This window comes from Oncorhynchus nerka, linkage group LG6 (genome assembly GCF_034236695.1).
Source record: "Oncorhynchus nerka isolate Pitt River linkage group LG6, Oner_Uvic_2.0, whole genome shotgun sequence".
Taxonomy (NCBI): domain Eukaryota; kingdom Metazoa; phylum Chordata; class Actinopteri; order Salmoniformes; family Salmonidae; genus Oncorhynchus; species Oncorhynchus nerka.
Genome location: NC_088401.1, coordinates 85999869 through 86071957, shown reverse-complemented (window position 1 = coordinate 86071957; position 72089 = coordinate 85999869). Strand labels below are relative to the sequence as shown.

The 72089-nt window shown below is 41.9% G+C and overlaps 3 protein-coding genes and 1 non-coding gene across 5 annotated transcripts; 3 read left to right on the top strand and 1 right to left on the bottom strand.

Moving 5' to 3' along the window:
- Positions 1-3883: 3883 nt before the first annotated feature.
- Positions 3884-19868, bottom strand: LOC115122571 (dynactin 4). Of its 2 annotated transcripts, XM_065019984.1 has the most exons (14): positions 19702-19868; positions 18656-18726; positions 17936-18114; positions 17437-17480; positions 16718-16825; positions 14459-14479; positions 14021-14094; positions 12197-12309; positions 8873-8982; positions 8672-8745; positions 8498-8552; positions 7161-7268; positions 5863-5960; positions 3884-4396 (listed from the first exon to the last, which is right to left on the bottom strand). In XM_065019984.1, the coding sequence occupies exons 1-14, from the start codon at positions 19834-19836 to the stop codon at positions 4180-4182; spliced, it is 1407 nt and encodes a 468-aa protein (XP_064876056.1). In that variant the 5' UTR covers positions 19837-19868; the 3' UTR covers positions 3884-4179. The 2 variants fall into 2 exon arrangements, with proteins under 2 accessions (XP_064876056.1, XP_064876057.1); XM_065019985.1 differs by lacking the exon at positions 14459-14479 and having other exon boundaries at positions 19702-19867.
- Positions 19869-29193: 9325 nt separating this feature from the next.
- Positions 29194-37125, top strand: LOC115122568 (DNA-directed RNA polymerase II subunit RPB7). The gene is made up of 8 exons (XM_029651778.2): positions 29194-29352; positions 32290-32399; positions 32641-32800; positions 33922-33972; positions 34069-34134; positions 34264-34335; positions 36539-36572; positions 36843-37125. The coding sequence occupies exons 1-8, from the start codon at positions 29341-29343 to the stop codon at positions 36854-36856; spliced, it is 519 nt and encodes a 172-aa protein (XP_029507638.1). The 5' UTR covers positions 29194-29340; the 3' UTR covers positions 36857-37125.
- Positions 37126-38241: 1116 nt separating this feature from the next.
- LOC115122566 (elongation factor 1-gamma) lies at positions 38242-56291 on the top strand. Its single transcript, XM_029651776.2, has 11 exons — positions 38242-38279; positions 40856-40933; positions 41202-41282; positions 41712-41775; positions 46021-46163; positions 48136-48279; positions 49102-49231; positions 49812-50040; positions 52334-52506; positions 54956-55080; positions 55492-56291. Exons 1-11 carry the CDS (start codon positions 38268-38270, stop codon positions 55648-55650), a joined length of 1338 nt encoding a protein of 445 aa, XP_029507636.1. The 5' UTR covers positions 38242-38267; the 3' UTR covers positions 55651-56291.
- On the top strand, positions 41499-41574 carry LOC115122572 (small nucleolar RNA SNORD36). Its single transcript, XR_003862482.1, has one exon. It is a non-coding gene; the product is annotated as a small nucleolar RNA SNORD36 (small nucleolar RNA).
- Positions 56292-72089: the final 15798 nt, after the last annotated feature.

Here is a 72089-nt window from a genome sequence, read left to right as displayed (position 1 = left end):
AATGACACCTACATAATGACACCTACATAATGACACCTACACAATGACACCTACATAATGACACCTACATAATGACACCTACACATAATGACACCTACATAATGACACCTACATCAAAACTGGCTATGATACCTACATAAGAGTGTCAAAACCCACAAAGCCTGCCACACAAGGCAACACATTCCATTACTCCATAGTCTACTTGTCAACAGTATATGTATGTTATATTGTTTTTAAATTGACCATATTAAATGATCATTGTAATTGTTCACCACATTGACATGCAGCTACACACCAACGCTGTTACTGATGACTGGGATGAATGTAGGAGCAGATTTCAGGAGCAGGACAACACAGCCTCTTTGTGACTGATAACTTGGCATAAGGTCATGTACGTGATTGGCCAATCTGGCTGATATGATTATGATGTCATAATGCTTCTTGACAGTGTCATAAAGTGTATTTTCTAACAAGTTATTTTTTTAAAAAAGATGATGAACAAAAACAAACAAAAAATGTAATTACAACAAAGGACTTAAGAAACAAACTTTCGAATGAAAGGAAACTTCTTGTCAGGAACCACATTTGAATAAATGTGGGTTGACTTATGTAGGGGTCATAACCAGCCATAAATAACACAACAGGTGTAGATATATGGGTCGTGACAGTGATACGACATATTATGACATGGTTATGACCGTGTTATGACTCTGGGTGTCAAGTGTTACCAAAGACGTTTATAATAATATTTTGACAGTTTATTTATAGAGAAGCAAGAGAGAATGGCTATGAAACATCATGTAAGATTCGTACATCGGTCGGCAGGTAGTCTAGCGTTTAGAGCGTTGAACCAATTACCAAATGATTGCTGGTCAGGATACCCGAGTCGACGAAGTGAAAAATCTGTTGACGTGCTCGAGCAAGACACTTAACCCATGTCGCTCTGTATAAGAGCATCTGCTAAATGACTCAAATGTTAATTGTCCATTCGCACTTAGACGTCTTCCAGCGATGTTTTTTTTTAAACTTCTACTATTGAAAAGCGATACTCCAAATATACAGTAAAGTACCAACAATAAAGAAAGAAAAAAGAAACATTTTGAGCAATTTTTTTTTTTTTTTTAGACAACTGCAAACTTCAAGGAGTTTCAAAGAATTCATAACGTCATCGTCCTCCCCCTTGCTCGAGGAACAATAGGACCGCTCTCTTCCGTGTTTTCTAGAAGGAATCCGAGCAGTACATTATTAAGAACATTCAACATTCTTCTAATCAGAAAGCTGTTAAAACAATCAATATGTGCGCATCCTCTAAGGTCTTTGTATAATGTGTAATTTGTTGTAACCCCTTCTAGCATATTTTATCATTGTCTGTTTGTATACTTCTTGTTAGTATACTGGTTTTTCTGCAATAAAAAAATTATAATATATATATATATATATAAACAACAACTATAAGATCACTATATTGGTCAATTGCACACAAGTTTCAACTGAAATTTGGCTTCTGTTTTTAACCCAACCCCTCTTTAAGACACCATAGAGGAGCAATGGAGAACCAACCCACTTATAAAGGACATCAGTCAATTGAAATAAATAAACATCAAGCTCTAATCTATGGATTTCACATGACTGGGCAGGGGCACCGCCATGGGTGGGCCTGGGAGAGCATAGGCCCACCCACTAGGGAGCCAAGCAGCCCACCCACTGGGAGGAGAGCCAAGCAGCCAGGGGCAGCCTCAATAGGGAGACAGGCCCAGAATTTGTTTTTCCACCCACAAAAGGGCTTTATTACAGACAGAAATACTCCTGAGATTCATCAGTTGTCCGGGTGGCTGGTCTCAGACGATCCGGCAGGTGAAGAAGTCAGATGTGGCTGTCCTGGGTTGGCGTGGTTACACATGGTCTGTCCTGGGTTGGCGTGGTTACACGTGGTCTGTGGCTGTGAGGCTGGTTGGACGTACTGGCAAGTTCTCTAAAACGATGTTGGAGGTGGCTTATGGTAGAGAAATTAACATTAAATTATCTTGTAACAAGCTCTGGTGGACATTAATGCAGTCAACATGCCAATTGCACACTCCCTCAAAACTTGAGAGATCTATGGCATTGTGTTGTGTAACAAAACTGCACATTTTAAAGTGGCCTTTTATTGTCGCCAGCACAAGCCGCACCTGTGTACTGATCATGATGTTTAATCAGCTTCTTGAAATGCCACACCTGTCAGGTGGATGGATTATTTTAGCAAATGAGAAATGCTCACTAACAAGAATGTAAACAAATTTGTGCACAAAATTGGGAGAGAAATAAGCTTTTTGTGCACATGTAAAGGTTCAGGGATCTTTTATTTCAGCTCATGAAACATGGGACCAACACTTTACATGTTATGTTCATATTTTTTGTTCAATATAGCTGGGGCAGCAGCTAGCCTAGTGGTTAGAGCATTTGGACTAGTAACTGGAAGGTTGCTAGATCGAATCCCCGAGCTGACAAGGTAAAAAAATGTTGTTCTGCCCCTGAACAAGGCAGTTTAACCCACTGTTCCTAGGCCTTCATTGAAAATAATCATTTGTTCTCAACTGACTGGCCTAGTAAAATATAAACACTGTTGACAGTGACTCAAAGCTGCCATCTACAGGAGGCAGCATGCCATTACACCCTATCATAAACAACCCTACAGCTCCACCTTGTGGTGGCACTGCCAACATGCACTAAATGACAAAGGGAAATTGATTAGACTACAGTTTAAAGACAACCAATAAACAATACATGAATCAAAAAGGTAAAAACACAAAATTATTCTAATAAAGGCCATTGACGGCCAAAAAGTCCTGATTTTAACTTTAATTTGAGAAATAAACTGTAAGTGAGTTGTGTTTATGATTTTTGTTTGGTTGGTCCTCGTCGATCGTTTGAGCCCATTGCCTTCGACTCTTCTCCAATAAACACAACACACACAAGGTGTTTTTAAAACATTAATTTTATTAGCCAGTACAGGTTAACCGTGATATAAGGCTCTGTCTAACAAACCAAGGGGGGGGGGTCAAAACAACGCCAGTGAAAGGTTGCTACCAGCCCCTCCCTGTTGGTCACATCTTCTGTAGAAACTCTCCAATCAATATAAACTTCAAATGTATGATTGACCAATAGTGTTACAGTAATATCTCATATCTTACCGCTGCAGAGTGCCTCAGACAAACTGACACATTTACAGGTCTCACTACTTCAATACTGCTAATAGAACAACTGACTGGACTTTAGTACTGAAGACAACAGCAAAAATAACTTCCAACTCCTTAGTCTAATCCTACCTTCAACCCAGAGAGGAGATCATCCTACCTTCAACCCAGAGAGGAGAAACAGTAATGACAGTCTCACCCTACCTTCAACCCAGAGAGGAGAAACAGTAATGACAGTCTCACCCTACCTTCAACCCAGAGAGGAGAAACAGTAATGACAGTCTCACCCTACCTTCAACCCAGAGAGGAGATCATCCCACCTTCAACCCAGAGAGGAGAAACAGTAATGACAGTCTCACCTTACCTTCAACCCAGAGAGGAGAAACAGTAATGACAGTCTCACTTTCTTCAACCCCTATCTTCAACCCAAAGAGGAGAAACAGTAATGACAGTCTCACCCTACCTTCAACCCAGAGAGGAGAAACAGTAATGACAGTCTCACCCTACCTTCAACCCAAAGAGGAGAAACAGTAATGACAGTCTCACCCTACCTTCAACCCAAAGAGGAGAAACAGTAATGACAGTCTCACCCTACCTTCAACCCAAAGAGGAGAAACAGTAATGGCAGTCTCACCCTATCTTCAACCCAAAGAGGAGAAACAGTAATGACAGTCTCATCCTACCTTCAACCCAGAGAGGAGATACAGTAATGACATCATCTAAGAGACATTTATTAGTAGGTAGATGTAGCCTGGCATAGCATGCAGGTAAATATTCTTCATCCTTAGAGGAGGATGATGAAGATGATGCTTAAATTGAAGCGTGAAGCAGGAAAGGGTCTCTGGAACTGCTTGGGGGTACAGAGAAGTGTGTGAGTGTGTGAGAGAGAGAGATATGTGATCCAATGCATGTACAATGTGTGTGTGTGTGTGTGTGTGTGTGTGTGTGTGTGTGTGTGTGTGTAAAATATATGTATTTGGTGTGTGTGTGTGTGTGTGTAAGCTCTTCACGCTATGATCGGCCCCAGGCTGAGCTCTACGTGGTGTGTGAGCCAGATGGCCTCGGTGGGGGCGTCGCCCTCCTCGCTCGGCCTTATGGGAGCCGCCAAGTTGCGGAAGTCGTGGCGGATCTTAAAGGACACCGTGACATCCCCGTCCTCCTCGCGCTGAGGGACCACCTTGATGAAGAAACCGATCTTATTGGATTTCCTGAAGGCCACCACACTGGAGGAGAGACAGGAGCAGAGAGGGAAGGTTAGGAGACCAGGGGCAGAGAGGGAAGGTTAGGAGACCAGGGCCAGAGGGGGAAGGTTAGGAGACCAGGGCCAGAGAGGGCAGGTTAGGAGACCAGGGCCAGAGAGGGAAGGTTAGGAGACCAGGGCCAGAGGTAAAATGTCATCCTACTCCCTATAAATTACACGTGTTCTAAACTAATGTCCTTGCTCCTCAGTTCATACAGCACGAGGATCTCCTTTCAGAGAGACATCAGGGACTGTAACATACTCTGTTTCACGGAATCATGGCTCTCTCTGGATATACTCTCCTGGTCCATACAGCCAGCTGGGTTCTCAGTTCATTGCACAGACAGGAATAAAGAACTCTCCGTGAAGAAGAAAGGCGGAGGTGTATGTTTCATGATTAACTACTCGTGGTGTGATTGTGATAACATACAGGAAGTCAAGTCCTTTTGTTCAACTGACCTAGAATACCTCACAATCAAATGCCGACCATATTACCTCCCAGGAGAATTCTATTCTGTTATAGTCACAGCCGTGTATATTCCCCCTTATACTGATACAGTGACGGCCCTCAAAGAACTACACTAGACTTTATGCAAACTGGAAACCACATATCCTGCGGCCGCATTTATTGTAGTTGGGCATTTTAACAACGCAAATTTGAGGAAAATTCTACTGAAGTTCTAACACAAGACTGTAGTACTCGCTTAGAATTTGTTTTTTTAACACTAGACCACTGCTACTCGCCTTTTGAAGATGCCTACAAGGACCCTCCCCCGACCTCCCTTTGGCAAATCAGATCACAACTCCATTTTTCTCCTCCCTTCCTATAGGCAGAAACTCAACAAGTACCCGAGCTAAGGTCTATTCAACGCTGGTCTGAACAATCTGAATCCACGCTTCAAGATTGTATTTGATCACCGGACTGGGATATGTGCCTCTGAGAATAACATTGACGTTTACACAGACACAGTTCATCAGGAAGTGTATAGAGGATGTTGTTCCCACTGTGACTATTAGAACCGACCCTAACCAGAAACCGTGGAGAGATGGCAGCATTTGCGCAAAACTGAAAGTGAGAACTACCACATTAAACCATGGCAAGGTGACGGGGAACATGGTTGAATACAAACGGTGTAGTTAATCCCTCCGTAAGGCAATCCAACAGACAAAACGTCAGAATAGAGACGAAGTGGAGTCGCAATTCAACGTCTCAGACTAGACATGTGGCAGGATCTACAGACAATCATGGATTACATGAAAACCAGCCATGTTGCGGACACCGATGTATTTGTATTTATTATGGATCCCCAGTAGCTGCTGTTAAGGCAGTAGCTACTCTACCTGGGGTCCTAGCAACATTAAGGCAGTTTAAAATATACCACACCTCCTCGGGCCTTATTGCTTAATTCTACTGTGATTTGATATGACCCTATTGTACTTCAGACTCACTCTGGGTCGTCCTGGAAGTCCTGTGGCTCGGCCAACTCGTCGTAATCTGCTGCAGCATCCTTCCCTGCCAGGACCAACTCCTTGGTAGGAACCATCACCTATAAAACATCATCATCATCATCAACAACAGAGGTGAGAGGTCAGCAGTAGCTTTGTAAAGGGAGGGTATATTACTGGAAACTTTCGAAAATTTACCAGTAAACTACCAGAATTGCGATATCTATCAAGGCTTTTGGGGCGGTAGGTAGCCTAGTGGTTAAAGCGTTAGGCCAGTAACCGAAAGGTTGCTCGATCGAATCCCTGGGTTGACAAGGTAAAAATCTATTGTTCTGCCCCTGAACAAGGCAGTTAACCCACTGTTCCCCTGAACAAGGCAGTTAACCCACTGTTCCCCTGAACAAGGCAGTTAACCCACTGTTCCCCTGAACAAGGCAGTTAACCCACTGTTCCCCTGAACAAGGCAGTTAACCCACTGTTTCCCTGAACAAGGCAGTTAACCCACTGTTTCCCGGTAGGCCGTCATTCTAAATAAGAATTTGTTCTAAATTGACTTGCCTAGTTAAATAAAAATGATGTAATCTATCACAAGACAGCTCGTGGCCCTTTTGGGTACTTTAGCTTATCATAGGAGTCTAATCATTTCTGGCCCTCTGTATGGCCTTATCACAAAATAATTAAATTATTTTTTTAAAACAAAATTAAGAATGAGAAAGCTGTAAAAAAATAAATATATCTATATCCTTCCTAAATGTAAACCATCAACTTGGTGATTACCATTGGCGTTTACTATGAGGGTTTCAGCCATTTTGTATTTGAGATTCTTCAAAGTAGCCACCCTTTGCCTTGATGACAGCTCTGCACACTCTGGGCATTGAATGAGTAGTTTGTGTCCACACTTCTGACTGGGACAGCATGCATATTTTATTTTTCTAAATATATATATACGTTTTTATTTTTTATTTTACTGTGACTATGTATTTGCTGTCAATGTTTTGGGGCCAAACTAGTAGTTGTGAAAACTGGTAAATAGATAGAAGAGTTACAGAGTAAAAAATAAAGACATTGTTGATTAGATGCTTTTTTCAATTCATTTGTCTATTTTCTCTTGAACCACATGATCTATCTATCAGAAACTCATGGATACAGAAAGAAAAACTATATATAAATATGTGTTTTCAAGTATAAATGACTGAAGATGCAATAGAAAATCTATGGCAATCGGTTACTTATCAAACTTACTAAAGATCCCGGTAATCTTGGTAAATTACCGGTAGCTTTCCAACATTAGTCTGTAGTACCTTAGCAGTGCTATTGATGTCCTCTGGGTCTCCCTCCTCACAGCCCACCAGGGTGACGTGGGTAATATTCTCCACGGGGTTGGTCAGGGTGAGCAGCACCTGGCACTCCTACAGACAACATGATACCACTCATACTGTAAGTCATTCTGCTACCCTACAGACAACATGATACCACTCATACTGTAAGTCATTCTGCTACCCTACAGACAACATGATACCACTCATACTGTAAGTCATTCTGCTCCCCTACAGACAACATGATACCACTCATACTGTAAGTCATTCTGCTACCCTACAGACAACATGATACCACTCATACTGTAAGTCATTCTGCTACCCTACAGACAACATGATACCACTCATACTGTAAGTCATTCTGCTACCCTACAGACATGATACCACTCATACTGTAAGTCATTCTGCTACCCTACAGACAACATGATACCACATACTGTAAGATACAGACAACTCATACTGTAAGTCATTCTGCTACCCTACAGACAACATGATACCACTCATACTGTAAGTCATTCTGCTACCCTACAGACAACATGATACCACTCATACTGTAAGTCATTCTGCTACCCTACAGACAACATGATACCACTCATACTGTAAGTCATTCTGCTACCCTACAGACAACATGATACCACTCATACTGTAAGTCATTCTGCTACCCTACAGACAACATGATACCACTCATACTGTAAGTCATTCTGCTACCCTACAGACAACATGATACCACTCATACTGTAAGTCATTCTGCTACCCTACAGACAACATGATACCACTCATACTGTAAGTCATTCTGCTACCCTACAGACAACATGATACCACTCATACTGTAAGTCATTCTGCTACCCTACAGACAACATGATACCACTCATACTGTAAGTCATTCTGCTACCCTACAGACAACATGATACCACTCATACTGTAAGTCATTCTGCTACCCTACAGACAACATGATACCACTCATACTGTAAGTCATTCTGCTACCCTACAGACAACATGATACCACTCAGTCACTGTAAGTCATTCTGCTCCCCTACATACAACATGATACCACTCATACTGTAAGTCATTCTGCTACCCTACAGACAACATGATACCACTCATACTGTAAGTCATTCTGCTACCCTACAGACAACATGATACCACTCATACTGTAAGTCATTCTGCTCCCCTACATACAACATGATACCACTCATACTGTAAGTCATTCTGCTACCCTACAGACAACATGATACCACTCATACTGTAAGTCATTCTGCTACCCTACAGACAACATGATACCACTCATACTGTAAGTTCCATTACTTGAATAATTGACTTGCCTTCTGGAAGCGCAGGTTTGGAATGGACATTATTCTGACCTCAGGGATGTAACTCCTTTAGGATTGAAAATCACATCACTTTACTGAGAAATTATACAACAAAACCAACATTCGAGAGTAGAAAACAAAAGGTGAATGTGTTTCGGTACAGAGGAGACGCTAAGCAATACTTACACAGCCACCAGCTGGATTTTGAACTTTATTGAGGTTGGGTTGAATTCTGGCTTGCTCAGATTGTGCTCACATTTCTAGGAAGAAAATAAACATTTCAACCAGCAAGAAAAACTGACAGAAGAACAACAGTAAAATAATAGAAAAATGCTAATTTCTTGAGAAGGTTAGTGTGGTGTAAAGTACTGTGTCTTGTAAACTGACCCTGCATCGCAGAGAGCGCTTGATCAACAGGTGTTTGTGTTTGGGGTGGAGCTGAGAGGCTCCGGCTGGCTGGAAGTCAGGCTGAAGCAGCCGCTGGCGCAAGGATGTTACTGGAATACATAACACACACTGGGAGTTAACACATGGTCAACCAGACAACACCAGGGAGTTAACACATGGTCAACCAGACAACACCAGGGAGTTAACACATGGTCAACCAGACAACACCAGGAAGTTAACACATGGTCAACCAGACCACAACACACGGTCAACCAGACAACACCAGGGAGTTAACACATGGTCAACTAGACCACAAAACATGGTCAACCAGACCACAACACACGGTCAACCAGACAACACCAGGGAGTTAACACATGGTCAACCAGACAACACCAGGGAGTTAACACATGGTCAACTAGACCACAAAACATGGTCAACCAGACAACACCAGGAAGTTAACACATGGTCAAGCAGACCACAACACACGGTCAACCAGACAACACCAGGGAGTTAACACATGGTCAACCAGACAACACCAGGGAGTTAACACACGGTCAACTAGACAACACAGGGAGTTAACACACGGTCAACTAGACATCACCAGGGAGTTAACACACGGTCAACTAGACAACACAGGGAGTTAACACACGGTCAACTAGACAACACAGGGAGTTAACACACGGTCAACTAGACATCACCAGGGAGTTAACACACGGTCAACTAGACAACACAGGGAGTTAACACACGGTCAACTAGACAACACCAGGGAGTTAACACACGGTCAACTAGACAACACCAGGGAGTTAACACACGGTCAACTAGACATCACCAGGGAGTTAACACATGGTCAACCAGACCACAAAACATGGTCAACCAGACCACACCAGGAAGTTAACACATGGTCAACCAGACCACAAAACATGGTCAACCAGACCACAAAACATGGTCAACCAGACCACAAAACATGGTCAACCAGACCACAAAACATGGTCAACCAGACCACAAAACATGGTCAACCAGACCACAAAACATGGTCAACCAGACCACAAAACATGGTCAACCAGACCACAAAACATGGTCAACCAGACCACAAAACATGGTCAACCAGACAACAAAACATGGTCAACCAGACAACACCAGGAAGTTAACACATGGTCAACCAGACCACAAAACATGGTCAACCAGACAACACCAGGGAGTTAAGACATGGTCAACTAGACAACACCACATGGTCAACTAGACCACACCAGGAAGTTAAGACATGGTCAACTAGACCACACCAGGAAGTTAACACATGGTCAACTAGACCACACCAGGAAGTTAACACATGGTCAACCAGACCACAAAACATGGTCAACCAGACAACAACACATGGTCAACCAGACAACAAAACCTGGTCAACCAGACAACAACACATGGTCAACCAGACAACACATGGTCAACTAGACAACAAAACGTGGCAGATTTGAAAACAACCACAGCATACCCTGGTTATTGATATAGCAGTAGACTTCATTATAACAAATAGCTCTAAGGAAAAGTAGTGGATGAAGCTAGAATCCTTAGTTGCGAGATTATTTTTATTAAAATTAAATGATCTGTACCCCTTGACTCTTGAAGAATAGAACTTATAATATGCCTCATGAGCTTTGTTCAACTGTCGTACCCCATCTGAACACAAAATATAAGCTTGTTTTACTCTAAATGTTTGGAAAACAACAAACGTAAAACACTGTATAGCCTCATAACATGGTTAAAACAATCATTTTTAATATCAGTCCTTGCATCCATAGCTCTGTCTATTAATCTGAGAGTGGTTACATTTCTCCAGCCCCATCGCTCAGATGTTTACCAAAACAGTGGCGGGGAGGCCACTTTGTTATTGTTTCAATTAACGATTGTAGATAATTTTTCTTTCTATTAAGTACTAATCATTGTTACCCTCAGGTAGGTGGATAGGTCTGGGTTAGTGGTTAGGTTTAGAGGTTTAGGGGTTAGGGTTAGGGGTTGTTGTCTCTTACCCTCAGGTAGGTTGATGGGTCTGGTGTAGGGTTAGTGGTTGTTGTCTCTTACCCTCAGGTAGGTGGATAGGTCTGGTGTAGGGTTAGTGTAGAGTTCAAGGTTTGGGGTTAGTGGTCAGGCTTAGGGGTTGTTGTCTCTTACCCTCAGGTAGGTTGATGGGTTAGTGGTTGTTGTCTCTTACCCTCAGGTAGGTTGATGGGTCTGGGTTAGTGGTTGTTGTCTCTTACCCTCAGGTAGGTTGATGGGTCTGGGTTAGTGGTTGTTGTCTCTTACCCTCAGGTAGGTTGATGGGTCTGGGTTAGTGGTTGTTGTCTCTTACCCTCAGGTAGGTTGATGGGTCTGGGTTAGTGGTTGTTGTCTCTTACCCTCAGGTAGGTTGATGGGTCTGGGTTAGTGGTTAGGGGTTGTTGTCTCTTACCCTCAGGTAGGTTGATGGGTCTGGGTTAGTGGTTAGGGGTTGTTGTCTCTTACCCTCAGGTAGGTTGATGGGTCTGGGTTAGTGGTTAGGGGTTGTTGTCTCTTACCCTCAGGTAGGTTGATGGGTCTGGGTTAGTGGTTAGGGGTTGTTGTCTCTTACCCTCAGGTAGGTTGATGGGTCTGGGTTAGTGGTTAGGGTTGTTGTCTCTTACCCTCAGGTAGGTTGATGGGTCTGGGTTAGTGGTTAGGGGTTGTTGTCTCTTACCCTCAGGTAGGTTGATGGGTCTGGGTTAGTGGTTAGGAGTTGTTGTCTCTTACCCTCAGGTAGGTTGATGGGTCTGGTGTAGGGTTAGTGTAGAGTTCAAGGTTCGGGGTTAGTGGTCAGGCTTAGGGGTTGTTGTCTCTTACCCTCAGGTAGGTTGATGGGTCTGGGTTAGTGGTTAGGGGTTGTTGTCTCTTACCCTCAGGTAGGTTGATGGGTCTGGGTTAGTGGTTAGGGGTTGTTGTCTCTTACCCTCAGGTAGGTTGATGGGTCTGGGTTAGTGGTTAGGGGTTGTTGTCTCTTACCCTCAGGTAGGTTGATGGGTCTGGGTTAGTGGTTAGGGGTTGTTGTCTCTTACCCTCAGGTAGGTTGATGGGTCTGGGTTAGTGGTTAGGGGTTGTTGTCTCTTACCCTCAGGTAGGTTGATGGGTCTGGGTTAGTGGTTAGGAGTTGTTGTCTCTTACCCTCAGGTAGGTTGATGGGTCTGGGTTAGTGGTTAGGGGTTGTTGTCTCTTACCCTCAGGTAGGTTGATGGGTCTGGGTTAGTGGTTAGGGGTTGTTGTCTCTTACCCTCAGGTAGGTTGATGGGTCTGGGTTAGTGGTTAGGAGTTGTTGTCTCTTACCCTCAGGTAGGTTGATGGGTCTGGTGTAGCAGTCTTCAGGGAGTGGCTCCACTTCATCTAAAGCCTGAGCTGGTTCTATGTTAATCTCTTTCTGGTCTTCACCTTCCTTCAGACTAGAATAGGGACAGACACAGTGAAGGCCATTATAGGAGACAGGGACAGACATTATAGCAGACAGGGAAAGATGTATTTATGAACTACCAGCATGGCTTTATCCCAAACTGCACCCTATTCAATGAACAACATGATTTGTCATGTACGTGTACAATAAAGGAATGGTGCATTATAGTATCAGGGTGTGGTACTCATACGTTAAGGACTATAAAGGGATGGTGCATTATAGTATCAGGGTGTGGTACTCATACGTTAAGGACTATAAAGGGATGGTGCATTATAGTATCAGGGTGTGATACTCATACGTTAAGGACTATAAAGGGATGGTGCATTATAGTATCAGGGTGTGATACTCATACGTTAAGGACTATAAAGGGATGGTGCATTATAGTATCAGGGTGTGATACTCATACGTTAAGGACTATAAAGGAATGGTGCATTATAGTATCAGGGTGTGGTACTCATACGTTAAGGACTATAAAGGAATGGTGCATTATAGTATCAGGGTGTGATACTCATACGTTATGAACAATATAAAGGAATGGTGCATTATAGTATCAGGGTGTGATACTCATACGTTAAGGACTATAAAGGAATGGTGCATTATAGTATCAGGGTGTGATACTCATACGTTAAGGACTATAAAGGGATGGTGCATTATAGTATCAGGGTGTGATACTCATACGTTAAGGACTATAAAGGGATGGTGCATTATAGTATCAGGGTGTGATACTCATACGTTAAGGACTATAAAGGGATGGTGCATTATAGTATCAGGGTGTGATACTCATACGTTAAGGACTATAAAGGAATGGTGCATTATAGTATCAGGGTGTGATACTCATACGTTAAGGACTATATAAAGGGATGGTGCATTATAGTATCAGGGTGTGGTACTCATACGTTAAGGACTATAAAGGGATGGTGCATTATAGTATCAGGGTGTGATACTCATACGTTAAGGACTATAAAGGGATGGTGCATTATAGTATCAGGGTGTGATACTCATACGTTAAGGACTATAAAGGAATGGTGCATTATAGTATCAGGGTGTGATACTCATACGTTAAGGACTATAAAGGGATGGTGCATTATAGTATCAGGGTGTGATACTCATACGTTAAGGACTATAAAGGAATGGTGCATTATAGTATCAGGGTGTGATACTCATACGTTATGGACAATATAAAGGAATGGTGCATTATAGTATCAGGGTGTGGTACTCATACGTTAAGGACTATAAAGGGATGGTGCATTATAGTATCAGGGTGTGATACTCATACGTTAAGGACTATAAAGGGATGGTGCATTATAGTATCAGGGTGTGATACTCATACGTTAAGGACTATAAAGGAATGGTGCATTATAGTATCAGGGTGTGATACTCATACGTTAAGGACTATAAAGGAATGGTGCATTATAGTATCAGGGTGTGATACTCATACGTTAAGGACTATAAAGGAATGGTGCATTATAGTATCAGGGTGTGATACTCATACGTTATGGACAATATAAAGGAATGGTGCATTATAGTATCAGGGTGTGATACTCATACGTTATGGACAATATAAAGGAATGGTGCATTATAGTATCAGGGTGTGATACTCATACGTTATGGACAATATAAAGGAATGGTGCATTATAGTATCAGGGTGTGATACTCATACGTTATGGACAATAACATTTTCGTGAATGGAAAGTAATACTCACGAAAGACCAGCCAGACTGGTGACAGGAGCTCCAGGTCTCTGTCTCTGTAGTCTGGTACCCAGACCATACTTCTCCTTTACAGAGCAACACAACCACAAATGTCAACTAACTCACAGACAAGACACCACCATGTGGTAGACTTACAGGGGTAGAAACACTGGCATTTCTATTGAGAACTGTTCAAATGTTTAGATTTTTCAAATATATAAATTGGGAAAACATTTACTAGCATAAATACCTAAAAAAAATACAATTCTGACCGAAGTCAAATAAATAAACCAAACCTAGAGAAATATTTTTTGGTTTTTGAACGAAGAGAACACAAATCTTTATGTTAACAGTGAGTTACAACCGTCTACTATACTACAGGCATTAACATTACATTTCCGAGAGAGAGAACAGTGTTTGTCTATCAAAGTTGTGAAAAGTACAACTCACCACCACATGAATAGTGTGTTGCTGGGGGACGGAGGGGTTAAAACCAACATATCAGCGTGCAGAAGCAAAGACAAAGAAGAAAGTATCAAGTGAAACCAAAGCAGCAAAACATGGCAGGTAACTGACGACATGCAACAGCAACAGAAAAGCATTAGTGGTATAGCTGAAGACTCTTCAGCTGCAGTAGCTAGTATCTAGCTAGCTAGCACACAGCTAGCTTATAGTGACTCTTCGGCTGCAGTAGCTAGTATCTAGCTAGCACACAGCTAGCTTATAGTGACTCTTCAGCAGCTAGTCTATAGCTAGCTAGCACACAGCTACAGTGCCTTGCGAAAGTATTCGGCTCCCTTGAACTTTGCGACCTTTTGCCACATTTCAGGCTTCAAACATAAAGATATAAAACTGTATTTTTTTGTGAAGAATCAACAACAAGTGGGACACAATCATGAAGTGGAACGACATTTATTGGTTATTTCAAAAAAATTTAACAAATCAAAAACTGAAAAATTGGGGCGTGCAAAATTATTCAGCCCCTTTACTTTCAGTGCAGCAAACTCTCTCCAGAAGTTCAGTGAGGATCTCTGAATGATCCAATGTTGACCTAAATGACTAATGATGATAAATACAATCCACCTGTGTGTAATCAAGCCGGATTTGGATACAAAACGATTTCCCAAGCTTTAAACATCCCAAGGAGCACTGTGCAAGCGATAATACTGAAATGGAAGGAGTATCAGACCACTGTAAATCTACCAAGACCTGGCCGTCCCTCTAAACTTTCAGCTCATACAAGGAGAAGACTGATCAGAGATGCAGCCAAGAGGCCCATGATCACTCTGGATGAACTGCAGAGATCTACAGCTGAGGTGGGAGACTCTGTCCATAGGACAACAATCAGTCGTATATTGCACAAATCTGGCCTTTATGGAAGAGTGGCAAGAAGAAAGCCATTTCTTAAAGATATCCATAAAAAGTGTTGTTTAAAGTTTGCCACAAGCCACCTGGGAGACACACCAAACATGTGGAAGAAGGTGCTCTGGTCAGATGAAACCAAAATTGAACTTTTTGGCAACAATGCAAAACGTTATGTTTGGCGTAAAAGCCAAACAGCTCATCACCCTGAACACACCATCCCCACTGTCAAACATGGTGGTGGCAGCATCATGGTTTGGGCCTGCTTTTCTTCAGCAGGGACAGGGAAGATGGTTAAAATTGATGGGAAGATGGATGGAGCCAAATACAGGACCATTCTGGAAGAAAACCTGATGGAGTCTGCAAAAGACCTGAGACTGGGACGGAGATTTGTCTTCCAACAAGACAATGATCCAAAACATAAAGCAAAATCTACAATGGAATGGTTCAAAAATAAACATATCCAGGTGTTAGAATGGCCAAGTCAAAGTCCAGACCTGAATCCAATCGAGAATCTGTGGAAAGAGCTGAAAACTGCTGTTCACAAATGCTCTCCATCCAACCTCACTAGCTCGAGCTGTTTTGCAAGGAGGAGTGGGAAAAAATGTCAGTCTCTCGATGTGCAAAACTGATAGAGACATACCCCAAGCGACTTACAGCTGTAATCGCAGCAAAAGGTGGCGCTACAAAGTATTAACTTAAGGGGGCTGAATAATTTCGCAAGCCCAATTTTTCAGTTTTTGATTTGTTAAAAAAGTTTGAAATATCCAATAAATGTCGTTCCACTTCATGATTGTGTCCCACTTGTTGTTGATTCTTCACAAAAAATGTTTGAAGCCTGAAATGTGGCAAAAGGTCGCAAAGTTCAAGGGGGCCGAATACTTTCGCAAGGCACTGTAGCTTATAGTGACTGTTCAGCTGCAGTAGCTAGTCTATAGCTAGCTAGCACACAGCTAGCTTATAGTGACTCGTCAATGTTCCAGTATGCCACAGGTTCTAACCTAAACCAGTCCTTCTGTCCATGCAGTTCAATCAATGTCAACATACTGGAACATAACATTACATCATGTAGGCTATTCAGAAATAGTTGCCTTGTTTAATTTCAGATCCCGCCACCAGCAGGGTTAATAACACAGCCATAACCATCACAACAAATAAAGATTAAAAGCATATTTGAAAATGCTCATTATTATAATAAATAAAAAAGTGGGAGCTGGGTTGTGGTTATCGAGAGAGGTTTAACGTGTAAAACAGTCAAGTTCGTATTCCAGAGAGAAGTGTGAAAGCTGAGCATGTTATCTGCCGGAGTGTGTGTGTGTGTGTGTGTGTGTGTGTGTGTGTGTGTACCGAGAAGGCCAGTGGCATATAGGGTCGTCTCCTGGCCAGCTTCTTCCTGTCCCTCTCCAGTTTCTCCCTCTGGGCCAGCTGCTGGTAATACTCTATCAGTTTATTGATCTGAAAGAAAAATACCCAACATAACATGAGTCTGACTGTCATAGGATATTATTATTATAATAATAGGAGGAAATGACAGGTCAGAGAACCATGTATACAGTATACATATATATCTCTCTCATCAGCATACCCCTTTTTATTTTATTATTTCACCTTTATTTAACTAGGCAAGTCAGTTAAGAACAAATTCTTATTTTCAATGACAGTCTAGGAACTGCCTTGTTCAGGGGGCAGAACGGCAGCTTTTTACCTTGTCAGCTCGGAGGTTTCGATCTAGCAACCTTTCCGTTACTGGCCCAACGCTCTAACCACTAGGCTACCCTGCTGCCCCACCCATGTATGTTACCAGCAGGAAACAAATAGTAGAAAGCACAAGTCAAAGCCAACACTTAAGCCTGGGGCCTGTATCAGGAGTGTGTCTATTTGTGGTTGATCACACAGTGTTTTTTTTATTTTAAATACAGCATCAATTACAATAGACTCTATGTAACTTCCAGTGTCAAAGCATTCTACTGCCTGGGGTTATCGAGCTCGACATGTGAGAAACACTTGAGAGAGAGCGAGAGAGAGAGAGAGAGAAAATAGATCCGACCAAAAGGAAGGCAACATACCCGTTGAGTATGAGGGTTGTCCGGCTCCTGCCATCCTCCACTGGCTGAAGTGAAGACGCACAAAAAAAATATATAAAAAGAAGTGAAATAGTCCTCATAACACACCTAACAAGTCAATCACACAACAGACACATAGGCTACTAGTCAAGTACATGATAAGGGACACATCTCTATTCAGAGTAACAATTCCAAACAAAGCTCCATACATCAGATATTAATTTGTTTAGCATTTGAGCCATTCTAACATAGTCTATTAACAAGTCAGTCCCATACATCTCCCCCTCATCACCAATGCTGGGGGGGCACTTCCTTCAGTAGCTTAATAACTAGGATCACCAGCAAGGTTTGCTATTTGATTTGTTTGAAGTCACTTCTCACACTCACTCAGCCACAGGATAGCAGATCATGCTTAACATAGGCCCAATATACAAACAATAAAAATGTCAACAGTCCATTATCTCCCCCTCATCATCAACAGTAAAGTAGGCCTGTCACTCACCCACAGACTTGTCAGCCATGCCCACATCTCTGGATGTCCAGCGACAGAAGCCACAGGCCAGGTAGTAGGCCTTCTTCATGGTCGTCTTGCTTGGGTCGTCGGGAAGAGGGGCTGGGATGTTGGTTGCCCGGGTGGACAGGGTGTGCATGCAGCACGGGCAGTCGAAGCAGTTGGCACACCTGGGACACGACGAGGAAGAAGAGACAGCTAGTTATAAACACTACCTTTGTTCTTCAACCGGAAGAACTAGTCGCAGTACTCAAACCCAATGCCAGCTTTTATGGCTTTCCTTAACCCTAAACTAGACTATAACTAACCTTAACCTAATCTTCGACCCCATAGAATTACATATGTAATAGTAATGGGAAGGGTCAAGTTACATATCGGAATATTAATTTAAGCAATATTATTTTGGCAATAATTGGCTGTAGCTGCACCAAAACGCCAATATTTTCCCTTCAGAACTTGTTCACAGTCTTTTGAAATAGGGAGTCAAATAAACATGAATGATAGATAACCCTAAGCTTAACCTCTATGCCTAACCTGAAGTTTTCGTTCAGCTGGTTGCATATCCTCTTCCTAGAACAAAACAGAGAGCTGGGAAATGTAGGCTGGATGCAGCAGAACATTGTCAATGGCCACACAATAAGGAATAGGTCTATGCCATAGACCGTATATATAACAGGTCTAAGCCGATGCTCAGTTGCAAATGTTTCTCACCTGTTCTTCTTCAGCTTTGCCTCTGCTGAAGGCATATTCTCCAGGCAGCTCGGACAGTAATGCGAGTCCACCTAGAAAACAGAGGCAGCGTTCAACAATCTATGTTAGTGGCACCTTATTTGGGGAGAACGGGCTTGTGATAATGACTGGAGTGGAATTAGTGGAATGGTATCATATACATCAAATACCTGGTTACCAGGTGTTTGATGCCAATCCATTTGCACCGTTCCGGACATTATGATCCGTGGTTAGTGGGAATACATGAATGTGCGTTGCTATCCATCGTAGCTAGCTACTAGTTACAACTGCACAGATAGATATTGGTTCGTGCTGAAACATGATTAGTATGCGTTAGCTTCAGTATAATAAAAAATTAAGAGTTTCTGTGGGTGAGGGTCACTGTCAGTTGTGTGGCTGTGTAAAATGAACAATCATGGCTGTCTGACGTGGCACGTATCGACTAGATAAACGGAGCCAGCTACCTAAATAAGATATTTCACAAGAATAATGACCTCTGTGAAAATGTGTTGATCTGAGACCGCACTGTGGTCGATCTGTCTGGGTGTGGTGATGAAGAGAGTACGTTAGCCAGCTAGGAGGCTGTGAAGCTAGCCAACAATTAAACACGCTTTTCAAATGCTCGTTGGGTTTAAATTGTATTTCCAGTGGGAATTTGTGTCACTGTTAATTGGACAAAATATGTTAATAGTGAACACAAACGATGTATTGTGTTGTTTGGTTAGCGGTCTTGCTTGATTGTTAACAGTTAGCTTAGCTAGTTAGCTAGCTAAAACGTACAAAATTATGAAAGTAGGACGGAAGTAAAGACGACATATCCGACCAATCACACGACAGAGCTGTTTAATAAATGTTGATTGACGTGCGATATGGCAAATAAGATTACAATGTTTATTGTACGGGGGCTGGACGATGTTGACCAATCCCTCCCAAACCGCTAACGCTACGAGCTTGCTAGCTAGCTAGCTAGATATCTCTAGGATTGAGATAGTTAGCCACACGGTAGTGTTGACATATTCGTCACTTACCTCGTGAGACACACATTCTAGGGAACGCAATTCACTGCAATACCGACAAAAATAAAGTGTCGACAACGGCGATCGGATCTTTTTCTCTCCATGAACTAGGTAGAGAACCCTGTCAGGCTGCAAAAGGGACGCCATCTCTAACTGATGCCGCGTTCAAATCAATTGGGAACACGGAAGAATACGAGATCAAATAATGACGTCAGTGATCTTCAGGTCGAAAATGTTGGAAGCTCCTGAAAGAGGCCCGAGTTCCTGAGTTGGTTGGCCGTACAAATTGATTTTTTTCTCAGTCTGAGCTCGTATTTTTTTTTCGAAATCCCAGTTGTTTTGTAGGCGCTGACGTATGAAGTAGGAGATTTTCGAGTTCCCGAGCTCCCAATTAGTTTGAACGCGGCATGAATCCTCAGGCGTCGACGTCTCCTACTGTTGTCGTTTGGTCGATGGCGCCACCGGTTGGTGGGTTATGATAGTGTTTGTTTTTTTGGTGAGGTGAAGTTTTATTTTAAACCAGCTTTGTTCAAGGGTTTTTCGTAATTTTTAAACTATTTTCTACATTGTAGAATAATAATGAAGACATCAACACTATGAAATAAGACATATGGAATCATGTGGTAACCAAAAAAGTGTTAAACAAATCAAAATATATTTTAGATTATTCAAAGTAGCCAAATCAAATTAAAAAATCGAATCAAATGTTATAGGTCACATACACATGGTTAGCAGATGTTATTGCAAGTGTAGCGAAATGCTTATGCCTCTAGATCAGACAGTGCAGCAGTATCTAACAGGTAATATCTAACTATTCCACAACAAAACCTAATACGGATAAGAATATAAAGTATAAAATATATGGATGACCCACCCTTTGCCTTGATGACAGCTTTGCACACTATTGGCATTGTCTCACCCAGCTTCACCTAGAATGCTTATCCAACCGTCTTGAAGGAGTTCCCACATATGCTGAACACTTGTTGGCTGCTTTTCCTTCATGCTGCGGTCCAACTCATCCCAAAGATGGCGCCGGAGGGTATGCCTGCTATTTTATAGCCTCTTAACCAACCGTTTCACATTTTTTGTAACTTATTTTGTACATAATGTTGCTGCTACTGTCTCTTATCAAATCAAATGTATTTATAAAGCCCTTCGTACATCAGCTGATATCTCAAAGTGCTGTACAGAAACCCAGCCTAAAACCCCAAACAGCAAGCAATGCAGGTGTAGAAGCACGGTGGCTAGGAAAAACTGCCTAGAAAGGCCAAAACCTAGTAAGAAACCTAGAGAGGAACCATGCTATGAGGGGTGGCCAGTCCTCTTCTGGCTGTGCCGGGTGGAGATTATAACAGAACATGGCCAAGATGTTCAAATGTTCATAAATGACCAGCATGGTCAAATAATAATAATCACAGTAGTTGTCGAGAGTGCAGCAAGTCAGCACCTCAGGAGTAAATGTCATTCGGCTTTTCATAGCCGATCATTCAGAGTATCTCTACCACTCCTGCTGTCTCTAGAAAGTTGAAAACAGCAGGTCTGGGACAGGAAGCACGTCCGGTGAACAGGTCGGGATTCCATAGCCGCAGGCAGAACAGTCACTGGCTTCATCAATAAGTGCATCGATGACGTCGTCCCCACAGTGACTGTACGTATATACCCCAACCAGAAGCCATGGATTACTGCCAACATCCTCACTGAGCTAAAAGGTAGAGCTGCCGCTTTCAAGGAGCGGAACTCTAACCTGGAAGCTTATAAGAAATCCCGCTATGCCCTCTGACGAACCATCAAACAGGCAAAGCGTCAATACAGGACTAAGATCAAATCGTACTTCACCGGCTCCGACGCTTGTCGGATGTGGCAGGGCTTGCAAAATATTACAGACTACAAAGGGAAACACATGCGAGAGCTGCCCAGTGACACAGGCCTACCAGACGAGCTAAATTACTTCTATGCTCGCTTCGAGGCAGGTAACACTGAAACATGGATGAGAGCCTCAGCTGTTCCCGGACGACTATGTGATCAAGCTCTCCGCAGCCGATGTGAGTAAGACCTTTAAACAGGTCAACATTCACAAGGCCGCAGGGCTAGACGGATTACCAGGACGTGTACTCCGAGCATGCGCTGACCAAATGGCAAGTGTCTTCACTGATATTTTCACCCTCTCCCTGCCTGAGTCTGTAATACCAACATCTTCCAAGCAGACCACCATAGTCCCTGTGCCAAATAACACTAAGGTAACCTGCCTAAATGACTATCGACCCGAAGCACTCACGTCTGTAGTCATGAAGTGCTTTGAAAGGCTGGTCATGGCTCACATCAACACCATTATCCCAGAAAACCTAGACCCACTCTAATTTGCATACCGCCGCAACAGATCCATAGATGATGCCATCTCTATTGCATGCCACACTGCCCTTTCACACCTGGACAAAAGGAACACATTTGTGAGTATGCTATTCATAGACTACAGCTCAGTGTTCAACACCATAGTGCCCTCAAAGCGCATCAGAAAGCTAAGGACCATGGGACTCAACACCTCCCTCTGCAACTAGATTCTGGACTTCCTGACAGGCCGCCCCCCGGGTGTTAAGGTTAGGTAACAAAACATCCACCACACTGATCCTCAACACAGGGGCCCCTCAGGGGTGCGTGTGCAACAGTATAGCTTCTGTCCCCTCGCCCAAACCAGGGACCCTCTGCACACATCAACAACTGACACCCACGAAGCATCGTTACCCATCACGCCACAAAAGCCGCGGCCTTTGCAGAGCAAGGGGAACAACTACTTCAAGGTCCCAGAGCAAGTGATGTCACCGATTGAAACGCCATTAGCGCGCACCACCGCTAACTAGCTAGCCATTTCACATCAGTTACATGTGCTCCGTCCCTCCCTGTACTCCCTGTTCACTCATGACTGCATGGCCAGGCACGACTCCAACACCCTCATTAAGTTTGCCGATGACACAACAGTGGTATGCCTGATCACCAACAACGATGAGACAGCATATAGGGAGGTGGTCAGAGACCTGGCCGTGTGGTGCCAGGACAACAACCTCTCTCTCAACGTGATCAAGACTAAGGAGATGATTGTGGACTACAGGAAAAGGAGGACCGAAGACACCCCCATTGTCATCGACGAGGTTGTGGTGGAGCAGGTTGAGAGCTTCAAGTTCCTTGGTGTCCACATCACCAACAAACTAACATGGTCCAAGTACACCAAGACAGTCGTGAAGAGGGCACGACAAAACCTATTCCCCCTCGGGACACTGAAAAGATTTGTCATGGATCCTCAGATCCTCCAAAGGTTCTACAGTTGCACCATCGAGAGCATCCTGACCGGTTGCATCACTGACTGGTATGGAAACTGCTCGGCCTCCGACCGCAAGGCACTACAGATGATTGTGGACGACAGGAAAAGGAGGACCAAGCACACCCCCATTCTCATCGATGAGGTTGTGGTGGAGCAGGTTGAGAGCTTCAAGTTCCTTGGTGTCCATATCACCAACAAACTAACATGGTCCAAGTACACCAAGACAGTCGTGAAGAGGGCACGACAAAACCTATTCCCCTCGGGACACTGAAAAGATTTGTCATGGATCCTCAGATCCTCCAAAGGTTCTACAGCTACAACATCGAGAGCATCCTGATAGGTTGCATCAGTTCCTGGTATGGCAACTGCTCGGCCTCTGACTGCAAGGCACTACAGAGGGTAGTGCGTATGGCCGAGTACATTCCTGGGGTCAAGCTTCCTGCCATCTAGGACCTCTATACCAGGCGGTGTCAGAGGAAGGCTCTAAAAATTGTCAAAGTCTTCAGCCACCCTAGTCATAGACTGTTCTTTCTGCTACCACGCGGTAAGCGGTACAGGAATGCCAAGTGTAGGTCCAAGAGGCTAACAAACAGCTTCTATCCCCAAGCCATAAGACTACTGAACATCTAATCAAATGGCCACCCAGACTATTGGCATTGCCCCCCCCCCCCCCCCATCTGAATACATCACTTTAATTACTCTAACCACATTTATTTATTTATTTATTCAGTTACCTCGACTAACCGGTGCCCCCGCACATTGACTCTGTACCGGTACCCCCTGTATATAGCCTCCACATTGACTCTGTATCGGTAACCCCCTGTATATAGCCTCCACATTGACTCTGTATCGGTAACCCCCTGTATATAGCCTCCACATTGACTCTGTACCGGTACCCCTGTATATAGTCTCCACATTGACTCTGTACCGTAATACCCTGTATATAGCCTCCACATTGACTCTGTACCGTAATACCCTGTATATAGCCTCCACATTGACTCTGTACTGTAATACCCTGCATATAGCCTCCACATTGACTCTGTACCGGTACCCCCTGTATATAGCCTCCACATTGACTCTGTATCGGTAACCCCTGTATATAGTCTCCACATTGACTCTGTACCGGTAACCCCTGTATATAGTCTCCACATTGACTCTGTACCGGTACCCCCTGTATATAGCCTCCACATTGACTCTGTACTGGTACCCCCTGTATATAGCCTCCACATTGACTCTGTATCGGTAACCCCTGTAAATAGCCTCCACATTGACTCTGTACCGGTACCCCCTGTATATAGTCTCCACATTGACTCTGTACCGGTACCCCCTGTATATAGCCTCCACATTGACTCTGTACCGGTACCCCTGTATATAGCCTCCACATTGACTCTGTATCGGTAACCCCCTGTATATAGCCTCCACATTGACTCTGTATCGGTAACCCCCTGTATATAGCCTCCACATTGACTCTGTATCGGTAACCCCCTGTATATAGCCTCCACATTGACTCTGTATCGGTAACCCCTGTATATAGCCTCCACATTGACTCTGTATCGGTAACCCCTGTAAATAGCCTCCACATTGACTCTGTATCGGTACCCCCTGTATATAGTCTCCACATTGACTCTGTACCGGTACCCCCTGTATATAGCCTCCACATTGACTCTGTACCGGTACCCCCTGTATATAGTCTCCACATTGACTCTGTACCGTAATACCCTGTATATAGCCTCCACATTGACTCTGTACCGTAATACCCTGTATATAGCCTCCACATTGACTCTGTATCGGTAACCCCCTGTATATAGCCTCCACATTGACTCTGTATCGGTAACCCCCTGTATATACTGTAGCCTCAGGTCTACACCTGTTGTATTCGGTGCATGTGACAAATAGTACTTGATTTGAAACCATCTCAATTGGGTTGAGGTCGGGTGATTGTGGAGGCCAGCTCATCTGATGCAACACCCCATCACTCTCTTTCGTGGTCAAATAGCCCTTGCACAGCCTGGAGGTGTGTTGGGTCATTGTCCTGTTGAATAAAAATGATAGTCCCACTAAGCGCAAACCAGATGGGATGTCGTATCGCTGCAGAATGCTGTAGTTGCCATGCTGGTTAAGTGTGCCTTGAATTCTACATAAATCACAGACCGTGTCACCAGCAAAACACCCCCACACCATCACACCTCCTCCTCCATGCTTCACGGTGGGAACCACACTTGCAGAGATCATCCGTTCACCAACTCTGCATCTCACAAATAATTTTTATTTATTTTATTTAACCTTTATTTAACAAGGCAAGTCAGTTATAAACAAATGTATAATATGGCTACTAACACTTGGAAAGCTATATCAAAGTCCAAGTATACAGATTTGACGATTTTCTTGCACAAAATGTAATATGAATGCGAATGTCTCCTTCACGATTTGCCCAAATGTACCTGGGGACTTCACACTAAAAGTCTTGTAGTTCACTCATACTTCAAGTTATCCATCTGAAACTTTGCTGCTGCCATCTTGTGGACAATACTGGAATTACAACCAGAGTGATGGCTGGAACTGTGACCATTCTCTTGCATTGCAAAGATGGTGGTAGAAAAAAAACGGTTGGTTTTATCTTTGTATTTTCTTCTACCAGATCTATTGTGTTATATTCTCCTAAATTCAATTCACATTTCCACAAACTTCAACGTTTTTCCTTTCAAATGGTACCAAGAATATGCTTATCCTTGCTTCCGGGCCTGAGCTACAGACAGTTAGATTTGGGTATGTAATTTAGGCAAAAATTGAGAAAAAAAGGGGGATATCCCTAAGAAGTTATTAAACCCTGACCCATAGAGTTAACGTTAGCCAGCTAGTCAGCGTTTAGCCACCAAGCCGCCTAGCTAACGTTCGCCACAACAAATCTATTTCAAGTTATGTGCAAATGACCACTGACTTGATTGTGTGACTCATCCTAGGATACAGAGGAAGATACAAAAGAGTTTCAGAAACAAGTTATGATGGATGATGATCTCCAGCCCTGTCAGAAGTGGACGCCACCACAAAGCGGTCTGGGGACCTGGAAGTGTCTGTGGGTCTTAAAAGGGGTTGTAACCATAGACACACATTGGCCTTGCCCTGTTATAATTTAGCCTATTGCTTACAGGAAATTAAAACATGTACAGCTCTATGATGTTCTCTTGATTAACGTTATTTTATTACTGTTCGCATTAAAGAAACTGTGGCGAAGACACTTTTTTAAACGTTGGACGCCTTGTCCTGTATGATTTACTCCTCACATCAAATGAAATCATCAATCGTCTTTTAGGATGTATTGATCATTTGCTTTCTGCTACTTTGCAGTGATGAAACAGTAGATAGGACACTGAAATGATTCATTTGAAATGGAAAGACTTTACCACTGCGCTTGTCCCTGTCACTTTAAAAAAAATGATCTATGATATCTTAATTATTCACATACACCTTGCAACCTAAGATGAGTTGTTTTCTTTCTATTTTAAACTATTTATTTCTGGACATTCTCTCCATTCCTGACTCGGGGAAATGATTTGTAAACAGGGAGCTAAGAATTGGACTGTAATGTTGAACCGGCTTTAAACCAAGAGGAAGAGTCTGAGAAGAAAGAGGACGAGAGAAAGAAGATTCAAGCAAAACTGGGAAACAATATGCCTCTCGAATTTCTGCTTTTCACAAAACATTAGCCAAAACAACCCCACCCACCCACCACCAGCAGCAGTCAAAGCTCGGATCCAACACAAGACTAGTCAATTCGATCGATCGGGTTCAAGTACATTTACATCTCTATAAATGTGATATTTCAGTTTTTTTTAAATACATTTGCAAAAAAAAATCGAAACCAGTTTTTGCTTTGTCATTATGGGGTATTGTGTGTTGATTGATGAGGGGGGGGGGACAATTTAATCCATTTTAGAATAAGGCTGTAATGTAACAAAATGGGTTATTGTGTGTAGATTGATGAGGGGGGGAATGATTTAAACCATTTTAGAATAAGGCTGTAAAGTAACAACATGTGGATACTGAATGCTTTCCAAATGCACTATATATAGATGACTCTGTCTGTCACCATGTACTTGGCAGGGATCTTCTGCTTGATGTATAGGGGTAAGGGGTAGTTGAGGTAGCTATGAACTGTACCTATAGGTATGGGTAAAGTGACGAGGCAACAGCGTATGTGGTATGAAAGTGTGTGTGCATACTCAGTGCAAGACAATTAGTGCAACAAAAGGCTTGTGTCTGGAGCACTGCTGTAGCTCTAATAGAATTGAATTGTATACAGTTTACAAATACAGTTTGAATTGTATACAGTTTACAAATACCGTTTGAATAGAATTGTATACTGTTCACAAATACAGTTTGAATTGTATACAGTGTAAGGGTTTTCCTGTGGTGAAGTAGAGGTGGACCAAAACGCAGTGTGGTTATATTGATTCATGTTTAATAAAAACAGATAAACATGAACACTACAAAACAATAAACGTGGAAAACCAAAAACAGCCCTATCTGGTGCAAAACACAGAGACAGGAACAATCACCCACAAACACACAGTGAAACCCAGGTTACCTAAGTATGATTCTCAATCAGAGACAACTAATGACACCTGCCTCTGATTGAGAACCATACTAGGCCGAAACATAGAAATACCCCAAAACATAGAAAAACAAACATAGACTGCCCACCCAACTCATGCCCTGACCATACTAAATAATGACAAAACAAAGGAAATTTGAATTGTATACTGTTTACAAATACAGTTTGAATTGTATACAGTTTACAAATACAGTTTGAATTGAATTGTATACAGTTTACAAATACATTTTGAATTGAATTGCTAAATGTTTTGGTCTTCTCTCTAATCAGTGTGAGCATCCGTGAAGGCCTATTTTACCCACCGCATTCCTCATCCATGTAAATCATCTCTGATACATGGACTAATCTACTGATCAGCGACAACAGCTCTGTGGACATAGCTGCTTTCTACTTCACCCTCTGAGACACTGACCTGGGACTCACAGAGCCTAGTGCTGCACAGGTAGGAGAATACTGATCTGGGACTCACAGAGCCTAGTGCTGCCCAGGTAGGAGAATACTGACCTGGGACTCACAGAGTCTAGTGCTGCACAGGTAGGAGAATACTGACCTGGGACTCACAGAGAGAGCCAGAGGAGTTAACAGATGTTGGGCTGGTGGTGAACCAGACTGGTTCTGTGGTGGCAGAGAGAGAGAGACAGAGGAGTTAACAGATGTTGGGCTGGTGGTGAACCAGACTGGTTCTGTGGTGGCAGAGAGAGAGAGACAGAGGAGTTAACAGATGTTGGGCTGGTGGTGAACCAGACTGGTTCTGTGGTGGCAGAGAGAGAGAGACAGAGGAGTTAACAGATGTTAGGCTGGTGGTGAACCAGACTGGTTCTGTGGTGGCAGAGAGAGAGAGCCAGAGGAGTTAACAGACTCAGCTACAGGAAGTCTTCTTAAAGGGACTGAACAACTCAATACCCCCAATCCCTTTCCAATGACAATGTCAAACACTGTGGTAGATGATGCTAACGGTGATGACCCATTGTGTGCATCCCAAATCGCACCATACTCCATATATAGTGCACAATTTTTTAACTGAGAAAATAGTGCACTATGTAGGGAATAGGGTGGGTGCTATTTGGGACATATTCCCATATTAGTCTTAGATAACTGTTTTGGCATATACTTCCACTGGTCCTCAGTATGCTTCCTATTACAAGCGCTTACATTGCATTGATTGCTTACAATCAACTACTAATTTCATAATTATGTTCTGTTACACTCAGCATTTTACTGTATATGTATTTGAATTTATTGGTGTATACATATTTTCTACTTGAGTTATTTTCTGTAACTGTTTTAGCTTCTCAATGGAAGTGTCAACATTGAATGAATCTTGAAGTTCTGTTTTTGATCAATTACTTTTGCTTTGACTGACTGACACTCAGTGAATGTGTTGTCTATATGGGAAAAGTCTGATGGCCTGTCAGTGTCATGTCGGATGCATTTTTGTCTTATGTCATCTGTTGCTTCTTTTTAAAACCAAAGACATTTAAACTTAGTTCTTGTTCTTAAAATGAAATATTTTTATTTATAAGCCCACGAATCCTTGTCTTGAATCATAATTGGACCAAAACGCTGTGAATCTAATGATCCGGAAGTAAAACTTTTTCCAGAAGTCAAACATTACCGTCTTCCTGTGATGTGCCGCTGGACTTAAATAATAATTTAGAAAAGATAACCATTACTTGCTGATAAATTAAACAGAAGGCTACAATCAAGTAGGCGTCAGCGGGAAATCATGTTTTATCATGTAAGATGTTCGATTTGTATGATCTTGTGACGATAACACCCATGGCTAACTATGCTATCGCTAGTGCTAGCTTTGTTAGCCGGTTGGCTAGCTAACTGCTCTGTTAACTATTACCAAAATGAAAACCTAAACGTTCCATAATAGCATATTTAACTGTTTGATACATGTCTGGCGATGATAGTTTAAGAAAGCTACATGTTACTTTAGGGTGTTTTCACACATGGACCCTTTCAGACAATGTTTGTGGACTCCATGTGTGTTTTGTGTGTGCTGTGTGATACACACCAAAGGAACTCGGACCGCTCCAAAGAGCCCCCCCGAAGCGAACCGAATTGAGGCCATCTCGAGAGGTGATCAGAGTTCGGTTCGCTTGAATTACGCGGTCCGGTTGCCGTTTTTAGGATAATGTGAATTTAAAGCTCCCCAATGTTCGCTTGTCATTATTCCCGCAACACACACTAGATTACTTCAACAACACCGTTAACCCCTGCCATGATTCCTCACACTGGAGTCACAAAAGAGAGATGAGGTGCACGGAAAATGTGTAGTTAAACATTTTTTTTGTTTGCAATATGTGATCAATAGGCTGAGAGCTTCATACGCTACAATGTGAGAATCGCCACATTGGGTACAAAATATATTCTCGTTTTTAAAGGGGCAGTAGCCTACCTTGGTTGTACAATTTTCAATTACATTATTATTTATTCTGCAGTTATTATCCTACTATTTATTTTGTTAGCCATCAAATGTACATGTTAACAGTATCTTCCGATTAGAATGATATCTAATAGTAGCAGTCGGATAACACATTCTGATTGAATGGCTTGTCCTGCACTTTTGTAAAAACCCAGAGTGAATATTGGAGAAAGATATTGGTTCCTTTCTTAAACATAGCAATGTGAAAGCAAAGGGGACTCTGTCCACAAAATATGTGAAATGAACTGGCAAAAGAGTTGAGTCCTTATTCAAATGCAAGGGCAGTGTGAATACAAAGATACCGGAGTTCTTTAGCTTTTTTATTTTTATTTTTTACCCGAGTTCACTTTAAAGAGGACTATATGTGAAAACACCCTTAGACTCAATGAAAGTAACTGCTGTCATTCTTAGCTATAAACAGTATGACTTGTTCAGTACTAAGTTACCCACTGTAAAAACAAACTGTACACTAACTATATATACAGTACCTATCAAGTTTGGACACCTACTCATTCAAGGGATTTTCGTTATTTTGACTATTTTATACATTGTCGAATATAGGGAAGATATCAAAACTATGAAATAACACATATGGAATAATGTAGTAACCAAATCAGTGTTAAACCAATTAAAATATATATATATATTTTTTTATTCTTCAAAGTAACCACCCTTTTCCTTGATGACAGCTTTGCACACTCTTGACATTCTCTCAACCAGCTTCATGAGGTAGTCACCTGGAATGCATTTCAATTAACAGGTGTGCCTTGTTAAAATGTAATTTGTGGAATTTTCTCTTTAATGCGTTAGAGCCAATCAGTTGTATTGTGATAAGGTAGGGGTGGTATACAGAATATAGCCCTATTTGATAAAAGACCAAGTCCATATTATGGCAAGAACAGCTCAAATAAGCAAAGAGAAACGACAGTCCATCATTTCTTCAAGAAATTAAGGTCAGTCAAACAGTAAAAATGTCAATAACTTTGGAAGTTTCTTCAAGTGCAGTCGCAAAAACCATCAAGCGCTATGATGAAACTAGCTCTCATGAGGACCGCCACAGGAAAGGAAGACCCAGAGTTACATCTGCTGCAGAGGATAAATTCATTAGAGTTAAATGCTTCACAGAGTTCAAGTAACAGACACATCTCAACATAAACTGTTAAGAGGAGACTGCGTGAATCAGGCCTTCATGGTCGAATTGCTGGAAAGAAACCACTACTAAAGGACACCAATAAGAAGAAGAGACTTGCTTGGGCCAAGAAACACAAGCAATGAATATTAGACCAGTGGAAATCTGTCCTTTGGTCTGATGAGTCCAAATGAGAGATTTTTGGTTCCAACCTCTGTCTTTGTGAGACACAGAGAAGGTGAATGGATGATCTCTGCATGTGTGGTTCCCACTGTGAAGCATGGAGGAGGAGGTGTGATGGTGTGGGGGTGCTTTGCTGGTGAAACTGTCAGTGATTTATTTAGAATTCAAGGCACACAACCAGCTGATTACCACAGCATTCTGCAGTTATACGCCATCCCATCTGGTTTGAGCTTAGTGGGACTATCATTTGTTTTTCAACAGGACAATGACCCAACACACCTCCAGGCTGTGTATGGGCTATCTGACCAAGAAGGAGAGTGATGGAGTGCTGCATCAGATGACCAGGCCTCCACAATCACCCAACCTCAACCCAGTTGAGATGGTTTGGGATGAGTTGGACCGCAGAGTGAAGAAAAAGCAGCCAAAAAGTGCTCAGCATATGTGGGAACTCCTTCAAGACGGTTGGAAAAGCATTCCTCGTCAAGCTTGTTGAGAGAATGCCCAGAGTGTGCAAAGCTGTCATCAAGGCAAAGGGTGGCTACTTTGAAGAATCTAAAATCAAAAATATATTTTGGTTTGTGTAGCAACAATTCCCACCTGTTAATTTAAATGCATTCCAGGTGACTAACTCATGAAGCTGGTTGAGAGAATGCCAAGAGTGTGTAAAGCTGTCATCAATGTAAATGGTGGCTACTTTGAGGAGTCTCGCATATAAAATATATTTTGATTTGTTTAACACTTCTTTGTTTACTACATGATTCCATGTGTGTTATTTCATAGTTTTGATGTCTTCACTATTATTCTACAATGTATAAAATAGTAAAAAATAAAGAAAACTATTGAATGATTAGGTGTGTTTATAAACTTTTGACTGGTACTATATATATATATATATATATATATATATATATATATATGATCATTCACAGATTTCCCTGGAGCATGAGATCCTGCTCCACCCTCGGTACTTTGGTCCCAATCTCCTGAACACTGTGAAACAAAAGCTCTTCACAGAAGTGGAGGGAACATGCACAGGGAAGTGAGTAGTATTGAGCCTGGGAAGCTTCCCTTTCATTAATCTGGAACCCACACTCAGTATTGCTCAGTGTAGTGAAACAAAGTCATATTCAGTTTGGACTCCAGGCTACATTTCAATGTAGACAAGAGACCACAAATTGTCTTTACAGTTTGCACACTTCCACAACACTGGGTAGGTTGTTTTGACCAGTGACACGTGGATATGCTTGTTCAGTTATTGACTCAGTAATTCCCTGTTTCAGATATGGATTCGTCATTGCGGTGACCACCATTGACAACATTGGTGCAGGTGTCATCCAACCAGGCAGGGGATTTGTGCTTTACCCTGTCAAGTACAAGGCTATTGTCTTCCGTCCATTCAAAGGCGAGGTGGTAGATGCCGTGGTTACCCAGGTCAACAAAGTAAGGAAACAAAACAAGGGCACCCCCCCCCAAAAAAAATTTTTTTTTTTACTAGGCAAGTCAGTTAAGAAAAAATTCTTATTTTCAATGACGGCCTAGGAACAGTGGGTTAACTGCCTGTTCAGGGGCAGAACGACAGATTTTGTACCTCGTCAGCTCGGGGGTTTGAACTTGCAACCTTCCGGTTACTAGTCCAATGTACCCTGCCGCCCCAGGGTAGCCTAATGGAAATCTATTCCCTTATGTCAGGGGTCATCGGCTAGATTCAGCCACTGGATGATTTAAGAAATATTACAAGTAATTTGTTGCCTGCAAATTGACCGTATTGAAGCCCAAACAGATATAATATTTTCAAACCTTGCTACCATTTCTATACAATCACATATCTCTCTACTATGCATGGGAATACTTTGGAATATATTTCCAAAATTTAAATCAGATCTAATTTGCTGGTGTTTTTATAGTCTTTTATCCCCAACAATGAATTATTTTTTGGGGGGGCCAAATAAAATAATCTGTGGGCCAAATTCATTGTTCTAGGTACAAAAGATTATGTACAAATGTAATACAAATAAAATAATAAATATTGTATATGAAAACAATCTGAGAGGTTGCCCTGAAAACATGGAGTGCTGACAGACAGTCACCTGAGTGGCTCAGTGACCTGGGACGTTGGAAGATAGTCTATGACTGAGATGTAGACATATTTCTGGGTGTCTGCCATGACGGAAAGGATGGGGGATAGATCGTCTTGAGCGTCCATAAGTTGATATTTGAAGTGGAGCACTCTGAAACAATGGGACAGTTTAACCATCAGTAGCATTATGCAAAAGGGGGTTAGCTCTTCAGACTGTGTGGAACAATAACACCCTATTCCCTTTATAGTGCACTACTTTTGACCAGAGTCAATAGGGTAGTGCACTACTTTTGACCAGAGTCAATAGGGTGAAATTTGAATAGGGTGCAATTTGAGTGGGGTGCAATTTGAATAGGGTGCAATTTGGGACACATGCAAATCTTCTATAAATCTCATTACCATCTGAAATAAGGTTTGACAATAATAGATCATATTGTTTTCATGGTGAAATTTAAAATAATTGAAGATGTCCTGTTCTTTTCAGGTTGGACTGTTCACAGAGATCGGTCCCATGTCCTGTTTCATCTCTCGTCACGTAGGTCCACATGGAAATGTCTCCTTTTAGTGGTTGAATGGTTTTATTCAGGAACTCTTTAATAAATGTCAATGTGGTTACTTACTGTTTCTGCAGTCCATTCCCTCAGAGATGGAGTTTGACCCCAACTCAAATCCTCCCTGTTATAAGACCACTGATGAGGTGAGATCTAAAACTTGTTCTTTACTAAATAGTGGTGGTTTGGTTGTCATTTTACAAACTGAATGTTGAGTAAACACAACTCTTGGATTACATGTCTTCTTATTAAGGATTCTGTCTTCTCCACATTAGGACATTGTAATCCAACAGGATGATGAGATTCGGTTAAAGATCGTGGGAACAAGAGTGGATAAAAACGACATTGTGAGTATGCTGTCAAATCCCCATCAACTAAGGATGCTACCTGACAGACCTATACAATGGATTCAGAAAGTATTCAGACCCCTTGAGCTTTTCTACATTTTGTTACATTACAGCCTTATTCTAAAATGGATTAAATACATTTTAAAAAATTCAGCAATCTACACACAATACCCTATAATAACAAAGCGAAAACAGGTTTTTAGAAATGTTTACTAATTTATTAAAATAAAAAGAAAAAGAAGTATTCAGACCCTTTGCCCTATGAGACTCAAAATTGAGCTCGGATGCATCTTGTTTTCAATGATCATCCTTGAAAAGTTTCTACAACTTGATTAGAGTCCACTTCTGGTAAATACAATTGATTGGACATGTTTTGGAAAGGCACACACCTGTCTATATAAGGTCCCACAGTTGACAGTGCATGTCAGAGGAAAAACCAAGCCATGAGGTCAAACAAATTGTTCATAGAGCTCCGAGACAGGATTCTGTCGAGGCACCGAGCTGGGGAAGGGTACCAAAAAATGAAAGTGGCCTCTTTCATTCATAAATGGAAGAAGTTTGTAACCACCAAGACTTCCTAGAGCTGAGCACCCGGCTAAACGGAGCAATCGGGGGGGAGAAGGGCCTTGGTCAGGGAGGTGACCAAGAACCCGATGCTCACTCTGACAGAGCTCTGGAGTTCCTCTGTGGAGATGGGAGAACCTTCCAGAAGGACAACCATCTCTGCAGCACTCCACTAGTCAGGCCTTTATGGTAGAGTGGCCAGACTGAAGCCACGTCTAAGTAAAAGACACATGACAGCATGCTTGGAGTTTGCCAAAAGGCACATGAAGGACTCTCGGACCATGCAAAACAAGATTCTCTGGTCTGATGAAACCAAGATTGGCCTGAATGCCAAGCGTCACGTCTGGAGGAAACCTGGCACCATCCCTACAGTGAAGCATAGTGGTGGCAGCATCACGTTGTGGAGATGTTTTTCAGGAGATTAGGAGACTGGGAGACTAGTCAGGATCAAAGGAAAGATGAACGGAGCAAAGTACAGAGATCCTTGATGAAAACCTGCTCCAGAACAACGACCCTAAGCACACAGCTAAGACAATGCATGGGTGGCTTTGGGACACATCTCTGAATGTCCTTGATTGGCCCAGCCAGAGCCCCGGACTTGAACCCGATCGATCAAACATCTCTGGAGACACCTGAAAATAGCTGTGCAGCAACGCTCCCCATCCAACCTGACAGAGCTTGAGAGGATCTGCAGAGAAGAATGGGAGAAACTACCCAAGCACAGGTTCCCCAAGCTTTTAGCATCATACCCAAGAAGACTAGAGGCTGTAATCGCTGCTAAAGGTGCTTCAATAAAGTACTGAGTAAAGGGTCTGAATAATTTATTTGAATGTGATATCCTGTTTTTTATTTTTTATAAATTAGCAAAAGTTCTAAAAACCTGTTTTTGATTCACCATTATAAGGTATTGTGTGTAGATTTTTTTCCCCCTCATCAATGTAATCAATCATAGAATAAGGCTGTAACGTAACAAAATGTGAAAAAGTCAAGGTGTCTGAATACTTTCTGAAGGCCCAGTATATCCTCACAGATTGCAAGCCACCGCGCACTATCTATTTGTAACAGTATTTTTATTGGAATTTCACAATTTTCACCCATATTAAGAGATACAACAACAGAGACAAAGCACACAAGAAAAAAAAACAAGAAAAACAGCACCCACTTACACATATCTACGCGTGTATATATATATATATATATATATATGCATATATACATATATATATATATATATATACATATATACATATATATACATATATACATACATACACATATATATATATATATACATACATATACTTACACACACATATACACACATACATATATACATATATATATATATATATATACATACATACATACACATATACACATATATATACATACATACATAAATATACATATACATACACATATACATACATACATGCACTCATGCATATATACGCGTACCCGTACGCACACACACCCATACATACGTACACCATTTTCCTCTTCCCGCTCGGTGCTTCTCTCACCCCATCACCATCATTGCGTCTCACCGCGCACTAAAGTATGAAATATTTCCATAGTCTCATCCCCGTAAAGAGCCCTGTAAGTTGCAATATTGAATATTTGCTTTCCTCTTTTTCAGTTTGCTATTGGATCCCTCATGGACGATTACCTGGGTATGTTGTTTTCACTTTTATTGGCCTTCTTTTTTTTAGGAAGAGTCTTGTTGGTTACAAACTTCTTCCATTTATGAATGAAAGAGGCCACTTCCATTTTTTGGTACCCTTCCCCAGCTCGGTGCCTCGACAGAATCCTGTCTCGGAGCTCTATGAACAATTTGTTTGACCTCATGGCTTGGTTTTTCCTCTGACATGCACTGTTAATCTTTTTTTTTTAATGATTGAATTGATCTGCAAATCATTTTTTTTCTCTCTTTCTCTTCTCAGGTCTTGTCAGCTGAAGTCCCTGCAGTGTCAACATACATCTCTCATATTTTATGTAAATGCCTCGACAATATAGTACTGTCATTTTTCTAGGTTGATAATGTGGTATTGCTACAAATCCTGTACTAAGTTGGGACACCATATGAATACATACTATTGAAACCACACAGAGCCTGTTGATAAGCAGGTGGTTATGTTGCTGTATTGTCTGAGTTACCCTTCCAGTTGCTGTTGTTTATTGTATTTCTACAACTTGAACTGGAAATAAATGTTTATTTTTTGGTAATGTTGACCTTGTCTTCATTGAATGTTTTGCAAAATATGTTTTGCATTGAGGTCTGCTTCATTTCGTATGTGTTGTGCTTTTTAAAATACACACAAATAACAAATGGGTTACAGACCTATCCATCACATTCAATCAATGGAAATTCTTTGAAACCAACTTCGAAAAATACATGACATTTTATTGTCGTAACGCAAAATCGTCCACACTTTGTATAAATTGATTTTTGGGCCCATAATGCAATTCTACATCAAATGGGTGAGGCTTGACTGCGTTTTCAGTTTTTGAAGAAAATGGCGGAAAATATGCAGCCGGAGTCTGACAAGATCCGATACAAATTCATTGCTCTAACTAATTATGACAAATGTTAACAACATGTTCGAGCAATGTAATAACTTTTCAAATAAGTTACATTACACGTTATTTTGACTGACAATTTGTTATCTACGCTATCCTTACGTACAACTGTTAGAGTTGCGTAAATTCGAATCTGATATCAGGATAAATATAACAATGAGTCACCGATTGTATACTATGTATTTGTTTTATTAGCTAGGTAATAAATGGCAAATGCAACTTTAGTATATATGGGCTCACTGTAATACCATGCAGGGCAGAACAGAGAACTGACAGGATGTATGTTAACAGTTGTTCTTATACTGTGATGGATAGGAACCCAAACCGGCTGCGCGCGTGCGCCATCGAGCCCTTGGCGTCGCAGACGCTGGATGGCGCGCGCGAGCAGTGTGGGTGCAATAATTGAATAACATGGATTTCTAAATTTATTTTACGACGCTCGCGCAGGCGACGTGTCCGATCTGGTCAGCATTTTACGCTAACAAACTCGCAAGTGGTTGCATAGCAACAGCGTCAACTTCCGGCAGACAGGCGAAGCGCTGGTACGGTGTTCGCTTACCGTATACTCAAATGAACTAATAGTATACCAATAGTATGTAGTATATACTCAAATATATCGTATAATAGTATGGGTATTAAAACACAGCTCATGTTGTCTTTTTGGGGGGCAGAAATGCCCATTTATTTTCAGCATTTTCAGTCAACGTTTGATTTCAGCGACGCGCCCCAACAGGCAGTAAATACGTCACTGGTGCGCGCCCTGAGTCTTCCTTTCTCTCGTCCTAAAGATGGCGGCAGGGGTGAGTAAGATGGAGAGATGCCTTGTCACTTAATTGTTATTTGCTTTTCAGCAACCATCTGTACAAAATCTCCCCCATCCGTCTACTTATCCATTACCTTTAGTATTCCTGACACATTTAGCCACTTTAAACTTCATTGCTATGTTTATTTTATTTTTTAACCCCTCATAAAGTATTCATTGACGATGCAGCATAATAGCATTTGCGATGGTAAAATGACGCCTCTTTCCGTACCTTGTGCCACGTTGGGTTCTTCAGAGTCCGTGACGATTAATGAATGAAATTACTTGCTGTCGATTTTGTACCTTGTGTGTCATGGCTTATTTACAGTTTTTATTTGCAAAGTATCCATACATTGCCATCCGGAGTCTCTGGGGAGCATACTTGTGGCTACTTACCTAAATAGCTAGGAAAGTAGGTGGTACTAGGTAACAGTAGGTATCAAACTAACTAGTTCGCTTGCTGTTTGGATAGGATTGTGGTCAACTTTAGGGGTAGGCCACTACCAATACAGGATATGAATTATGATTGCCAAAGTATCTTTGTGATCCGCAAGTGATGTGCCCTAATGACTTGGCATAACTTTGACTTTAGCAACCTCAGTTGCCAATGCAAGGAAGTGAGATTTAAAGGGGTGTAACCTCTGCCTACACTGGTTGTAACAATGGGCATATCCTGTACATTCCCAACACCAAGGGGCTAATTGAGTTGCTTGTTGTGTAGCTGTTGTGAGATATATAAAATAAAAAAATGTTTTAAGCTGTTTTACTGACATTCTTATGATGTATTATTAAAATAAATAAAAAATTATACCAGCAATCAGCTTCTAGGCTAGCCCAAAGCCTGACAGATGGCGATATTCAGTTTTACTGACATTCTTCTGATGTATTGTTAAAATGTTTTTACCAGCAATCAGCTTCTAGGCTAGCCCAAAGCCTGACAGATGGCGATATTCAGTCGTTTCATCTTACCGTCCGAAGTTAGTGTATACAGCTGGCTATACATCCCTATCCCCCGTGGTTAGCACTTAAAACATCCATAAAGTGACTAATATCAAGTCTCGGATGTTGCGTTTAGCCAATCGGGCTGCAGCAGTCTGTTTACCACTGGTTAAACGCAGGGCACAACATAAGGAAGTAGCATTAGCTGAAAATGTTGGTAAACTATTTAGGCTATTTCGTCACATTATAAGCGTAGCAATGAGCACAGGACAGTAGGCTATAAGTGCACATTTTCCAAAATACAATACATTTTCTGGAGTACGCCATTCTCAAAATACACTGCAAATTTGATGCCTTTTAGTGCTTTATTATAAAGTTTTGTTTATACATTTTTTATGGTGAAAATGATCTTCCCCAAATTTGGTATTTGACTGCAGTCATTACTCATGACTGACCGGTGACAGTAACAGCCCTAAGTAGGACCAAGCTTTTTATCTGTGGCTGGGGAAACTGTCCCATACTGTAGGGTGTCTACACACTGCCCCAAGTGGTTGAAAACAAGATTTCATTAAATTTCGCTTCCTAATGTTATAAAATACGTTTTACCAAGACAAATATAATTATTCATGTTCTTAATCTTTGAGTGCGATTTTTCTCTTAACATATCAACATTATATCAAAAAAAGTAGATTTTGGTAACCTAATGCGATCGTTAATAATAACCGAGTGGCGTTGCTTTCTCACACTGTCTCGAGGATTTTACATGTTGTGTTTAACGTCTGCAAAGTTGTTTCCTCAGGTTACTGAATTAACATGACACGGGCTGAATTCAATGTAAAAAGCTATGAAAATAAAAAGCTTGCTGTACCGCTCAATGCTCCGTTGACATTTTACAGAGAGAAAAATCGTTGAAAAAGAACAGGAATTTGGCATTAATATGAAAGGCGTATGCTAAATTATTAAAATACTACATTTTTTAAATTTTATTTGACTTTTATTTAACTTGGGGCGGCAGGGTAGCCAAGTGGTAAGAGCGTTGGACTAGTAACCGAAAGGTTGCAAATTCTAATCCCAAAGCTGACGAGGTACAAATCTTGTTCTGCCCCTGAACCAGGCAGTTAACCCACTGTTCCTAGGCCGTCATTGAAAATAAGAATTTGTTCTAAACTGACTTGCCAAGTTAAATAAAGGTACAAATAAATAAACTATGCATGTCATGTCTAAAAATCGATATCTGTCCTATGTTTTATATCTGCCGGATTCAAGAAGATGAGTTCAAGGAAGAGCCTGTTATTTAGCCTTCATTTTCTCGCAGCATCCAGCCAGCCTAGCTGACACGATGCTTTTTTCCAGATTATTTTTTTACCAGTTAATTTTTTCTCTGGCCTCAATTGATTAAGGCACCCTAATTTTGGTCATCCTACAAGGGTAAAAACTCCCAATAAGTGAACATATTAATAACATAATTTGACCCATTGGTCAAAAGGTGTTAGAAACAACTAGTTATGTAGCTACTGGTGTTTCTGTTTGTTGTTCCTGCCTAAACCACCACCTTGATATAGAAGCACGACTGTGTACAGGGTTTTCCTCTCCATTTAATATAGTTGTGATTATTCTCTCGTCTCCCTTCCGTAGACTCTGTACACGTATCCAGAAAACTGGAGAGCCTTCAAGGCTCAGATTGCAGCCCAGTACAGCGGTGCCCGCCTCAAGGTACTACACGTTTAAACCTGCCTTATCATATTTATTTATTCTTATTGCCCTGTGATTTTGTTTTTAAAATGTTGTATTTATATTGGTTTTTACTACGGCTGTAACGATGACAATGTAACTCTGTTTACACAAGCAGCCCAATTCTGATCATTTGCCACCAATTTGTAATTTGACCGATCAGCTCTATTGGGCAAAAGATAAGAATTGGGCTGCCTGAGTAAACGCAGCCTAATTTTTCTTGGGATGAATAAATCTCGTCTCTCTTAAGGTGGCCAGCAGCGCCCCCGCCTTCACCTTCGGGCAGACGAACCGTACCCCCGCCTTCCTCAACAACTTCCCCTTGGGCAAGGTCAGTTTCTGTATTAATTTTGTAATGTGATCCATCTGAGATAGCACCCTATTCCCTATGTAGTGCACTACTTTTGACCAGGGTCTTGTATAGGGAATAGGGTGCCACTTGGGATACTAACATGGTTTACCTTGTACATATCCTTGAACTTGGATGATAAGATGTTGTATTGTCTGTGTTAGCAGCGCTATATTCCCCCCAAAAATAGTTCGTATGATGCAATGATGTTTTGAATTTCTTCACCTGAAATAATCATGAAGTTGTTTTATTGAGCTTTTTAACCCTGAGCATCAGACGTAAACATTGGCTATTGGTTGGTGTCTCCCATCTAGGGACAGGTGTTGAAAATGGACTCTCAACGAATCAAATAAATTACTGACTCTGTTTTCCTTTTTTTTCTTTTTTTTTTACTGTTCCCCCCCTCAACAGGTTCCAGCTTTTCAGGGCGATGACGGCTTCTGTCTTTTCGAGAGTAATGCCATTGCTCACTACCGTAAGTCTGCTTTTCACATCCTGTCTTATTCTGCATCTGGAGTAAACATTTTAACATGGAAATAGCTGTTCTATCATTCAGCCTACAGTAGCAGCCAATGTGTGGTGTTCAATGTAGCCCTACATTCCATGAGACTTGAGGAGAAAAAAAAAACATGCAGAGCTTGACATTAACCTGATTATCCACTTATCCTTCAGACAAGGGGGTGACTAAAAGATAGTGTGGTGGTTGATGCAAGAAACAAAAATACATTATTCCCATACCATTTATTATAGAGAATCAGAATCTATGCTACTCTCTGCCTATTGGCTACTTGGCATATTCAAGCCTGTCTCAAAATAAATCACTTCCACTTTGAGGCAAAAGAGAAAAAAAAGCTCTTTACCTTACTCGCTTTTCAAAGATGGCTAGAAATGCACACGTTTTGTCTTGCTGGATGCAACCACTCCCCCTATTGCTGACTACAAATCATCTATAACTGGGCTAACAACTCAAAGTAGCAAAGGATATGAACAAAATGTGCATGTGGCTACATGCAGCTCTTCCTTTGATTTCAAAACAAGCGCATCTACTCACAACTGCTCATGCTGTGAACACAGTCCAGTTCTAAGTAAATGACACCGATCCATATATGGCAATGGTCTATTTGCATATAGGCCTACTGCAGCTCTGATTGGTTATGGTGCACTGGTCTGTAGAGTACGGGCTTAGTCGTTCAATAGAATCCGATTCGTTATGCCTACAACCCAAATCTGTTGCATAATAAGCTTTGCGTACGAAGTCTTGCAGTTTTGTTTCGGTATGTTGGATTGAAAGTGACGACTATTGTGTTGATTTGATCACAATTCCCACAGTAAAGGGAAACGTGCTTCTCTGTGGGTGGGGGGGGGGGGGCAGAGAGTTCTTCTGAGCGCCCATCTTAGAGGGAGCATTGTCCAATACGGTAGTTACAATGACGGCCTCCCGGGGAACAGTGGGTTAAGTGCCTTGTTCAGGGGCAGAACGACAGATTTTTACCTTGTCAGCTCGGGGGATTTGAACGAGCAACCTTTCAGCTACTGGCCCAACGCTCTAACTAGGCTACCTGCCGCCAGGCAGACGGGTGGCCAGTTACCCTCGTCCTCCTCGATAGCCTGCCCTCATGCAGGGTTTGGTTTCCAACGGCCCCAGTTCATCACCTGAATGCTTCTAATCAGCTATCAATCATTAAACCTGATTGGGTGTATGTCTGGGGATGCAAACTTGATCTTCAGCCCCATTCTCCATCCTTCTTCCAGTGTACATTTGCACACTTTCTCACATGGATTTAACAAGGTTTGGAGAATTGGGACTCGACCCAAGCCTGTTTAGCCAGTATCAAACCAGAGGCTTCATTATCAATATCTAATATGCATAGCTAGATCTGCTATCATGAAAAATGCATACACAAAATCCATGTGAGATTTATAAAAAATATAATCTAGTTTTTATGCAGGCCGTCATCGAGGCTGAGCCTGTGGTGTAGTAGAGAACTGAGGTGGTTTGAGGCCCTGTCCTCTCCGGTAGTGTCTAATAAAGCAGGGTTTCTAAACTCTGTCCTGCGGCTCCCCTTGTTTGAAAGTTTAGTTTTTTTCCCCTAGCACTACACAGCTGATTCAAATAACCAACTCATCAAGTATTGATTATTTAAATCAGCTGTTTAGTGCTAGTGCAAAAAAACAAAATGTGCACCCAGAGGTGGGTGATTGAAAGACGAACTGTGTTACCAGTCGGTGTAGTAATACTGTGAAAGTTTAGATGCCAATCACCATATAAGTTCAAAGATGAAAAAGCCGGGAAGGAGGAGGAGATGACTAGAAACAATTCGGTTGGCCGTTTTATGTGTAGATTCATTGTCAGAGTAGAGGACCTTGTGCATTTCAGGTAAAATAACAACTCAATGTTTATATCCCAGGACAAATTAGCTAGCAACAGCAAGCTAGATAAATAGGACAAATTAGATAAATAGCTAAATTGCCATAAATGTTTAATGCTTTTTGACCTGTTCCCAAATTAATGTAATTGGTTCAGAGTTTGTTTAGATATTTTATCCTGCGTGTCGTGATTGCGTTTGGTGTGGGGGGGGATAAAATAAATGTATGCACGATGGCGCACGCGAGCAGCCGGTTTAGGTTCCGTGTGATAGGATCAGGGATTGAATCACCCGAATCAGAGTGCTAGATGTTACATCCTCTGAACATTTTCATATAACAGCAATTCCCTTACCCATCTTAACCTGTCTAGGACTAGCCGGAACCCCGCTCCGCTAGCGGAACCCCTCGCCAACAGCCAATGAAATTGCAGGGCGCCATATTCAAATCAACAGAAATCTCATAAATCAAATTTCTCAAACGTGCAAGTATTAGGCACCATTTTAAAGATACAATTCTTGTTAATCCAGCCACAGTGTCTGATTTCAAAAATGCTTTACAGCGAAAGCTCCACAAACGATTGTTAGGTCACCACCAACTCACAGAAAAACCCAGCCATTTTTTTCAGCCAAAGAGAGTCACAAAAAGCAGAAATAGAGAGAAAATGAATCACTAACCTTTGATCTTCATCAGATGACACTCATAGGACTTCATGTTACACAATAAATGTGTTTTGTTCGGTAAAGTTCATATTTTTATCCAAAAATCTTATTATACATTGGCCTGTTACGTTCAGTAGTTCCAAAACATGCAGTGATATTGCAGAGAGTCACATGAATTCACAGAAATACTCATTATAAATGTTGATAAATTCAAGTGTTATACATGGAACTTTAGATAAACTTCTCCTTAACCTGTTATAGCTGCAATCCCGATACCGGGATCGATATGACAACTACCAGTAAAAATAGATGGCGCCAAATTCAAACAACAGAAATCTCATAATTACAATTTCTAAAACATACATGTGTCTTATATCATTTTAAAGCTTTTCTGGTTGTTAATCCCACCAAATTGTCAGATTTTTCAAATAGGCTTTTCAGCGAAAGCACTACAAACGATTCTGTTAGGTCTCCACCAAACTACAATAAGAACAGCAAAATAAAGCATTCACAAAAAGCTGAAATAAAGAAAATGAATCACTAACCTTGAATTATCTTCATCAGATGACACTCATAGGACTTCATGTTACACAATACATGCATGTTTTGTTTGATAAAGTTCATATTTATATATTTTTTTAAATCTGAGTTTACATTGGCGCGTTAGATTCACTAGTTCAAAAACATCAAGTGATTTTGCATAGCCACATCATTCAACAGAAATACTCATCATAAATGTAGGTGATAATATAGTTATACACATGGAATTATAGATATACCTCTCCTTAATGCAACTGCTGTGTCAGATTTCAAAAAACTTTACCGAAAAAGAAATGCATGCAATAATCTGAGACGGCGCTCAAAAGTAAAAACACAGCCGCAAAGATGGCGTCAACATAAACCATAAATTACATGATAAATATTCCCTTACCTTTGATCTACATCAGAAAGCACTACAGGAGTCCCAGGTCCACAATAAATGTTTGTTTTGTTCGAAAATGTCTGTTTTTTATGTCCAAATACCTTCTTTTGTTAGTGCGTTTGGTATACATATCCAAACGCTAATTCTGGTCAGCGTTATATCGGACAAAAAGTGATATTACCGGTCGAAGAAACATTTCAAACTAAGTACAGAATCAATCATTCGGTTTTTAACATATAGCTTCAATAAAGTTCCAACCGGAGTACTCTTTCTTGTCTTTGTGAGCAATGGAACGCAAGTGACAACCATGAGGAAAAAGGATCACAAAATGGCTGCTTGATGGACATCTGATATATTCTGTTCTCATTCACTCCCACAACAACATAGAGGCCTCATTATAATTTCTATTGATGGTTGACATCTAGTGGAACCCCTAGGCAGTGCAACATCATTCATATCTCAAGGTGATTTCATTGGGGACTCTGGTGAATACATACAAGCTCTGATTTCTGACTTCCTGTTTTCAACTCAGAATTTTGCCTGCCAGTATGAGTTATGTTATACTCAGACATCATTCAAACGGTTTTTAGAAACGTCAGTGTTTTCTATCCAATACTACTAATAATATGCTAATATTAGCAGCTATGACTGAGGAGCAGTACGTTTGATATGGGCACCTTTCATCCAAGCTACTCGATACTGCCCCCTTGCAGCCGTAAGAAGTTAAGATCTGTGCCCACATTCTCATCGTATGTACTGTCTTCTCCTCCAGTGAGCAATGAGGCCCTGCGTGGCAGCAGTCCCCAGGCCCAGTCCCAGGTGCTTCAGTGGGTAAGCTTCGCTGATGCTGAAATCATCCCTCCAGCCTCTGCGTGGGTCTTCCCTACCTTGGGAATCATGCAGTTCAACAAGCAGGTATGTACTGCTGTCACTGTATACCGACGCGCTTTCCAGCTACTCTTTATTGAAATGACACTGTAGACGATCAGATATCACAACCATGGTTTTAATCTACCAGACACTCAGATTGTTTATGAAGCAAATCATTTGGATTTTTTTCCCCACTTACTCTAGCTAACCAATTCATGCTTTTGCCTATTTCTCCCTGATTTAGAAGATACTGTTGCACAAACATGCTAATATAAGCCTACAGCAGCACTGGTATCAGGCTGTATAGACTAGCTAGGTGTGATCAGACTCAGTACATTTATTAGCTAACTAGCTATTTAGCATTAGTCTAATACGGATTTCTTTTCGCCACAACATGCTAAGAAAAGACAGACTAGAAAAGAAAAGGCATCCTGCTTTCTGGAATATTCCACTGGGTACAAATGGTATTTGTTTTGTGTAACATCTGAGTGCTGAGGTCTATCCTGACAGACACTTCTCTGGGGGGGCTCTAGTGCTGAGGTCTATCCTGAGACTCGTCTCTGGGGGGCTCTAGTGCTGAGGTCTATCCTGAGACTCGTCTCTGGGGGGCTCTAGTGCTGAGGTCTATCCTGAGACTCGTCTCTGGGGGGCTCTAGTGCTGAGGTCTATCCTCTGGGGGCTCTAGTGCTGAGGTCTATCCTGACAGACTCGTCTCTGGGGGGCTCTAGTGCTGAGGTCTATCCTGAGACTCGTCTCTGGGGGGCTCTAGTGCTGAGGTCTATCCTGAGACTCGTCTCTGGGGGGCTCTAGTGCTGAGGTCTATCCTGAGACTCGTCTCTGGGGGGCTCTAGTGCTGAGGTCTATCCTGAGACTCGTCTCTGGGGGGCTCTAGTGCTGAGGTCTATCCTGAGACTCGTCTCTGGGGGGCTCTAGTGCTGAGGTCTATCCTGACAGCCTCGTCTCTGGGGGGGCTCTAGTGCTGAGGTCTATCCTGAGACTCGTCTCTGGGGGGCTCTAGTGCTGAGGTCTATCCTGAGACTCGTCTCTGGGGGGCTCTAGTGCTGAGGTCTATCCTGAGACTCGTCTCTGGGGGGCTCTAGTGCTGAGGTCTATCCTGACAGCCTCGTCTCTGGGGGGCTCTAGTGCTGAGGTCTATCCTGACAGCCTCGTCTCTGGGGGGGCTCTAGTGCTGAGGTCTATCCTGAGACTCGTCTCTGGGGGGCTCTAGTGCTGAGGTCTATCCTGAGACTCGTCTCTGGGGGGCTCTAGTGCTGAGGTCTATCCTGAGACTCGTCTCTGGGGGGCTCTAGTGCTGAGGTCTATCCTGAGACTCGTCTCTGGGGGGCTCTAGTGCTGAGGTCTATCCTGAGACTCGTCTCTGGGGGGCTCTAGTCGTTGGAAAAGCCTCATAGCTTTACCTTCAAACCTACTGCCGTTAGCCCTGTGGGATATTAGTGCAGAACATTACTAATCTACAAATTTACCGAAGTAGTTTTAAAGTTCACCTCTTCCCCTCTCGTTTTATTTAAATTACCATATCAATTATTTAATGTAAACTTTCTCCAGGCCTTCATAGCCTATCGTCTATTTGGGTTATAACACAAAACATGTTTTGTGATGACTCACTGCGATCTTGCATTTTGGTTTTAACGTTCACACCCATAGTCTGTATTGCTGTTATTAATGTTATTAATGTATCTCACAACACCCAGAGAATGTTAAGTCACATACTATAGCAATCATCTGGGATGTGTCCCATGACAATTTTAACATTCAGAAGGTGGACGCAATATTACAACATAACTTCACACTGGTAGTTTAACATGACATAGAAATGTCTTTAGGTGTCTAATGCTAAATGAAGTGTCTTAGGAGCAAACAAATCTGTTCTGGTTTACGGTTACTCTGCTCAATTTTGTGCAATGTCTCTCACCCTGTAGCCTCTAGACTTGCACAATGTAATGTATTTATTGTAAATGTAATGCATTGTGTGTGTGTGTGTGTGTGTCCCCCCCAGGCAACAGAGCAGGCCAAGGAGGAAGTGAAGAAGGTTCTGTCTGTCCTCAACCATCACCTCAACACCAGGACCTTCCTGGTTGGAGAGCGAGTCAGCCTAGCTGATATCAGCGTGGCCTGTAGCATGATCTGGCTCTTTAAACAGGTTTGATAGTCTTTTTTTTCCTCTTTTTTAAAAACTTTTTTTACTGTTATGACAACAAATACCTAGGGGCTTCATGTCCTCTGCCTTCACTTAGGTGGGTGTTTCCATGTCCATTACTCAAGAAAGTACCTCTTGAACTGCACACATTTTGCTTCAGTTAACTACTCAATGGCTTGTTGAATCAGGGAACCCCTCATAGTTAAACAGGCTGTGTCTCAAATTGGCTCCCCATTAAGTACACTTGTATAGGGAAGTGTTCCCGTTAGGGTTTACCAGAGACGGGGTAACCATAGTGATGGACTACAACACAGTGTTCCATTCAGGATGGTTTACCAGAGACTGGGTAACCCTGGTGATGGACTACAACACAGTGTTCCATTCAGGATGGTTTACCAGAGACAGGGTAACCATAGTGATGGACTACAACAGTGTTCCATTCAGGATGTTTTACCAGAGACAGGGTAACCCTGGTGATGGACTACAACAGTGTTCCATTCAGGATGTTTTACCAGAGACAGGGTAACCCTAAAACACACTGTCAATGGAGATTGAAAAAACCATGGAAGGGGTTTTGAATCCAGGACTGGACTTAATCTGGGTCCCGGGAAACTGGCCTATATGTGGCTTTGATGTCTAATGACTTAGCCTAGGGTTAGTATTTCTCTAGTCATTCCTCGGGGCAGAACCCCTATGACTGCACATATCACCTCTAGCTACAAACTTGACCAATGTATGGGAGACATTGGCCTAAATGCTGCATCTTTTGTTTAGATTAGTGGAGCTGTCCTCGTGGCTTTAAATGTCCCTCTCCTCCTCCTGTAGGTCCTTGAGCCTTCCTTCCGCCAACCTTTCCCCAACGTGACCCGTTGGTTCCAGACCTGCGTCAACCAGCCCCAGTTCAAGACCGTGCTCGGAGAGGTCAAGCTCTGCGACAAGATGGCTCAGTTTGATCGTAAGGACCAACTGTAGAAGAAAGGATTCTACCACATATTGTTCTAGTTCCATGATACAACACAATGCTTCATAGAAAGAAAGAAAAATATTTATTATTTTGCTCATTTTACATATTTTGATAGATTTCCCAAATGAGAAGTTAATTGGGAGTTTTGTTTTCATGGAGAAGATTTGTAAGTCGCTCTGGATAAGAGCGTCTGCTAAATGACTTAAATGTAAATGTAAGATCGAAAAAGTTATATGACATAATTTGTCACCCACCCAAGACCGTACTATCATGACAGAGGCATCCCCCTCGTTGTGAAATCTAATCCTTGGGAGAATAACGCAGGACTTTGGCACAGGTTAAAGTAGACCCAATCTACAATAATCTGACTAGAAGACCTGGGACAATAGTTACTATATTATTATGAGCGGTGCTGGTACACCCCCTCTTAAAGTACTGATTTATGCTAATATTGTGGTCAAATGGTAATGACATTTTGTTTTGATGTTAAAAGATTCAAACACGGGGAAACACTCGCTGTAGCACTGGATTTGTTATTCAATGTATTTTATTGAATGTATTTATACTCCAGCCAAGAAGTTCTCTGACATGCAGCCCAAGAAGGACAGCCTTCCCAAGAAAGACACCCCTCCCAAGAAAGAGAAAGCTGGAAAGGAGGCAGGCAAACCTCAGGAGAAGAAAGATAAGAAGAAGAAGGAAGAGAAGGAAGCTGCCCCTGCCGAGGAGGAAATGGACGAGTGTGAAGCAGCTCTGGCTTCAGAACCCAAAACCAAGGACCCTTTCGCTCACCTACCAAAGAGGTACATCATATGTCCACGTACATCAGACCTGAGGGTTATACTTGCGAAGCTGGATTAATGAGTTGGCCAGCTAACTTGCCTAAATATTGTGATAAACTTTTTTTTATTTATTTTTTAATGTAAAGATGAGCTTGTCATGGTGTAATTGACTCAACAATTTAAAACACTTGGAGTATTTTTGTAATCTTTTGTATTCTGTTGTATTTATAAATTGTGTGGATGCAGGGCTCCCTCATAAAATAGATGGAGACTCCCTGCTTAAAAAAAAAATATTTAAAAAAGTTTAGTTTTCTTAATAAACCAGAAAGGGTTATTTTGGGTTGTTAATCAAAGTTAGCTGGCTAACTCATTGACCCAAAGGGGGTATATTATTATTATAAAGCTGGATCAATGAGTTAACCAGCTAACTTTGATTTAGCAACCAGAAATAACTATAGATTATCTGGTTCATTTAAAAAATAAATAAAAAAACTGAACTTTAACCTTTCAAACACATTTGAGGACCGGGGGCTGGATCAGTGAGTTGGCCAGCTGTCCAAAGTTGCTTGAAATAACTGAATCGTTTTTGAGGAATAGACTTAAAATTGTCATTATCGTCTACAAATTTAGCTTTTTTTTTTTTTTTTTAAGGACCAATGCTTCTGTTTTTATCTCGATATCAAATCATTTCTGTGTAACAATTAAGTACCTTACTGTGATTTTTGTTTTAAATTGAAAGGGACAAAAATGAACAAAACTAGCTTCGTAGCGAAGAGCAATTTCTCAAGCAAGGACTTTTTTGAGTGGGTGGCAGATGAGATGTTATTGGCAGAGGTTTTCAGCTCTCTTTCTTATTGGTCTATTAACTAATTTAATGCTTGGTGATGTCACCAGGCAGGCCAAAACTCTATCACACCAGAACAGGCTGACATTTTAAGCATAACAGTTCCTACACTAAAAGGGAATTAACATTTTCAAAATGTCACTATTATTCCAATCTCAGTATTGAACTGCAGTGTTTGTGTATATATAAAATGCAGAAAAATCACTTTTGACAGCCCAAATCCCCTTCAATCAACCAACAAATCCTAAATGACATGTGTCTATAAAAGTTAGTTGAATAATAATCCTTCTTTCTGGAATACCCTGTGGGCTCTAGTACGGAGGTCTGTCCTGACGGTCTCTGTGGGCTCTAGTACGGAGGTCTGTCCTGGCGGTCTCTGTGGGCTCTAGTACGGAGGTCTGTCCTGGCGGTCTCTGGGGGCTCTAGTACGGAGGTCTGACCTGACGGTCTCTGTGGGCTCTAGTACGGAGGTCTGTCCTGGCGGTCTCTGTGGGCTCTAGTACGGAGGTCAGTTCTGACGGACTGTGGGCTCTAGTACGGAGGTCTGTCCTGACGGACTGTGGGCTCTAGTACGGAGGTCTGTCCTGACGGACTGTGGGCTCTAGTACGGAGGTCTGTCCTGACGGTCTCTGTGGGCTCTAGTACGGAGGTCTGTCCTGACGGTCTCTGTGGGCTCTAGTACGGAGGTCTGTCCTGGCGGTCTCTGTGGGCTCTAGTACGGAGGTCTGTCCTGGCGGTCTCTGTGGGCTCTAGTACGGAGGTCTGTCCTGGCGGTCTCTGTGGGCTCTAGTACGGAGGTCTGTCCTGGCGGTCTCTGTGGGCTCTAGTACGGAGGTCTGTCCTGGCGGTCTCTGTGGGCTCTAGTACGGAGGTCTGTCCTGGCGGTCTCTGGAGGGCTCTAGTGCTGAGGTCAGTTCTGACGGACTCGTCTCTGGAGGGCTCTAGTGCTGAGGTCAGTTCTGACGGACTCGTCTCTGGAGGGCTCTAGTGCTGAGGTCAGTTCTGACGGACTCGTCTCTGGAGGGCTCTAGTGCTGAGGTCAGTTCTGACGGACTCGTCTCTGGGGGGCTCTAGTGCTGAGGTCAGTTCTGACGGACTCGTCTCTGGAGGGCTCTAGTGCTGAGGTCTATCCTGACACTAGTCTCTGGGGGACTCTAGTCGTTGGAAAAGTCTCATAGCTTTACCTTCAAATCTACTGCCATTAGCCCTGTGGGATATTACTGCAGGACATTTACTAATAATATTTTTAACTGGTTTTCGCTTTGTCGTGTGTGTAGATGGATGAGGAAACGCATGAATTTAATTAATCCATTTTAGAATAAGGCTGTAAAATAACAATGTGGGAAAGTTGAGGGGTCTGAATACTTTCCGAATGCACTGTGTATATTTTAACCTCTTGAGTTATTAGGTGACTAGGGAGTGTACAATCTCTCCCCCTGTTCTCCTGATTCCTCGCTCCTCTTCCTGCAGTGCGTTTGTCATGGACGAGTTCAAGAGGAAGTACTCTAACGAGGACACGCTGACTGTAGCCGTGCCCCACTTCTGGGAACACTTTGACAAGGAGGGTTACTCCATCTGGTACGGCGAGTACAAATTCCCTGAGGAGCTTACCATGACCTTCATGAGCTGCAACCTCATCATGGGTGAGATAGCTACCACAGCCATCCATAGGCTCTATACCCACAGCCATACATAGGCTCTATATACCCACAGCCATCCATAGGCTCTATACCCACACAGCCATCCATAGGCTCTATACCCACAGCCATACATATCACAGCCATCCATAGGCTCTATATACCCACAGCCATCCATAGGCTCTATACCCACAGCCATACATAGGCTCTATATACCCACAGCCATCCATAGGCTCTATATACCCACAGCCATCCATAGGCTCTATATACCCACAGCCATCCATAGGCTCTATATACCCACAGCCATCCATAGGCTCTATATACCCACAGCCATCCATAGGCTCTATATACCCACAGCCATCCATAGGTTCTATACCCACAGCCATCCATAGGTTCTATACCCACAGCCATCCATAGGTTCTATACCCACAGCCATCCATAGGTTCTATACCCACAGCCATCCATAGGTTCTATACCCACAGCCATCCATAGGTTCTATACCCACAGCCATCCATATGCTCTATACCCACAGCCATCCATAGGCTCTATATACCCACAGCCATCCATAGGCTCTATATACCCACAGCCATCCATAGGCTCTATAGCCACAGCCATCCATAGGCTCTATAGCCACAGCCATCCATAGGCTCTATAGCCACAGCCATCCATAGGCTCTATAGCCACAGCCATCCATAGGCTCTATAGCCACAGCCATCCATAGGCTCTATAGCCACAGCCATCCATAGGCTCTATATACCCACAGCCATCCATAGGCTCTATATACCCACAGCCATCCATAGGCTCTATATACCCACAGCCATCCATAGGCTCTATATACCCACAGCCATCCATAGGCTCTATATACCCACAGCCATCCATAGGCTCTATATACCCACAGCCATCCATAGGCTCTATATACCCACAGCCATCCGTAGGCTCTATATACCCACAGCCATCCGTAGGCTCTATATACCCACAGCCATCCGTAGGTTCTATACCCACAGCCATCTATATACCCACAGCCATCCGTAGGTTCTATATACAGCCATCAGCCATCCGTAGGTTCTATACCCACAGCCATCCGTAGGTTCTATACCCACAGCCATCCGTAGGTTCTATACCCACAGCCATCCGTAGGTTCTATACCCACAGCCATCCGTAGGTTCTATACCCACAGCCATCCGTAGGTTCTATACCCACAGCCATCCGTAGGTTCTATACCCACAGCCATCCGTAGGTTCTATACCCACAGCCATCCGTAGGTTCTATACCCACAGCCATCCGTAGGTTCTATACCCACAGCCATCCGTAGGTTCTATACCCACAGCCATCCGTAGGTTCTATACCCACAGCCATCCGTAGGTTCTATACCCACAGCCATCCGTAGGTTCTATACCCACAGCCATCCGTAGGCTCTATATACCCACAGCCAACCGTAGGCTCTATATACCCACAGCCAACCGTAGGCTCTATATACCCACAGCCAACCGTAGGCTCTATATACCCACAGCCAACCGTAGGCTCTATATACCCACAGCCAACCGTAGGCTCTATATACCCACAGCCAACCGTAGGCTCTATATACCCACAGCCAACCGTAGGCTCTATATACCCACAGCCATCCGTAGGTTCTATACCCACAGCCATCCGTAGGTTCTATACCCACAGCCATCTGTAGGTTCTATACCCACAGCCATCCGTAGGTTCTATAGCCACAGCCATCCGTAGGTTCTATAGCCACAGCCATCCGTAGGTTCTATACCCACAGCCATCTCTAGCCACGGCCGTCCGTAGGCGCTCTAGCCACGGCCGTCCGTAGGCTCTCTAGCCACGGCCCCACAACCTTCATGAGCTGCAAATGGGTGAGATGTAGAACAGTCGTAGCTCCACACGTATCAGACTCCAGCTGATCATTTCAGAAGTAGTGTGATCCATGTACATCGTACTGTAAGTGATTAGTTATGTCAACAGTTCATAGGGACGACCCGATAGTAAAGATTTAACTGTCATGCTAATCTCACTCTTCACGCCGCATTGCGGCTGTGTATTTCATCAAGGATTTCACATGTAGCAATCATTGTCAAAAACGGAATGTTGGAGTCCGGGGGGGGGGGGGGCTGAGAATGTCCCGGGGGTCAGTGTCGAATATGTAATTTTATAGCTATATTTGTTTCATACCATATCTGGCCAACGTTTACGAACTCTCCACAATCATTTTTAATTTACATCAACTGACTTTATGAAAACCAAAATTAACAAGCAAATGGGAGTTTATGTGGGACATATCAGAGACAAAAATGGGCGAGTTCGTTTTACACGGGTCTGTTCTATTCGGGATCCTTGGTACCGGGGGGGCTGAGAATGTCCTGGGGGTAGGGTGGGGGGCCTGAGAATGTCCCGGGGGGGTGGGGGCTGAGAATGTCCGGGGGGTACTGAGAGCTGCTTCATCTTTCAGGAATGTTCCAGCGACTTGACAAACTCCGCAAGAACGGCTTTGCCAGCGTGATCCTGTTCGGCGGGAACAACGACAGTAGCATTTCTGGAATCTGGATCTTCAGAGGACAGGACTTAGCTTTCACTGTGAGTTTCTGTTTCCCCTTGGGCTGTTTTGGGGTGGAAGGCCATTTCAGTAGACAATTCTTGTCCATTATTCCCCCTGTGGAATAATAAAGTTGACTGAACAGACTTGGGGATACACTGGGGACTGGTTTCCCAGACATATATATTAAGTGTAGACCAGGATTAAACGTTTTAAATGTTCCCTTGACCAAGCTTTTTAGTCCTGGACTGGAGTTGATCTGTGTCTGGAGAACTGGGCCTAAGGGTGTCAAGAGAATTACCGCTGTAGTTCTGAATCGAAAACGTGCTCTTAGAGAACCATGTGCTACAACTGTATACAATTGACCCTACAGGTTCATTCTTCTGTCTCAATGTTGGGAATTCAATGATTTGCTTTTAGTTGACCACCTATCATTTCTCCCTCCTGTGTAGCTGTCTGATGACTGGCAGATTGATTACGAGTCGTACGCCTGGCGCAAACTGGACCCCGACAGCGACGAAACCAAGACCATGGTCAAGGAGTACTTTGCTTGGGAGGGAGAGTTCAAACACGTGGGGAAACCCTTTAGCCAGGGCAAGTGCTTCAAGTGAGCAGCGTGGAGGAGGATGGCACCATGACCCCTATACGTCCGACGCTATACATCAACACCTTAACCTAAAGGACATACAAACACCTTGTGCTTGGACCTTCTCAAACTGATCTTCAGTTGGAGTGGATTGTGTCTCAATGGTCCTAACAGAAGCGGTTGTTTTGAGTTGACAAATAAACATGTTTTCCACAATGCCATTTTCTGGATTTTTTTTTTGGGGTGATGGAACCCCCCCCCCCCCAAAAAAAATAAATATATAATGCTAGATGACTTGTTTTACTTTGAAAAATTTTGACCATTTTCTGTTTTGTGGCCTTGTTGTATGCCATCGCCTAGCTACCCTGTTTTATAAGCCTTAATTTCCTTTCAATTCTAGCCAGAGTACCAGTCTGTTTGTGCCATCCCTGGTCAGTCATTATCATGTTAGGCTGAACAATGAGCAATGTATTTGGTAAGAGCACAAACAGATCTGGGACCAGGCTAATTCCGTGTAAAATAATCATATTTGTTTTCTCTTTTGATATAGCAATCATGGAGCTGAAATCTGGACAATTAATAAATGGTTTAAATTGCTGTCCATAAAAGAATTGGTTGCGTACATTAAAGCCTTTTAATGTGGAGAAAAATAAATAATTGAACGTCTAGTGCCTCCCCGTCCATCGACCTTAGGATTCTTCTGTGCTTACAGTGGGTGGGTCTGTCGCACCATATTCCTTATACTTAAGTTTATTAAAACATTTTATTTAACTAGGCAAGTCTGTTAAGAACAAATTATTTACGATGACGGCCACACCCAGACACCGCTGGGATGATTTTGCGCCGCCCTATGGAACTCCCTATCACAGCTGGTTGTGATACAGCCTGGAATCGAACCGTGGTCTGTAGTAACACCTCTAGCACTGAGATGCAGTGCCTTAGACCGCTGCACTAGTCGGGAGGGTGCTACTTTTAACCAGGGCTCGTAGGGTGTAATTTGGGTGTCGTGTGAATATAATCTTGAGTAAAAACCAGCCTTTTCCTAACTGAGAATAATTGTATATGATTTAATTAGCTACATGAAACCAAGCTTTTCGAGAATAATTAGATTTCATCTGAATACATCATAAGGATTTAAGTTTCTAAATTGGTCAAATAAAGTCATGTCGAGCTAGTTTCAACACAGGCTACAAAATGGCAGCTTTGGTATTTAAATGAGCAATACTTTTTTGGGGGGGGGGTTGGGGTCAAAATGATGATGCAGTATTTTTGTTTGTCCGCCAGGGGGCGTAAAACCCCTTGGATTAGATGCACTACATGACTAAAAGTCATTCCCAAATCGTGGGCATTAATAAGCAGTTGGTCCACCCTTTTCCTGCTACACTCTATATACAAAAGTATGTGGACACACCTTCAAATGAGTGGATTTGGCTGACAGTTGTATAAGATCTAGAACACAGCCGTGCAATCTCCATAGACAAACATTGGCAGTAGAATAGCCTTACCGAAGAGCTCTGTGATTTTCAACGTGGTACCGTCATAGGATGACACCTTTCCAACAAGTCAGTTTGTCAAATGTCTGCCCTGCTAGAGCTACACCGGTTAACTGGAAGTGCTGTTATTGTGAAGTGGAAACATCTAGGAGCAAAAAGTCGCTCTGGATAAGAGCGTCTGCTAAATGACTTAAATGTAAATGTAAAAAGGGCCACACAAACTCACAGCACGGGTGCTGTAGCACATAAAAATCTGTCCTCGGTTGCAACACTCACTACCGAGTTCCAAACTGCCTCTGGAAGCAACAGCACAAGAACAGTTTGTTGGGGAGCTTCATGAAATGGGTTTCAATGGTCGAGCAGCCGCACACAAGCCTAAGATCGTCGTGAGCAATGCCAAGCGTCGGCTGGAGTGGTGTAAAGCTCGCCGCCATTGGACTCTGGAGCAGTGGAAACACGTTCTCTGGAGTGATGAATCGCACTTCACCATCTGGCAGTCCGACGGACACATCTGGGTTTGGTGGATGATGGGAAAACGCTAACTACCCCAAAGCATAGTGCCAGCTGTTAAGTTTGGTGGAGGAGGAATAATGGTCTGTGGCTGTTTTTCATGGTTTGGGCCCCTTAGTTCCAGTGAAGGGAAATCTTAACACGACAGCATACAATGACATTCTAGATGATTCTGTGTTTCCAACTTTGTGGCAACAGTTTGAGGAAGGCCCTTTCCTGTTTTAGTATGACAATGCCCTCATGCACAAAGAGAGATCCATACAGAAATGTATTGTCGAGATCGGTGTGGAAGAACTTGACTGGCCTACACAGATCCCTGGCCTCAACCCCTTTGAACTCCTTTGGGATGAATTGGAACACCGACTGTGAGCCAGGTCTAATCGCCCAACATCAGTCACCCAATCTCACTAATGCTCTTGAGGCTGAATGGAATCAAGTCCCCCACAGCAATATTCCAACATCTAGTGGAAATCCTTCCCAGAAGAGTGAAGACTGTTATAGCAGCAAAGGGGGGGGGACCAACTCCATATTAATGCCCATGATTTTTGTAATGAGATGTTCGACGAGCAGGTGTCCACATACTTTTGGTTTGTCCTCAAGTGGAAGTACAAAGAAAATAAACCAACACCAAAATTGCCCTTTTTCGTTTTTAACAGTCAACATTCAGGTCTAACCACTCCACAGCCAGACCACTCACTGGTTAGTTAACCAGCTTCCTATAGCATGGTTATAAAGAGGAACACAGAACAGATCCTTTGCATACGTTGCATATTGTCAAGGCCTCAGGCTCCACTTACATCTCCATGCACTAAGTGGCAGTGCAAGGAGTGTTTTTCAATTCATCTCCCCAGTCCAACGACATGCATGTCAGTCTTTTTGACGGTTGACGTGATGAACTGCAATCTCTTCTACTTTCCATCAGACATATTACTGTAATGAATATTCCAGATTTCTGCATAATCAAATAGCGTTCATTTTCAGACACCTTGTCACGTACCCCACAAGACATGCCACCAGGGGTCTCTTCACAGTCCCCAAGTCCAAAATGAATTCAAAACAAAACGCAGTATTATTACAGGGAATGAAACTCTTTCATCTCCCACTACTCCGGAAAACAGTCAAATCACCAAGAAAGAAAGACAACCACATCTCCTGAAATGGTGGGGACTGTGAGGGGACACACTGTTATGGGACACAAACATAGACATTCATTTTTGTTGTACCATTTATTTATTTTTTTAACAAATATATCGTATTTTAAATTTGTGTGACTGGCAATTTGTCAGATTAATATTTTAAAATCTGCATAAAACAATACAGGCATTTTCCCATCAGAGATGCGTTTCCATCAAACGAATTTATTGCGGATAAAAGGTTGTAGGTGATGACGTACCGCACATACAAATGACTTTTTTTGCGGTTAAATTCCAATGTGTCGAATGAAAAAATACAAGTTAAATGAGTTTCCTTCACATTTTCAACTCTACTGATGGTTTAGTCACAAAAACTGTTGCGTTATATAGCGAATGTGCCCACTCTGGTCTTGGGACATACGCTCTAGTCAACAGCTCGCACATAGAGCGCGGGTAGCCAGCCTACATTATGAGATTATTATGGATAAGAGTGATATTATTTTATATGTCAAACGGCAGGCAAGCATCGATCATCATGTCACCAGAGTAAGACTCTCTATATTTATTGGAAAAGAGCATCCAGCTCATCACCTTGCTCATTTCACCACCCTGTGAAGTTCATCATTTATTTAATCTGTAGACTAATAAACTGCATGCTTTGACGTTGAGTCGTAGCGGGAGGACCACACAACATGTCATAGCGTGACTCCCAAGTTTACTTCGATATGATGGTTATTATATCAACATTTGCCCATAAAGGCGTTTCCGACGTAATTTCTCGTATAATTAATTTTAATTCATGTCAAATATTGTCTAGGCATTTATAAAACTACCGGTATGTCCTGTTTACATCAGCCTGGTTGTGACATTCAATCGTTACTTTTCTCTCAATTTAACTGGTCACGCCAGTTAAGAACACTTTTTTATTTTCAATGACGGCCTACCGGGGGAAAAGTGCCTTGTTCAGGGGCAGAACGAAAGATTGTCAGCTCAGGGATTTGCTCTAACAACCTTTCAGTTACTAGTCCAACGCTCTAACCACTAGGCTACTAACCAGGTCTCCATCCAACCTTTTAATGGGAGTAAATCAAGTAGGCCTTACATGTCGGATAAAACACGACCTGATGGAAACAGAACATTTTCCCGTAAACTTCCAAAATGTCGACAAAAACAAAATACGCTAGACAAGGTGGGATCTTTTTGTGTTATTAAAATTATTTATGCGAGAAATGGCAGTGGAAACGCATTTAAGTGAAAATATTGATATAATAACCATATCGAAGTAAATTTGGGAGTCACGCGATGACTCGAAAATCATGCCGTTTTTTGGTCTACAGATTACTGGGTGGTGAGAGAGTACTGTGATGAGCTTGATGCTCCCTTTCCAATAAATATTGAGGGTCTTATTCTAGTGAAATGATGGATGTTTAGCTGCCGTTTGACAAAATAATCTCGCTCTTTTGTCCATAATAATGTCATAATGTAGACTCACGTGCCAATAACAAAGCGGGCACACTCGCTATATAAGTAGAGTTGAAAAATTAGTTTCCATCGCGTTAACTTGAATATCCATGGGAATTTACCTGCAAAATGTATCTATGTGTACCACGTCATCACGCACAGCCTTTTATCTGCAAGAACTCAATTTGATGGAAATACATACTTTGGTGGGAAAAATGTGCATATTGTTTTAATGCGGATTTTAGAATATTAGCATGAAAATCTGTTGCCAATTAGATGGAAACCTAGTTAGTGTACCAGTGTTTTGTTACTTGTCATGTTTTGTGTTTTTGTGAACCCCAGGAAGAGTAGCAGCTGTCTCTACAAAAGCTCATGGGAATCCTAATAAACAAATATGTCATACCAGTAGGCCACAAGATCTCTGCCCTGACCTGGGTTGTATACATTAGTGCACTGTAAACGTCTTGCAACAAAAACGAGTGTTTCTTATTGGACAAGTTCATTTTAGACCCTCCCTGTTTGTCTGTTTTCTTCTGTTTGGTGCCTAATGACAATTACCCAGGTTGAATACATGAACGCTAACCTGGCCCCTATACTACCGCTGCAGGCGGTACTACTACCACCCTAACCTGGCCTCTATACTACTGCTGCAGGCGGTACTACTACCGCCCTAACCTGGCCTCTATACTACCGCTGCAGGCGGGACTACTACCGCCCTAACCTAGCCCCTATACTACCGCTGCAGGCGGTACTACTACCGCCCTAACCTGGCCCCTATACTACCGCTGCAGGCGGTACTACTACCGCCCTAACCTGGCCCCTATACTACCGGTACTACTACTGCCATAACCTGGCCCCTATACTACCGCTGCAGGCGGTACTACTACCGCCCTAACCTGGCCCCTATAATACCGCTGCAGGCGGTACTACTACCGCCCTAACCTGGCCCCTATAATACCGCTGCAGGCGGTACTACTACCGCCCTATCCTGGCCCCTATACTACCGCTGCAGGCGGTACTACTACCGCCCTAACCTGGCCCCTATAATACCGCTGCAGGCGGTACTACTACCGCCCTAACCTGGCCCCTATAATACCGCTGCAGGCGGTACTACTACCGCCCTAACCTGGCCCCTATAATACCGCTGCAGGCGGTACTACTACCGCCCTAACCTGGCCCCTATAATACCGCTGCAGGCGGTACTACTACCGCCCTAACCTGGCCCTATAATACCGCTGCAGGCGGTACTACTACCGCCCTAACCTGGCCCCTATAATACCGCTGCAGGCGGTACTACTACCGCCCTAACCTGGCCCCTATACTACCGCTGCAGGCGGTACTACTACCGCCCTAACCTGGCCCCTATAATACCGCTGCAGGCGGTACTACTACCGCCCTAACCTGGCCCCTATAATACCGCTGCAGGCGGTACTACTACCGCCCTAACCTGGCCCCACCACGCCTTAACCTGCTTTTGCTTTGCTTCGCCTTTGCTCCAACCTTAACTCTGTTTCACTCTGCCCTGTGTGCCAACCTCAGCCACATGAAGTTCCCTCCCAATAAACATCTACGTCTCGTTCACACCCTTTTAAAAAAATTCACTACTTTCTCCTACACACTTTATAGTGCGCTACTTTGACTAGAGCTTATTGATCCACTGTAGTTCTTCCTTTCATTACAACATGCTGGTGACTGTTGGAGCCGAGTTCAAACATTTTTTTTCCTCACTAACTTGTCCCGTTGACATTATTGTATTCCCAATGGACCGTGAAGAATGAACTGATCTTATATTGAGAACGGTAAATCTGTCTTGGCAACGGACAACTGGCTGACTCTTTACGCCTGGGTTCCTCTTGCCAGTGTAGTGGGTCATGCCTGGTTCCTTTTGCCAATGTAGTGGGCCATGCCTGTTTTTTTTGCCAGTGTAGTGGGTCATGCCTGGTTCCTTTTGCCAGTGTAGTGGGTCATGCCTGGTTTCTTTTGCCAGTGTAGTGGGTCATGCCTGGTTCCTTTTGCCAGTGTAGTGGGTCATGCCTGGTTTCTTTTGCCAGTGTAGTGGGTCATGCCTGGTTCCTTTTGCCAATGTAGTGGGTCATGCCTGGTTCCTTTTGCCAATGTAGTGGGTCATGCCTGGTTCCTTTTGCCGATTTCTTGAATGCTATGCAAAGAGTGCTGTACAAATATGTTTAGATTTAAATGGATTGGACGTCTTTATTCCCTGAAGAGGATTAATAATCACACAAATGAATGTCAATAAGACAGAACTGTACTGTAGGCTATCAGTACAGCCTGGATAAAGGGATGATATGCATATCAAATCATTTTCTATGTGCTCCTATTTTATATAAAGAGGGAACAGCCATCATAGAAGTAGAAATATAACCACTCTAGTATTATACTGTATATCTATGGCAGTCACATAACCACTCTAGTATTATACTGTATATCTATGGCAGTCACATAACCACTCTAGTATTATTACTGTATATCTATGCAGTCACATAACCACTCTAGTATTATTACTGTATATCTATGGCAGTCACATAACCACTCTAGTATTATACTGTATATCTATGGCAGTCACATAACCACTCTAGTATTATACTGTATATCTATGGCAGTCACATAACCACTCTAGTATTATACTGTATATCTATGCAGTCACATAACCACTCTAGTATTATTACTGTATATCTATGGCAGTCACATAACCACTATAGTATTATACTGTATATCTATGGCAGTCACATAACCACTCTAGTATTATACTGTATATCTATGGCAGTCACATAACCACTCTAGTATTATACTGTATATCTATGGCAGTCACATAACCACTCTAGTATTATTACTGTATATCTATGGCAGTCACATAACCACTCTAGTATTATTACTGTATATCTATGGCAGTCACATAACCACTATAGTATTATACTGTATATCTATGGCAGTCACATAACCACTCTAGTATTATACTGTATATCTATGGCAGTCACATAACCACTCTAGTATTATACTGTATATCTATGGCAGTCACATAACCACTCTAGTATTATTACTGTATATCTATGGCAGTCACATAACCACTCTAGTATTATACTGTATATCTATGGCAGTCACATAACCACTCTAGTATTATTACTGTATATCTATGGCAGTCACATAACCACTCTAGTATTATACTGTATATCTATGGCAGTCACATAACCACTCTAGTATTATACTGTATATCTATGGCAGTCACATAACCACTCTAGTATTATACTGTATATCTATGGCAGTCACATAACCACTCTAGTATTATTACTGTATATCTATGGCAGTCACATAACCACTCTAGTATTATACTGTATATCTATGGCAGTCACATAACCACTCTAGTATTATACTGTATATCTATGGCAGTCACATAACCACTCTAGTATTATTACTGTATATCTATGGCAGTCACATAACCACTCTAGTATTATACTGTATATCTATGGCAGTCACATAACCACTCTAGTATTATACTGTATATCTATGGCAGTCACATAACCACTCTAGTATTATACTGTATATCTATGGCAGTCACATAACCACTCTAGTATTATACTGTATATCTATGGCAGTCACATAACCACTCTAGTATTATACTGTATATCTATGGCAGTCACATAACCACTCTAGTATTATACTGTATATCTAACCACTCTATGGCAGTCACATAACCACTCTAGTATTATACTGTATATCTATGGCAGTCACATAACCACTCTAGTATTATTACTGTATATCTATGGCAGTCACATAACCACTCTAGTATTATACTGTATATCTATGGCAGTCACATAACCACTCTAGTATTATACTGTATATCTATGGCAGTCACATAACCACTCTAGTATTATACTGTATATCTATGGCAGTCACATAACCACTCTAGTATTATACTGTATATCTATGGCAGTCACATAACCACTCTAGTATTATACTGTATATCTATGGCAGTCACATAACCACTCTAGTATTATACTGTATATCTATGGCAGTCACATAACCACTCTAGTATTATACTGTATATCTATGGCAGTCACATAACCACTCTAGTATTATACTGTATATCTATGGCAGTCACATAACCACTCTAGTATTATACTGTATATCTATGGCAGTCACATAACCACTCTAGTATTATACTGTATATCTATGGCAGTCACATAACCACTCTAGTATTATACTGTATATCTATGGCAGTCACATAACCACTCTAGTATTATACTGTATATCTATGGCAGTCACATAACCACTCTAGTATTATACTGTATATCTATGGCAGTCACATAACCACTCTAGTATTATACTGTATATCTATGGCAGTCACATAACCACTCTAGTATTATTACTGTATATCTATGGCAGTCACATAACCACTCTAGTATTATACTGTATATCTATGGCAGTCACATAACCACTCTAGTATTATACTGTATATCTATGGCAGTCACATAACCACTCTAGTATTATACTGTATATATATGCAGTCACATAACCACTCTAGTATTATACTGTATATCTATGCAGTCACATAACCACTCTAGTATTATACTGTATATCTATGCAGTCACATAACCACTCTAGTATTATACTGTATATCTATGGCAGTCACATAACCACTCTAGTATTATACTGTATATCTATGGCAGTCACATAACCACTCTAGTATTATACTGTATATCTATGGCAGTCACATAACCACTCTAGTATTATACTGTATATCTATGGCAGTCACATAACCACTCTAGTATTATACTGTATATCTATGGCAGTCACATAACCACTCTAGTATTATACTGTATATCTATGGCAGTCACATAACCACTCTAGTATTATACTGTATATCTATGGCAGTCACATAACCACTCTAGTATTATACTGTATATCTATGGCAGTCACATAACCACTCTAGTATTATACTGTATATCTATGGCAGTCACATAACCACTCTAGTATTATACTGTATATCTATAGTAGTATACTGTATATCTATGGCAGTCACATAACCACTCTAGTATTATACTGTATATCTATGGCAGTCACATAACCACTCTAGTATTATACTGTATATCTATGGCAGTCACATAACCACTCTAGTATTATACTGTATATCTATGGCAGTCACATAACCACTCTAGTATTATACTGTATATCTATGGCAGTCACATAACCACTCTAGTATTATACTGTATATCTATGGCAGTCACATAACCACTCTAGTATTATACTGTATATCTATGGCAGTCACATAACCACTCTAGTATTATACTGTATATCTATGGCAGTCACATAACCACTCTAGTATTATACTGTATATCTATGCAGTCACATAACCACTCTAGTATTATACTGTATATCTATGGCAGTCACATAACCACTCTAGTATTATACTGTATATCTATGGCAGTCACATAACCACTCTAGTATTATACTGTATATCTATGGCAGTCACATAACCACTCTAGTATTATACTGTATATCTATGGCAGTCACATAACCACTCTAGTATTATACTGTATATCTATGGCAGTCACATAACCACTCTAGTATTATACTGTATATCTATGGCAGTCACATAACCACTCTAGTATTATACTGTATATCTATGGCAGTCACATAACCACTCTAGTATTATACTGTATATCTATGGCAGTCACATAACCACTCTAGTATTATACTGTATATCTATGGCAGTCACATAACCACTCTAGTATTATACTGTATATCTATGCAGTCACATAACCACTCTAGTATTATACTGTATATCTATGGCAGTCACATAACCACTCTAGTATTATACTGTATATCTATGCAGTCACATAACCACTCTAGTATTATACTGTATATCTATGGCAGTCACATAACCACTCTAGTATTATACTGTATATCTATGGCAGTCACATAACCACTCTAGTATTATACTGTATATCTATGGCAGTCACATAACCACTCTAGTATTATACTGTATATCTATGGCAGTCACATAACCACTCTAGTATTATACTGTATATCTATGGCAGTCACATAACCACTCTAGTATTATACTGTATATCTATGGCAGTCACATAACCACTCTAGTATTATACTGTATATCTATGGCAGTCACATAACCACTCTAGTATTATACTGTATATCTATGGCAGTCACATAACCACTCTAGTATTATACTGTATATCTATGGCAGTCACATAACCACTCTAGTATTATACTGTATATCTATGGCAGTCACATAACCACTCTAGTATTATACTGTATATCTATGGCAGTCACATAACCACTCTAGTATTATACTGTATATCTATGGCAGTCACATAACCACTCTAGTATTATACTGTATATCTATGGCAGTCACATAACCACTCTAGTATTATACTGTATATCTATGGCAGTCACATAACCACTCTAGTATTATTACTGTATATCTATGGCAGTCACATAACCACTCTAGTATTATACTGTATATCTATGGCAGTCACATAACCACTCTAGTATTATACTGTATATCTATGGCAGTCACATAACCACTCTAGTATTATACTGTATATCTATGGCAGTCACATAACCACTCTAGTATTATACTGTATATCTATGCAGTCACATAACCACTCTAGTATTATACTGTATATCTATGCAGTCACATAACCACTCTAGTATTATACTGTATATCTATGGCAGTCACATAACCACTCTAGTATTATACTGTATATCTATGCAGTCACATAACCACTCTAGTATTATACTGTATATCTATGCAGTCACATAACCACTCTAGTATTATACTGTATATCTATGGCAGTCACATAACCACTCTAGTATTATACTGTATATCTATGGCAGTCACATAACCACTCTAGTATTATACTGTATATCTATGGCAGTCACATAACCACTCTAGTATTATACTGTATATCTATGGCAGTCACATAACCACTCTAGTATTATACTGTATATCTATGGCAGTCACATAACCACTCTAGTATTATACTGTATATCTATGGCAGTCACATAACCACTCTAGTATTATACTGTATATCTATGGCAGTATATCTGTATATATGGCAGTCACATAACCACTCTAGTATTATACTGTATATCTATGGCAGTCACATAACCACTCTCGTATTATTACTGTATATCTATGGCAGTCACATAACCACTCTAGTATTATACTGTATATCTATGGCAGTCACATAACCACTCTAGTATTATACTGTATATCTATGGAAGTCACATAACCACTCTAGTATTATTACTGTATATCTATGGCAGTCACATAACCACTCTAGTATTATACTGTATATCTATGGCAGTCACATAACCACTCTAGTATTATACTGTATATCTATGGCAGTCACATAACCACTCTAGTATTATACTGTATATCTATGGCAGTCACATAACCACTCTAGTATTATACTGTATATCTATGGCAGTCACATAACCACTCTAGTATTATACTGTATATCTATGGCAGTCACATAACCACTCTAGTATTATTACTGTATATATATGGCAGTCACATAACCACTCTAGTATTATACTGTATATCTATGGCAGTCACATAACCACTCTAGTATTATTACTGTATATCTATGGCAGTCACATAACCACTCTAGTATTATACTGTATATCTATGGCATTCACATAACCACTCTAGTATTATACTGTATATCTATGGCAGTCACATAACCACTCTAGTATTATACTGTATATCTATGGCATAACCACTCTAGTATTATACTGTATATAACCACTCTAGTATTATTACTGTATATCTATGGCAGTCACATAACCACTCTAGTATTATACTGTATATCTATGGCAGTCACATAACCACTCTAGTATTATACTGTATATCTATGGCATTCACATAACCACTCTAGTATTATACTGTATATCTATGGCATTCACATAACCACTCTAGTATTATACTGTATATCTATGGCATTCACATAACCACTCTAGTATTATACTGTATATCTATGCAGTCACATAACCACTCTAGTATTATACTGTATATCTATGGCAGTCACATAACCACTCTAGTATTATACTGTATATCTATGGGCTAGTATTATTACTGTATATCACATAACCACTCTAGTATTATACTGTATATCTATGGCATTCACATAACCACTCTAGTATTATACTGTATATCTATGCAGTCACATAACCACTCTAGTATTATACTGTATATCTATGCAGTCACATAACCACTCTAGTATTATACTGTATATCTATGGCAGTCACATAACCACTCTAGTATTATACTGTATATCTATGGCAGTCACATAACCACTCTAGTATTATACTGTATATCTATGGCAGTCACATAACCACTCTAGTATTATTACTGTATATCTATGGCAGTCACATAACCACTCTAGTATTATACTGTATATCTATGGCAGTCACATTATCATACTGCTGAACATACACTTAGTCTGTATATGGACAGTGAAGCTAACGTTTGTAAATTAGGCCCTATAGTCCAGCATTTTGGATTTGACATCAAATGTTTCATATTACACGACATTACTTAATGTCACTTTTTATTTGAGGGTATTTTCATGCATCCAGTGCCTTGCAAAAGTGTTCATCCCCCTTGGCATTTTTCCTATTTTGTTGCATTACAACCTGTAATTTAAATAAATTTTTATTTGGATTTCATGTAATGGACATACACAAAATAGTCCAAATTGGTGAAATGAAATGAAAAAAAAACTACTTGTTTCCAAAAAAATTGAAAATAATTAAATATGTAAAAGTGGTGCGTGCATATGTATTCACCCCTTTGCTGTGAAGCCCCTAAATAAGAGGTACTCTGGTCAGATGAAGCTAAAATGTAGCTTTCTGGCCATCAAGGAAAACGCTATGTCTGGTGCAACACCTCCCATCACCCTGAGAACACCATCCCCAAAGTGAAGCATGGTGGTGGCAGCATCATGCTGTGGAGATGTTTTTCATCGGCAGGGACTGGGAAACTGGTCAGAATCGAAGGAATAGTGGATGGCACTAAATACAGGGAAATTCTTGAGGGAAACCTGTTTGTCTTCCAGCGATTTGAGACTGGGACGGAGGTTCACCTTCCAGAAGGACAATGACCCTAAGCATACTGCTAATGCACCACTCGATTTGTTTAAGGGGAGTTGAAAAGTTTAGTATATACTTTGTGAAGTGATTTGATGGACAATCAGATGACAACATCATGACTGGTTGTGTTCATGCCACATTAAAAGGAAATACATGGTTACCATTTTAATACGTATTTATGTCACTTATAGTGCCAAAATTGTCCAAATATTTATGAAATATTCAAATGGGGGGACTAGATTCATGGATTGCTTTCAGTTCTAAAAGGTGAAACAGATATGCATGAAAATACCCTCAAATAAAATGTGACATTCTGTACTTTATTTATTTATTTTATCTTTATTTAACTAGGCAAGTCAGTTAAGAACAAATTCTTATTTTCAATGACGGCCTAGGAACAGTGGGTTAACTGCCTGTTCAGGGGCAGAACGACAGATTTGTACCCTGTCAGCTCGGGGGGTTTGAACTTGCAACCTTCCGATTACTAGTCCAATACGCTAACCACTAGGCTACCCTGATCCCAAATTCAAGATGCTGGAGTATAGAGCCATATTAATCGCTTCACTGTCCAAATACATACATAGGGGAGTGTAGATCCACATTCAAGGACAATATCCCAAAGTGAAGTCTTGTCTTGTGTGCTAAGACCCACGTGATGTGTGGCTGGTGACTATCTGAGACTATATCCAGATATTTCTTATGAGTAACACTAGTTATGAGTTATACAATCTGACCGGCATTTTAGTTCGTTCTGTGGTCCCATGGAAATCACACACACACACACACACACACACACACACACACAAGCACACACACACACACACACACACACACACACACACACACACACACACACACACACACACACACACTATGGAAATGTTCCCACAACACAAGACAGTGGTGCCAGACCTGAGTCCTACAGTGGTTGAATGACTCACTCGTCCTGTGGATCACGGCTAAAGCCTACCCTAACGTAATAATTTGTTTACACACACCAAATTCATTATGATAGTCACCATAGCAACAATACTTTGGGTGCTACCAACATAGACAACATCTATGGTTCCCTATTCCTTTGATCCCATTCCTACAATAAGGACTGGGATTGTTGAACTGAACTCTACGTGTGTCTAAAGCATATTGGTATGTAGAGCATAGACCTACAGGGATATATGGCGTTAATAAAAGTGTACAGGCTGTACAGCGACCAGAACAAGCCTAGTCTTTAAAGGCTGTACAGCGACCAGAACCTAGTCTCTAAAGGCTGTACAGCGACCAGAACAAGCCTAGTCTCTAAAGGCTGTACAGCGACCAGAACCTAGTCTAGTCTCTAAAGGCTGTACAGCGACCAGAACAAGCCTAGTCTCTAAAGGCTGTACAGCGACCAGAACCTAGTCTCTAAAGGCTGTACAGCGACCAGAACAAGCCTGGTCTCTAAAGGCTGTACAGCGACCAGAACAAGCCTAGTCTCTAAAGGCTGTACAGTGACCAGAACCTAGTCTCTAAAGGCTGTACAGCGACCAGAACAAGCCTGGTCTCTAAAGGCTGTACAGCGACCAGAACAAGCCTAGTCTCTAAAGGCAGTACAGCGACCAGAACAAGCCTGGTCTCTAAAGGCTGTACATCGACCAGAACAATCCTAGTCTCTAAAGGCAGTACAGTGACCAGAACAAGCCTAGTCTCTAAAGGCTGTACAGTGACCAGAACCTAGTCTCTAAAGGCTGTACATCGACCAGAACAAGCCTAGTCTCTAAAGGCAGTACAGCGACCAGAACAAGCCTGGTCTCTAAAGGCTGTACAGCGACCAGAACAAGCCTAGTCTCTAAAGGCAGTACAGCGACCAGAACAAGCCTGGTCTCTAAAGGCAGTACAGCGACCAGAACAATCCTAGACTCTAAAGGCAGTACAGCGAACAGAACAAGCCTGGTCTCTAAAGGCTGTACAGCGACCAGAACAAGCCTAGTCTCTAAAGGCTGTACAGCGACCAGAAGAAGCCTAGTCTCTAAAGGCTGTACAGCGACCAGAACAAGCCTGGTCTCTAAAGGCTGTACAGCGACCAGAACAAGCCTAGTCTCTAAAGGCTGTACAGCGACCAGAACCTAGTCTCTAAAGGCTGTACAGCGACCAGAACAAGCCTAGTCTCTAAAGGCAGTACAGCGACCAGAACAAGCCTGGTCTCTAAAGGCTGTACATCGACCAGAACAATCCTAGTCTCTAAAGGCAGTACAGCGACCAGAACAAGCCTAGTCTCTAAAGGCTGTACAGCGACCAGAACAAGCCTGGTCTCTAAAGGCTGTACAGCGACCAGAACAAGCCTAGTCTCTAAAGGCTGTACAGCGACCAGAACCTAGTCTCTAAAGGCTGTACAGCGACCAGAACAAGCCTAGTCTCTAAAGGCAGTACAGCGACCAGAACCTAGTCTCTAAAGGCTGTACAGCGACCAGAGCAAGCCTGGTCTCTAAAGGCTGTACAACGACCAGAACAAGCCTGGTCTCTAAAGGCTGTACATCGACCAGAACAAGCCTAGTCTCTAAAGGCTGTACAACGACCAGAACAAGCCTGGTCTCTAAAGGCTGTACAACGACCAGAACAAGCCTGGTCTCTAAAGGCTGTACATCGACCAGAACAAGCCGTCTCTAAAGGCTGTACAGCGACCAGAACCTAGTCTCTAAAGGCTGTACAGCGACCAGAACAAGCCTAGTCTCTAAAGGCTGTACAGCGACCAGAACCTA

Excerpts from the sequence above, each read along its gene's own strand:
- LOC115122566 (XM_029651776.2), top strand. Across the intron at positions 40,934-41,201 it reads ACAGCGGTGCCCGCCTCAAG|GTGGCCAGCAGCGCCCCCGC; the intron begins GTACTACACGTT and ends GTCTCTCTTAAG. Across the intron at positions 41,283-41,711 it reads ACAACTTCCCCTTGGGCAAG|GTTCCAGCTTTTCAGGGCGA; the intron begins GTCAGTTTCTGT and ends CCCCCTCAACAG.
- LOC115122568 (XM_029651778.2), top strand. Across the intron at positions 32,400-32,640 it reads GAGGGAACATGCACAGGGAA|ATATGGATTCGTCATTGCGG; the intron begins GTGAGTAGTATT and ends TCCCTGTTTCAG. Across the intron at positions 34,135-34,263 it reads GTTATAAGACCACTGATGAG|GACATTGTAATCCAACAGGA; the intron begins GTGAGATCTAAA and ends TCTCCACATTAG.
- LOC115122571 (XM_065019984.1), bottom strand. The coding sequence starts at position 19,836 with ATGGCGTCCCTTTTGCAGCCTGACAGGGTTCTCTACCTAGTTCATGGA. Across the intron at positions 8,746-8,872 it reads AGCGCTCTCTGCGATGCAGG|AAATGTGAGCACAATCTGAG; the intron begins GTCAGTTTACAA and ends TTTTCTTCCTAG. Across the intron at positions 5,961-7,160 it reads ACATCAATAGCACTGCTAAG|GTGATGGTTCCTACCAAGGA; the intron begins GTACTACAGACT and ends GATGTTTTATAG.